The sequence below is a fragment of the Bombus pascuorum genome, chromosome 12, assembly GCF_905332965.1.
Source record: "Bombus pascuorum chromosome 12, iyBomPasc1.1, whole genome shotgun sequence".
NCBI lineage: Eukaryota > Metazoa > Arthropoda > Insecta > Hymenoptera > Apidae > Bombus > Bombus pascuorum.
The window spans coordinates 12068031-12132445 of NC_083499.1; the positions used below are offsets into that span (position 1 = coordinate 12068031).

A 64415-nucleotide genomic window follows, 5' to 3' on the forward strand; every position below is an offset into this window, starting at 1 on the left:
TGGAGCTTGCAGAGTTCGCGAGACTTTGCCGTGCAACTTTCCAATGAAGAAATAAATCGAAGGAACGCGGCGGAATTTCAAAGTTGAAATCATTTAGACGATACGCTAGCACAGCTCGCGGAGAGAGATAGAGTCCTTCCTGTTAACCAATACCGGTTGCTTCTTTCTCGGGAAAACACAATTGTGACACGATTCCGCGCAACCACGAGTATTCCCTAATACGAACATTTCGTACAACGCGATTCAACGCGACTAGAGAAATTGCACATGATCGAATCTATCGGAAACGATACTAACGCGTCGTCGAATGCGTAATTTATACACGAACGTATAGCGAATCGCCTGTAATTGTTCTGTGAAAGATATTTCAAAAATTCAAGGTGACGATCAAAATATTCTTGCTTGCTCGAACGATAATCTCGGCTACGTATATCTCGGTTAAAATGGGAAAAAGGAAAGAAAGGAAGGAAACTGAATTTTTCAGCCAGAAGGTGGCTTAAATTCGAGATCCGGGCGACCCTGGTCTCTACCTGTCGCGAAAATAATCCAGGCCATTTTCTCCTCTCTCATCCGGCACACGCGCGTCTTTTTCGCGGAACGATCGCGACCGTTACGTCGGGGACTGGCGAGCGTGTCACGTAGCGCGTGAACGCGATCGCGCGCGCGCTGCCGCACACCGACAAAGCCTGGCGCGTTGCGAGAGTCGCGGTTGCCTCTGTAAAACCTTTCGTTGCCTCTCTCTCTCTCTCTCTCTCTCTCTCTCTCTTTCTCTTTATACAACGCGTACATCCTTCCGCGAAAGGTCGAGCTGCGAGGGAAGCAGGTGAAAATTAATTGTACGTGTTACCGGCTCGAGTAGCCAAGGAGCACACGGGCTTGCCTCGACGGTGTTGTCCGTGCGCGTCGCGCAAAGTGCGCCTCGCCGCGTACCGGAGAGGACGTGTCGATCGATTTTGCCCTCTTCTCCCCTCTCGAACCGTCCGTCCATCCGTCCATCCGTTCGTTCGTCCGTCCGTCCGACCGACCGACCGACCGTCCTCCTCCTCATCCTCCTCCTCATCCTCCTCCTCCGCTTCTCGCCGCTCCTCACTCCTTTCTCTTTCACGCCTTCGTCCTTTCCCCTTTGCGCGAGTCTCCGTTCGTTAATCGGCCGCCGTACGTCCGACCGCGTCGTCTCTTTCTCTCTCGGCGAGCCACCGATATCGAGATCGATAAGGTGTATCCGGTGACGTCCGCGCGCCACCGCTATCTTTTCGATCTCCGTGCGCGCTCGAAATATTTTCGTAACGCCGTTTCCTCGATAACGGTACAGACCGCTCTCTTGCCTTTCCTACCACCAATTTTATCGATAAACATCGTGTGTAGTTCGTTACATACGCGTACGACGTTTATGTACATAGAGAGCGGTGTACGAACGTAACGCGACGCGATATGCAAGTAATATGCAGATCCATATTTATATACGTATATAGGTAAAATGTAATGTATAAATTGGACCAGGTTTGCCGTTTTTCTTCTCACTCCCCGGCTTAACGATTAACGTCTCTTCTTTATTCGCTCGTCCTCCCCTTCGTCGTTCCCCGTCATCGTCATCGACGTTCGACTTTGATCGATCCTCCCTACCCTCCCCTCGTCCCGTCACTCGGTACGAACGGTTCGCCGCGCGTTACATAAAACGCGAACGCGTTTTTTTTTTCCCTCTAACCGGCGCGCGTTCCCCTTTAACGTCCGCTTACCGTACACACATCGTGCGTGTACGTATACGCGCCTGTATATACATAGGGAGAGACCGATATATTTCGGGGTACGATTATTTCTGGAACGAGCGAAAAATCCGTAGCATTCGAGGCATTGCCCGGTTTGCCCATCCCAAGAACGTACAGGTAATGTAACGTGGTCTGTTCGTCTTCGCGTTTTGCCCGTGTGCCCTGCGTTACGACGAGTCGAGCGGTGTCGCTTCGTGGCCGTGTCGATGCGAGCAAAGTGGGACTCGAAGAAGGCCAGAGCTGGCGTGGCGTGGCGTTGCAGCGCGAACGTGAGCGTGCGTGGCCTCTCTCGCGCGCACAAGCGCACGATAATTATCGGCAGGGTAGGGCGCGATACTCGTTCGGCCGCGAAAAAGAAATCGACGTAGGTGCCCGGTCGCGCCGGTGTCCGAGCGCCGCGTATTTACCATGGTAAATACGCCGCCAGAGGCACGGTAAATTTATCCGCGAATTAACGGCGCGGCGTTCCTTCTTATACACTCGCGGCTCTCTCCGGCTCTCCGTAACTTCGCCGTCGCCGCGTTCGCGTACGGATTTCAGGCCGCGCTCATAAATCCGGCTCTTCCCTAGGGGCCATGAGCTGTAAGAGCGAGGGGAAGAGAGGGTCGGATTTAAGGGTTTTGCGACGGGTCCGGGTACCCTCTTTCCTCCTACTCTACTTCTACTCCTCTTACGTTCCTCTCTTTTCCTCTATATTTCAGAGGAAGGCCAGAGAGATCCTAGAATCGCGGGAAATTAAACGGACGTTCGGGACACGAGCGAAAAAATCGCGTCGCTCGTAAATTTCACGACGACCGAGCGAGCGGCCAGCCGTTTGCCTCACCTCGCCCGTCTCGTCGCGCCTCGTCTCGCCTCACCGCGCCTAGCTTCGTTCCCTCGCTGCCGCTGTGAACAGTCGGCCGACCGGAAACTCGGACACGCCGTGTCTCGAAGACGGCGATCGCGCTCGCGTGTGCAGTGTGCACGCGCGAGATTCTCTATATAGGTACGTGGATTAAAAGCATCGTGCATTGCGTTAAGGAAAAATAGACATCGCTTATACGTATATGTGTAGATACATACATCTACTTATCCGTACAGAAGAATCATAGTCGTCTGTTACTCTTGTTAGTTATTCTATATCGTGATAAAGTCACGTCGCGCGTCCGTGAGGACGAAGAACCCTATCCGTGACAAACGAAGACGACGAAGACGACGACGACGACGATGGAGACGACGGTTGAGAGAATCGGCAAGGGTCGAGGACTCGAAGAGGGGTTTTAGTGGATAAGGGCGCGGAGGGGTAAAGAACGAGAGAAGCGCGGTTCGACAGCACATCGTCGTCGATGGGAGGAACACCGGAGGGACGAATGGAAGAAAAGGACGTGAACGCGAAGGAGCAGGCGAAAGGGCGACTATGGAACGAGGAACGAGGGTTGGCGAGGGTAGAGGGGGAGGAGGGTAGGATAGGTAACGTAGAAGAGCGAGAGTATAGGCAAGATGAGAGGCACGGCGAGGATAAAGGAAGACGCGCGTCGCGGCATGGCAAAGCATGGCATGGCAAGGCAAGGCAAGGCAATGGCAAGGCAATAGTAAGGCAAGGCAAGACAAGACAAGGCAAGGCAAGGCAAGGCGAGGCGCAAGCTGGGCTGCGGCGGAGTTTTACAGGGGCGAGGGGATAGACCGAAGGACGTGGTGGGAGAAAGGGCCGAATGGTGCGGTGCCGCACGGCCAGGGGAAGTCCGGGTAGTGGGGCGGGAGTAACAGAAAGGAAGGGGGGATGGAACAGAAGACGGCGTTGCGAGTCCGTGGAAAGCCGGCAACGACCACTGCCGCAGTTGAGCGTTACAATTCGTCCGGAGAACATCGTACGTTTTCGGCTCCACGCATCCCCACCCCTGTCGTGTGCTCTGGTCTGTAGCTATACCGTACCGTGTGCACATTCACCGAAACATTAAACTGTGAGCTCTAGAACGGGACGGATCGTCTGATCGGTGGCGATCATCACACAAGTTCGCTAGTCGACGAGAGAAGAGTTACGCGACGCGGCGCGCAACCACGGTGGTTCAGTCGAGGTCGATCCATCATCAGGTGAGGATCGTTGGTGTTACAGTTTTCACACGCGACTATTAATTATTATTTTGCACGCTGCAAGATACATCGTATGATCAGTGAATAATTTCAAATCAGTGCTTGCCGATTTTTCCGATTTTTCCGATTTTTTTGATTTTTCCGATTTTTCCGATTTTTCCGATCGTTGCGATTTTTCGAATAACGCGCGTTACGGGTATACGGAGATACGCGCCGACGGAACGCGATCCGAGAATTATTTAAATTTTTTAATCATCGACAATAATTTTAATAATACGACAATCTTGTTATCGACTGTGAGTGAAGAGAAGAAAGTGAATTGAAAAAGTGAATAGTGAAGATCGATCAGTGCCGGCGTGCCATGCTTGGCACCATTTATACGGAGTGCTTCCAAATTCGTCGACTTTAGTTCCAAGTTGAAAGTTTCTTTTTCTGTTCCCCTTCTTCTGAATGTCACTCTTCCGTAATAGAAGAAACTTTTTTGTGAAATCTTTTTCACGCGCTCGCGCGAATTTCTCGGTTACGGTTACGGGGAAAAAGCGACACCAAACACAAAGGGACGAAGAAGAGATCGAGGGAAAGATTCTTTCGCGTTTATAAACGTGCTTGCTCCGTTCCAACTTTTTTTCGTGTTTTTCCTCTCCTGTTCTTTTATCCTGTGTCTGGTCCGTTCTCTCTGAGCGTTGTCACGAAACGTCACAGCAAGCCTCGAGCGGTCTTGTGACGCGCGAGAAGGCGATCGATCGACGTTCACGTTCCAGATCGCGCCATCCAACTATATCGGACCTGCGTGTGGACACGCGAGGAATTCCAATTGCTTGTCCGCGAGACAGGGGACACACGCGCGCGACGTGCCCGATAAAGTAAGAGAGAGCTTCGCGAACTCGTGCGTGCTAGTGTGTGCGAGTATCGTCCTTCGCCGATCGCCTCGTTCCAATCGACAAGCGTCGTCGGTAAGGTGATTTCGATATCGAGAGAAACAGCCCTTGTAGAATTGCAATGATTTTCAACCGTGACGACGATAATAGCCGACGATCGCTATGACAATAGACGACGATCGCGACGATAATAGACGATAGAATAACGCTTCTGACACGACGTTGACCGATAACCGATACTCTATGTCGAAAGAACGTGGTACGAAATGGAAAAGAAAACTCGATAACAGTGGGCAACGATACGGAAGAGATCCGTACGCCGTACCGTTGCCACGGCGTGTGGCAGCGATTCGTATCTCGCGCAGTAGTAAATAATACCGTGTGTAAACGTGGTTACGCCGGTCGGGGGAGGTCCTCCTCCGTGGAATAGCACATGCGCTCACAGAGAGTAATAAAGAACTTTTTTATGAATGAAACAACTCGGTCGGGCGGTTCCCCTCCTCGTCTACCGCCCTCCCTTCTCCTTGCTTGTGGCAGTGTTACTCTCTCTCTCTCGCGCGCTCTCTCTCGCGCTCTCTCTCTCTCTTCCTCGCTCCGTTTGCCACACTTCTCCGCTACTCAGTCCCGTACGTACACCGTCGTCGACCACCTCCTCCTGCTCCCTGTCTTTTCGTCTCTTCGTTTCTCTCGTTCCATATCTACCCTTTTCTCTCTTGTTCTCTCGATCTCAAACACACGTCCTCGTCTCGGCGCTAGCACGAGTAAAACGGTGCACGTTGCTTTGGTGTTCCGGTGTTCTTCGCTTGCGGCCACATCAGCCAATCCGCAGTCCGCGCGGGAAACGATATTATTGCTGTACCACGAGGAATGAGTGGTAGGAATGAGAAAGATGAATTCGTGCGAGACAGAGACGCGGCTAGAGACACACGCGATATCGTGTCTCTGAGAGAGTTCGTACCGGGTAGTCGTGTAGCGCCCAGTATAGTCAGTCAGATTAGTTCGATTTTCGTCGTCGCGTTTTCCAAGCGTGCGTTTCCGACACATCGTCGTCTTCTTTTCCTCGTTTCGTGTCGCGCGTTCGTTTGTCTCCTCGTTTGGTTCTCTTTTTGTCGCCTTCTATCCTTCTTTCTCTTGTCGAACGTGTGTATTGTATATATTCGTCGTCCGCGAGCTTATTCTCCGTCTTGTTCGCGCAAACGGTCTACGAATGCGTAGTGGGTCGTCTCCTCTTTGTTCTCAGTTCTGTCTTGTCCGTTCGCTGTTGTGCGTGCGTTCGCAACTCTCGAGCCAGCGACAGAGATAGATACAGCGACGACCGGCTCGCGAGAAAGAGACAGTGTCAATAAAAGAAAGACACTCGTTCGCACACACGCACAGAGACAGACTCGACGCAACGATTCGACGAAAGGACGGCCGTCAAGGACAAACGCGAAACACCCGTCATCGCTCGTCGCGCTCCAATTCCGCTCGAGCATCGTGACATTTTCGAATTTTCCGAAACTCTCGTTTCATCGCTCTTTCCACCTCTCTTTCTCATCGACATTTTCTTCGACGATCGATATTACCACGCTCGATGCATTTTCCTCGTCCACGTTGTTCGTTTCGTGAAATTAACCTCTGTTCCTAGCGAATTCGTAAAAGTAATTTCGGACAGAGTTGGCGCGATTCCTCGGTTGCATCGCGTTCTCTTGGAAGCACTCGATAAATCGCGTTAAGCATGGCACGAGGCAAAAACCTTCGGACACCGATACTAATCGATTCCCTCTCTTTGTAACTTTTACAGGTATTCGCGAGAACGACTCGTCGGACGTTGGAGATAAGTGGCGTGACACGGAACGCAACACCTCCAACGTAGATCCGCGAGTGATCTACGAAGGAATCAACGTAACGACAACAGAGGACGGAGATTTCGAAGATCGTTTCCGGGAAGGCGCGAAAGAGAGTCGCCTCACCGGAATGAGAGGTGAATCTGCTCGCCCGGGTAAACGCCCCTTGAGAGCGCTTTCGGCTTCCGAAAAGATCGACGCTATACAGAGAGTCCACGAGGGAGAGAGCAAAGCATCGGTTGCTCGCGACATCGGTGTACCGGAATCGACGTTACGCGGATGGTGCAAATCCGAGCATAAGATCAGAGGCATGGCGAGAAATTCTTCGACGCCGGATAGCGAGGCCCACTCGCCCGCCTCGTCTTCCGGCGCGAACGCGACATCCTCTAACGTGGCCAGTGGCTCGGCGAATTTGTCGAGCGAGGACGAAGGTCCTTGTACGAAGAAGTTGAAAATAGATCCACAGGCAACGGTAACGAGCGCTAGCACGTCGTTCGCGAGTGACGTTTGTACCGACACGGATGTTAAACAGGACAACAAACCGAAGATCGATTACGTAGGACTGATGACCAGCATGGCCGGCATGAGACCGGAAAATAGTTCGTTGCTTCTGCAACAATTGGGACTGTTATCAGGCACAACCGGCACGCTTGCCAAAAATTTGTTGAGTATGACGCCCGCTTTATCGCACGGCAGCACCGTCGGTCTCGTCGAGAACGGGCTTCAATACACAAAGAACACCGGAAACGCGTGCCTCGCCAACATGAATAATTTGCCTAACAACAACAAGAGGCATACTCTGTCAGCGATCGCACCGACGCAAATGGACTCGCTGGTCGCAAAATCATGTAGCACGAGAAAGAGCTTGCCACCTGCCGCGGAAGCGCCACCCACCCTGGTACCCGCCTCTCCCCGGAAAACACACGAGACCCACAGCATTCCAAGATCGAGCAGCAAACCGAGGAAAGACGGGCACATGAGCAGCGGCAGTAGCAACAACAAGAAGGTGGACGAGGCGTTGTGGCTGTGGCTGACGCAGCAGCAACAGTTACTCGGTCAACAGTCGGCGAGTTTCACTCCGAGCTTCAATCAGCACGATGGTTCGTGGTTCTGGCAGTGGTACAAACAGTGCAGTTTCCCGTTGTTAACGTCGACGCACTCGGCGCACTCGGCGCCCACTCCGGTCGCCAAGAGATCGCTCAACAAGACGAGGGCCGTGCTCGACAATGTACTTTGTAGCAACAACAGTGAGAACGTGTTACGAAACATGAACATGGAGGAGTCCGCTGCCGCTGCCGCTACCGCCACCGCCACCGTCACCGCCACCGCTACCGTCACCGCCACCGCCTCCACAGGGTACCACGAGGCGTATGGCGATGACGTGCCGCACAGCTTCGAGGAAGCGGTCCGGCACGGCGAAAAGTTCTTGAAGTGGTTGATGGACAAATGCTCCGAACCCACGGTTACAAGACTTCAGGTCTTACAGCTCAAATATATGTTGGACAGTATGAAGGCATATAAAAAGAAGCCGAGGTCTAGTACGAAAAAACAAAGTAGAAAATAGGCGAAGAGAGGAGAGACAAACTGTGATGGTAAATGTATATTCTTAAGAAAAAGTGTGTTAGCGATCGTCACGCGATTCACGAGGTGGAGAGAAAGGATAGGTAGAATCGAACAGAAACAGACACGAACAGATAGAGAAAATGATTGTACGAGAGTAACTAACTGCTGCTCGTTGTTGCTCTACGAACATTATTATACGCGACATGTCATCGTCTTTAAATTTTCAGCGTCCCGTTGATGAAACGGCGCGTTCATTCTTTTCGTTCTATTCTCTATTTCTTGTCGTTTCGTTCGCGCCGATTCCCGAGGATCAGTACACCTCGTGTTTCCGATTCGTTCGCGCGTGTGTGTATGTGTGCAAAAAAAAAAATGTATGAAAAGGTAAAACCAGTGTTTGCCTTCTATCATGTTTGATGGATTTCTTGTTGCGTCAAATTATTTAAACGAATCATACACGATCACGCGTTTTTAGAGCCCGTTCCTCATGTTCAGCGAGTTACGTTCATTTACATTTTTTCCCCTTTATTTGTTCTATATTTTTGACTTTTTCCTTATTCGATTGTTCGTTTCTCTTTTACGAGGTATCTTACATGAGAATCGGGCTAAATCAAAATGGATCGTAATGATTCTGCAACGGTTTTCTTATTAAAATCTTGTACATAAGAGAATATACCAAAATCACAAATGAACCGTTGTAATTATAACAAAAATTAAAATGTTTGTAGAGAGGTGTAATTATCGATTAAATTCATGATACGTTAGCGTAAGTGCGTGCGTGTGCGCGCGGTGGGAAAAATTTCCTTACGATCATATACAGTTGAAAAAGCGGAAAGAGATCGATCATAGATTCTTTGTCGACCGATGAACGATATTGCGTTTTCAACATTTTTTACGAAATGCCCGCTACATTATCATGACCGATGCGATAGTTTTACATGCCATAAGTCAGAAATCAAGATAGCAAATCTGCATTATCTGCAGTCGAGAACACGTTTTAGTTTTGCCGTTACATTCGAATTATTGCGTGAATATATTTAAGGGGAAAAAAGAACTAATACACAGCTGCGTACGTGCGATATTTAATTGTGGACTTCGCTTTTATCCCAAACAGTTCTACCTCTCGTTCTGTTAACGCGTTATTTACGTATGGTAAATAATAATAAGATTTAAAATAATGTGCACGCGACTCGCACGAAACTAAATGGTCCAAGCAAAGTAAGTGAAAAAATTGCATCAAAAAAAAAAAAGTAAAAAAAAAAAACGACAAAAAGGTGTTTGTTATATCGGTGAGAAAATATATATTATATATAAAAGTACACATATATATTTAAGGACCTTGGTCGCTGATCTTTACGAAATAAGGTGTTTTACGAAAATACGTTTTATTACTTACCATACTGAGTGCTTTGTCCAGAGGCTCGTACTCAACGTAGTCACTGACAAATTTTCCACACCCCTGCCACGTGTACAGTTCTGGATATGGCAGTGTACTTCGTCTGATAGTAGTAGACACGAATTTCTGCAAGAGAACCGATTTAAACTATGAAAACATTTCCTATTTCCTTATTTCGTTTTCTTACTCTACGTGTTACTTTGTTGCAGCAAGATTATTTCGCCCTCGCCCCATACACACACACACACACCAAAAAAAAACAATTTTTATTTTTTTCTCGTGTATTTATTTTTGTTCCCGTTTTTCTTATATTTCCCATGCGCGCCATGTGAAGCATTTTTAAGTTTGCTTTTTAGCTTCCCTCGTAGATACGTTTTTATGGAGTAAGAAATATCGTTCGACGAAACGATCGTTCCTTCTATCGTGGTCACGCAGCGCGCGAAACGTTAGATGCGCGTTAAAGGGAAATAATCTTGCGGTTAGCAAAGTATATTTATAAAAGTAACACACAATAGGAAACCAAAGTAACGAAAGTACTGTTGTATGACAGTACGTGTAAATAAGACTGTGACAATGCACTTATGCGCAAAGTGCATACTATGTATTGTAGTTCATTTAAAACGTATATAAATAAATGTATAGCGAAATTTATTTTTATTATTTAGATTCTAGAAGGAGTTTCGAGTGTATTAGAAAAATTCCTACTACACAGTTGTATTTCCATTGCTTACGTTAAATCAAGAACAAACGAATAGTATAAAATATCGATAATGGAGAGAAAAACTTAGTCTACATCGAGAATGACATTCCTCGTTACCTTTGAAAAGAATACTCTTGAACGACTCGAAGAAAATTTCTTAACGCTGATAATTTTATTTATAAACACGTTTTAATCTTTATACGGAAGAATCAATGCCTTTGTACAATGAGTCGAAACAAATATTCATCGAGCGAATACACGGAGAAGAAGCAAATAAAACAAGGAAATATTCGCATAATTCTTTAACTTATCCTTTTTTTTTTACCGAAAAGATGTAGCGAAAGGTATGCAGTCGTGAGTAACGAGAAATGAAACTTTCTTTACCGGAAGATACTTGAACGCGAGAATACAGGTTAAGTCTGTTTTAAAGAGTACCTCGTTGCAGGTGGATTGCGCAGACGGATCGTTCCTTTTCTTTTTGGCACTGAATATACATACATATTTTTCACGAACGTCGTTTCGTTTGTATAAAAGTTTTACTTACTGTTTAGATAAAGAGAAATAACGAAACACGTGTTGTAATGTGCAGAAAAAAGTGTATAATGTAAATATATATGATATGTTATGCATACATAAACATTCGAGAATCTTCTCAGCTAATTACGATAAATCCAGTTAAAGAATACGCGAACTAATTCCCTGTACATTACTGTTGTTCGCCATTTTGAAATATTTAAAAATCAAGTACGCGACGGTTCGAGAGATCGCGCCAACGACGTATATCGATTTGTAACTATTCCGACGGACGATCTCTGCGTTTTTTAAGAGGCGAAAATCTTCGATCACGCGAAAGACGGTATTGAATAAATAACCTAATATTAAACAAAATTATCGTAGGATGAACGAACCGATAAATCGAAACTAACTTTCGAGTCTCCATTAATACCTTTATTTTAATACTTACAAAATGTTTAATTTTAACGAAATGAAATATAAATAAAAATAAAATTATTCAAACAACTGGCATTTTCATAAATACGTATTCATCACCATGATCCAAACCTTGATCCAATTACGTAATTTCCATAGAGCATGTTATCTTTGATAATACGTATATTATTATTAAAACTGAAATTTACAACAATACGTTTTTTCCAACATGTATAATTTCTCCTAAAGTCATAAATGATCGATGCCTTAAAGTAAATTTTATATTCTAATCTGGTGTTAGGGTTTTCAACCACAAACGAGGAACGATAGAAACGAACCATTCGTAGACCGCAGTCTCATTCGAATCCTGAACTTCATCGTACGTTTAATAATTTACTTACTTGCACACCGCATTCATTTTCGCACGCTAGCAACAGCGGTTTTCGATCTGGATATTTCACGTGAAATTGTTGTCGAAAATTTTCGGCGTACCACGCAAGCAGCTTCTCTTTATCGCTGACACTACAATAACTATTCGGAAGTGTTTTCAGGTAGAGATCTTTTGTGCGGTCAACTTCGGGCCAACACAGTTTGATTAGACATAATTCTTGTTGTACTTCCTGTATGTGTTCTCGCGTTATTTTAAGAATACTTTCGTACGTTGATTCTTTCTTCGACCTATCATCTTCCTCTTCTGAATAAGTTGATACACTTTCGTAACTTTCGTGACTTTCGACTTCTTCGGTCATTTGTAATTTCACAATAAATAAATAAATGATTTAGAGCAGAGATAAGGTTAGTAACTTCACCGTTGTAACTTCAACTTGTTATTGTTATTTATTTGTATCTAAGGTAGACATGATTCGAATCGTTCCTTAAGGATTGTTTATTGCCACGGTAACTTATGAAAACAACGTGTTTTACACATATACAGTATACAGTAATTCTTAGAATGCTCGATAGGTGGCAGCATCTTCCGTGCATGTTTGAGCCACGAATCGGCTGTAAAAAATATGATGGTCGTATCGGTTGTAACCTCTTCGCTGCCTTTTATACGTTAGGTGTTACGATTAGAACACACGCGCGTCATTTATTAAATTAGTAAAATCACGGATAATGCACAGACTTTTTATCGTATGCGGTGCGTAGTTTTTCTCTGCGATACAAGGGGGCGTATATTTACAAGGATTCCTCGTTACGACATCTGTAAAAAAGGATCGTAAACGGTGGATACATGTACTTCAGTTACCAACGATATATCGACGGTAAGTAAATTTTATATTCCATTTGAATACGTATGCACATAATTATTCAGAGATTTCCTGGATATTTAGAATTTATATTTTAAAAATAAATTACATTTCGCGCAAAAAGTGGCATGCAATAATAAGCGTCATAATTTTATTAATTAAATTTTTCACATACATGTCATTGGTATAAAACATACGCGTTATTAGAACAAAAATACATACAAGCTATGAAAACGATGCTCACGATGGTATATATATTTTATTTATAAACTATAAATATAATAAATTGGATCGATCTTTTCGTAATATGTAACAAGACCAATGAAACTGAAACATATAATTAGTTATAAATGTGTTATATTATTTAAAAAATGACTTTGCGTTCTTCAAAATTTATGCGATTTAGGTCCGAAAAGATTTCGTAATGCCATATGCACCATCGAGCCAATTTTACTATTCGTCATCGAGCTCATCTTTCGTATATCTCTCATCTCGATAAAAGAACTTCAACCGCATTTCTCTCCTACAACATTAATCATTCGTTCGCGTCATGGATTCTCATGTGTTGCACGAAAGTCGATCGAGACATCGAATTATATCATCGTTCCGAGGAGCAACTTCAATTCGCGTCGTTCGAATCTTGCCGCCACTTTTGAGCTGCCTCCCGTCTGGCATCCGGTACTAATTGCGATTGCATACCACCTAGAACGTTGCTCGTCGCTTCTGTAGCTAAGATAATTGGCTTCACAACGGTCGGTGGTATTTGTCGTAACACACCTCCTACAGCACCAGAGACTCCTTTTTGTTCGTGTTCTTCGCTAGCTACACGAACTAATTGATTTGCCGTTTCTCCTAAGCCCTGAAATTAAAAAGTAAAATCAGCGATCTTATACTCCAGTATTTTATCATTCCAATAATTTACCTCTTTTACTAGCATATACGCATTAGCCATCCCTTCTCGAATATCCAATGGCTGACTATATCTTTTCCGGCGTCCCTTCTGTCCCTTGTGTTTACGCCTCACGCTTGGACCAGGGCTCACCATATCGTAAGCTGTCTCGGCTGTACTTTGTATAGCGTGTATCAACCGAGAGGTCAATTCCAACGCCGCCATTGCGGTAGACGTCGTGAAACTGTTCGCACCTCGTTGCAATCCTCTAAATATCCTACCATCTTTCTGGTATTGTTCGATAGGCAACCAGAACAAATCCCTTATTCCTTGAACTGTAACAAGCATATTATCGTGCTTAAATATATATTACATTGTTCCTGAATTTTATTTACAATACGACGAACATATACTTACACAATTGTACTAACGAGTGCATGGGACCGACACCGCCAAGTAAACTTGGAAGTTGATTCTTCTTTATATCTTGCAACCATTCGGAAAGTAAAAACGTTACTAATTTATCGAATCCCAGAAGTCCGTGCCGATGTGTTAATCTTTTCAGTCTTAATTCGGAGCAATTCAACTGCGCCAGGCCCATCAGAAGCCCCGCCAACGGCCCATGAGTGAGGTCTACACGCTTTCCATGATAATCCAATCGAACAAGGACTTCAGGGGAAAATATCACACTCCTAACACGAATCAAATAAATCAAGCTTCGATATTACATATCAAAAATTGACATTAGTCTATAACTATTATTCGAATATTATTTATAATTCTATTGATATTACCTAAAATATATTGGTTGACAATCATCGTGAACTTCGTGCGTCGGTTTCGTCTTCACATTGTTTTCTTTGATCATCAATTCATCCTCCAAGAGTATCAATAAGTTGGGATCTACGCTATCGTTTTGCGATGTATTCGTTGGCGTTGGTGCGTTAGGCGCGGAATCGTTCACACTCATAACCGGTGGGTGATGCGTCGGTGTTCCTTGCTTGGACACTGGGGCGGATTGCGAATTGTTAGGTGCGCTAGAATTTTCTTGAGCTTGCTTCGAACCGTTACCCAATTCGTTGAAAAATTCTATCAAGAACAGTAGGCTATCCTGGTCGATATTTAATCGCAACGGCAGTAGACTGAGTTTTAAACAACATTCTTGAGCACTTAATCTTGGGTCCGGTCTGACATGCACCGCTTTCATGGCGAACATGTTCGCGTGAGACTGTCTCGGTTTTGCTTCACTACTATATTGATACAAGAACTTGTTGATATGCGAGGATGCCAGTCTATCTCTGATTTCTATCTCGTTTACCAATAATATTTGTCTTGCTGCTTCTGTCGTGTTTTCCGGATAAACTTCGTGTTGAAAGCGCACTTTATTCAACTGAAGTTCCATTAAAATATCATGACGGCGGCCAGAACCTCCCATTACTTGCCAATCGGTTGTTTCTTTACATTTTCCACGCGGCGAATTTGGCGCACTTCCAAAATGTACTTCGTTCGAATTAGACTTATTGAAAGCTACGCCATCCCACCATGGTGACCTAGTTCTGTAAGCGTAAATGATATATATATATATATATATATATCATACAATGCATATGAATCGGTCACATCGATATTTAATGGCTAGGATGCATACTTATCCTGAGGCGCCGTGTTAGGACGAACCATAATGTCATTGATACTGACTTGTTTCTTGGCTGTCGGTTGCAGAGCTTCAAAATCTTTTCCTCCGTACATGTGCCAGACCAGAGTCATTTCGCAAAGGGTATACCTTAAAATTGGAGCTGGGAAATGTCTTGGCGCCTTAAGCAGATCAGTTTTACCGAGTGGAACCGCGAAGTGATTATCTATTATCCTTAAAGATTCTTGACAAAGCCAACGAACTTCTGGAACACCATGCCTAGGCATGATTCCTGTACCCGCTTCTTCTCCTAATATACAAAAATCTTCGTTGAGATCCTCGGCTTCTATATTACATTCTGTTTTGGTACATTTCTCGGAACTTTTACACATTTCAGGTACTGTCTGTGAAGCAGGACGAGACTCATCGGGGAAGAAAAACACTTCCACCTGATTTTCATTCACTAACGTATTACCGTCTGTATTCGAAGGTATTCCTGTAACATAATTCTTACGAAATAACAGATATAGGATGTTTCCCCTTCCGCCACTTGATATTACCTTTTACTGTTTCTTCCATTGCCTCTTTCATCAAACTGTTGACACGTTCAACTTGACTCTTACTAAGAGTGTTAATACACTCATCCCCTAGAAGACTTTCTTCGTCGCCAGAACTTGGTACGGTAATACTACTTTCGGCGGTTTCCATGTTCGACAAAAGATCTCCATCGTTGGCAAAATAAGTTAACAATTGAATAAGAGCACGTGCCGAATCTGAACAAGTCCGAACATGCAACATGTTATTGCTTGCCCTTAAATCCACTCTAGGTGCACCACCGCACATTTTATCGTTTAATCTCAGCGACAATTCAAACAATCCCACGTCCATTACGCACACATAATCCCGACGTAGATCCACACCTTTCCCTAATTTGTTAGATATGAACAAGGCAATGTCTTCTGCTATAAAACATAACGTCGAAGTGTTTGTATGCGCAGCAATATTGCTGGAAACACTAAAATTATCAAGAGTTACCATTGACCTTAATGGCAGATGAATTGGTCTGAAATCACGTGAATTCCCTATTACGTTATTGTGCTTAGTGAATATTGCTTAAGTCAATGAAAATAAGAACCTGTAATCGACCGTGCAATTCCAAAGATGCAAGTGTAATTCTGTTAAAATTCCTGGTGGAGAATATCCAGCAACAGGATGATCGGCTACGTCCAAACAATCTGTTAACTGTGTAAACCATGATGTGCCGGTGTTACACATTCTATGCCTTAATGTAGCATTTGCAATGCCTACCGCTACTCTGAAAGTCTATTTCAAAACGACTTATGATTATCCGATCGATTAATGAAAATGATAATTTTATTCGGAGTTTAAAAGAAAAAAGAAGAAAGAAAAAAAAGAGAGAAAAAGAGGGGGAAAAAAAAAGAAAAGAAAAAGAAAAAAGAAACGAACTTTAATGCGGTGCGTTTGATGAGCAGCTTGTATCCTAATAGCGAGCATCACCATATCATCATTATTGTTTGTTCCCATTACGTTCTCGTTTAGCCCGCTTTTATATATAGTGTTTTGACAATGTTGCGGAATGTCGCTATTAATAGGTCTCAGTGACGGTGGTTGCAAAGGAGTCGTCATTAATCCACAATGATCCAAAGACATCCCCCTTATCATGGCGCAAACGTAACCCAGATTTGAATTTCCTTTGTACGCGGTTACCGAAAATATCGTCGCATCTTCCAATCGAATTATCAATTCGCCTTGCTGCCCAGGGATGACGTTGCGCATTGAGTCACGAACAGGAGTATACATACAGAGGAGACCTTGATCTATATTCAAAATTAGTGCTAGATTGCTCTGACCATTCCTCGACATGTTGTTTTGATGTTGCCTGTAATGTTTGTCGGCTGCAGAATAAAATATACCCCCTTCCTCCGAGTCCGAATCGGAATCATACTGAATCCTGCTTTTACACGTGCTAAATCTTAAAACAGAATATCATTCATCTTTTTAATCGAATATATAAAAATTACATTATCTGCTTTTAATGTTGGTTACCTAGGATAAACAGATTCTTGCAACAAGGTGGATGCCAGATCGAGACCTATGTGATTTTCCATGTGCGTACCATACTTCGGTCTTGGCGCCGATGGTTTCCATAAAAAAAGATCGGTATTGAATCTATTGTATAGCAATTCATAGAGATGTTTCGATGGTATTTGGACGGAAACACACGGAAAGTTAATTTCTAATTGTATTCTGGAACTACGGATGCCTTCGTCCATAAACTCTAACATCTCTTCTCGACTTCCTGGTATGATTAATTCTTCGCCCTCTCTGTCGAATTCATAGAGTCAGATGTAAGTCGCGTCATGCTTTCATAGATTAAAAGATACTATCATGCAAACCTTTGTTCCGAATCATTCTTGTCGCCTTGTGTAGGGGGTTTCGAATGAGGGGTATCAGATTCATGAATAATACGCTTCGAACTGAACGGGGATGGCTGATGTTTAGGCGTATTTTCTAGAGTTTCATCGAAACTAGAATCTGGATCCCCTTCAGAGCTATCTTCCAGCTGATCGCTTAAACGTTGCGGATAGATCGTAATAACTATTCTAGCCCAATCAAATCCTTCGTTAACTTGTTGACACGATGCATTATTTTTTTCATGAGTTGTAACTTTGCCTATATTTAATGGAACGTCTGTCTCCGTTTCTGCATACGAAAGCAGTAACTTTCGGAATTGAATTTCGAAATGTTTTTTCACAGAATGCGGGCGATTCTGCGAGAAAATTGAATGCGGGCGAGAATGAATTTGTGCATCTGTCATTTTCAAAATCATGTAATCCGTTCTCACTGATCTCTTCCACCATGGTGCCCGATTCATATCGTGCAAAGGTCTCAAATCTGGTATTGGAAACCTATTTTTAAATTATTGTACATGAAATGTTTTATAATTTCAATGGATCTTTGTTTCTATGTACGTGTATGTAAATTACCTTAATTTTATTGTACATTGCGACGAAGATACGTTTATCATAGCAGCAAAGTCTGACAAAGTGGGACTTTCTATGGCTTGATAAAACAAACTTTGTTGATTCTAAAAATTATATAGCAAGAAAATAATGGAAACTGCACAGTTTAGTAGATTAATATAGTAATAATACAAACTGGTAACTTACTGTATTCTTATTACTAGATACGGTATTACAAACGCAGATAGGTTGCGGATTAAGTAGGGCACATATCCTATCTACAATAGTTATATCCACTTCAGTTTTGCACGGTTCCAATACGATACTAAAAGTAGAAAAATGTGATGAAATCAAGTCAAACTAAACATGTTTCAAACATATATATACTTACTCAATCGTTGTATGTGGATCTGCACATTTCAATAATTGAGAATATCCTGTATTTTCAATGTGCTCTACATATTTAAATTTCATTTTAAAGTCTGTTTTATTAGCGAAGCCAAAATTCGTTGAATCCTCCTTTGGAAATGTAAGCAGTTCAACAAATTCGGTTGGTGGAGTCACGTTTGCTCCAGAATTATTTGAATCAATTAAACATTCTACAATTTCTAAGCTAGCTAAAGTTAGTGTCCCAGATACTACGGAGAACCACGAAACATTTTTTTCTCTCCCTTCAATTACTAACGGCGCAGCGAGTAATCTATAATAAGCAATAAAGGACTTGATTCGAGGTTTCATATTTCATTTGTCATATACTAATTTTAAATACCTAATATGACTTAAATGGCAAGCATCTAACAGTACTTTTGATGCCTTATCAAAGTCTTTGTTTCCATATCCTCCAGCTCTGAACATTCCTAATTGTTTGAAAAATTCGTCCGCCGAATTTTTCATCTGACGTATACTGGAACACGTTAAACCACCTCCTTCTACGCACGTGGTTAGTATGTCTTCGTGTAGTAGGATTACAGCTATGGAAGATACCCTTACGTGAAAATGAGATGTTTCAGCAGATGGACCATTATCCACACTATGCCTGTGTTTCTGTTGCTTTGGTAAATTTGTTGCTGAATTTTTTAAACTAATACTACTAGATAATATACTCCCGTCCATGCTAATATTATTGCTTGTGATCGAATCATTCATCGATGTTGAGCCAGGTAACCGCATCGGTAAAAACTCGTCTTTATTATCTGACTCATCTAAAGATGCTGTCGACCATCCTTGTGCATGCCTTAAATCCTGTTAGAAAATTTTTTTGAGCATAATATATTCTTTCCAATTTTTTGAAATTGCACTATTACAACTTTTATAGTATACCATTGAACGTAATCCTTGAGTTGGATGTATTTGATGAATAAGTTCTCGTTCCACCCGATTAAAGTCACTACCAGCCATAGGCTTTTCCGTACACGCTCTTGGCGCAACATTACTAACATCTTCTAAATCTGGAGAAGCCAGTCCATGCCCTAATTCCAATAACACATGCACTTGTCGTGGACTTAAAAATGAAGTAAAGGACCCCAATGTCACTTCTAATTCTACCTGAAGTAATTAGTTCTCTTTTATTTCATACCAAACACGTTATAATTTGAAGCCATTATTCTTTTTTATATTAAATAAACCAAATTAATAATTAAGTTTTACCTTTGGTCCTGAAACACCCTCTCCTTGCTTTAATTTTAATCTTATTTCCTGTCTGCCTGCTAACTTAGCGAACATTATAGGATTTGATTCGCTTAAATTATTAATAATATTTGCTTCCGGAGGAGTTTGCATATTTTGAGTAGGAGATATTTGTGCAGAAGAAAAATGACCATCTGAATTCTGTAAAGGAAAACTTCCTTAAAAAATTTTCAGTCACAGACTTTTCTTGCTAGATCTAGTAAAAGATGTTACTTTAGAATCCGGTGTAGAACCTCTGCTTGTTGTTATAATGCTTCTAGAGAAAGTTCTTGCTCGAGATGGAAATTCATCTGTGTGGAACGTCACACCTTCTAAATAAAATCTTTTTGTTGTGAATGCTGACACAACATATCCTTTTGTTGACTGACTAGGATCTAATGAAGTACTGCTTGGATCTAAGCCTGCTTCGTCCGAATATTCAAGATTTTTTATACACATTTCTATTGCAACCCCCGTTGAAGAATCTAGTGGCACATGTTCCAAACGTATTACAGTATCTATAAATCTTACTTTCACCCTACATAAAACTGAAATACATAAATATTATATATATTCTAACAATATCTCATCACCACTTTCCTGAAACATTTGCAAATCCTTACTTGAATCTATTGTTTGTGCAAACAATTCAACTCCTTCTAATGGCTGTGAATTTCCAGCATTTTTTGCATCTTCCTGTAAGCACTCTTGCGCAAGTTGCATGCTGGATGTCATAGAGCTCCACATAGACTCAAACATCGAAGTTCCAGTTTTTGCTCTCTGTCTAGGCTGAACGGTTAATCTTAAACTGGTAACTTCTACATAACTAGCTTCACTAAGCAAAGCTGACCATGGTATGCTAACAGACATTTCTGATACAAAACCATCGACAAATTCTAATGGAAGTTGTTGTTGCTCTCCCATTTCGTTAAGGGCCTGTTGAAAAAAAAAAATTCACATGCATATTTATAAATCTTTTTATTCACTTTTAAATGTCATTACGGGCAAACAAATAACTTCACGCATGGGCCTAAAGTAATTGCCATATCTTTATTTTTAGCTGAGGGCTAACAAAGAAACATAAAACAAAGAAAATGACAGTACCTGTACATCAAGGCTGACATTGGTTACACGACCAGTTCCATTGTACAGATCTACAGTGAGCTGATCCAATGTCAATTTTTCCTCCAAAAATTGACCCAGATATCGTTGTAAGAGATACCTGCAGGCTCGTTTCTTGATCCCCTGAGACCAAGGAATGCATCCCAACCAAGACATATTTTCTACCCACGTTTTACTATCTAATCTATGAAAGACATGGAATTTTCGAAAGTAACTCTCGTCATGCGTCTCGTTATTAGGCCTGTTATTCGGGCACGGTGTAGGAACAGCAATTTATCCACGTGAATTCCATCTTTCCAACACGTGTCCACTTTGGTGCAATGATCCTTAACATAATACGGTGATTCGGATATAACGGGGTTCTAGCTGCGTAATATTTTCCTTCGGATGCAACTACACACGCATACACACACGCACGCCCGCATACATAGAATTCTGACTATCGGACAAACACTATGAAATGAAACACTGGTGTCTCATTGACTGAAATCAGCTGACTATGGAGAGAGATGGACCGATACCTCTGTTTTCCAATGTTCCTTCCCCTTTCCCGTATCGATGGATTTTTCGTTTTATATTTTTCTTCCTAGATCTTATGTAAAAACTTTATCATGTTCAACTATTTTCATAGTTTTTTGCATTGATGAACGCGGGCATCTTCAGTTCTATTTTCCTACAACGAATGAAATAATACAAAAAGTTGAGGAATGTAATTAAATAATTGTATCCTATGCTTTTCTGGATGTTACTTTTTGAAAGATATTTAAGGGAAAATTCTTTTGTTCTTCGTTAATTCTAAAACGTATAAGATATAGGTGAAAATTATTTTTATTATAATATTACTATATAGGCGTTTGAATGCATATGCACGAAAGAATATGATTTTTTGGAAGAAAAGATCGTACGACAAACAACTAGATGTATTCTTTTTATTGTGTTTCTTTTTTAAATGCACATGCAAATTGCTCTTTAAACCGAATCGAAGTACGAAGCATTTATATCTTTATTCTTGTCTTCAACAATTTAAATTATTTGTTATGTATTATTCGTGTTTCATGAACAATTGTTTTTCGATAAACAATTCGCTCTTCTTAAATATCGTTTAAAAGTTAATCGTTTAATCATGGTTTTTTAAAAGTCAATGTAATCGATGTAAGATATTTTTAAAATGTTTACTAGCCTGAATGTGTCTACGTTCATAGTAATTTCTGTATATAATTTACTAATAAGTTCACGTATGTGGAAATCGGTTGATCTGTCATTCGGATTGTTTGATAATTTGCTAAAAATTAATTAAGGATTATATTCTTTGTTCCCACAGATAACAAAGAAATTTTCATTTGTCATTTGAAAGATGGCACTAACCAATATCCTACTTCTTAGTCAGATATCTGGATATGTCGTAGCTCTTGTTTTATCACTTTGTATCATCATACCAATGAGTTTGCATGAAGACGAATTTAGGTAGTTGTCATTCTAAATAAAACCGAGCCTCGATATAACAAATATTATTAGAATGTATATACATGGAAATAGATATGTTATGCACTGATCAACATTTGTTTACAGAGGACATTGTCTGTTGTTCTCAACAGGAACTTGGCAAGAATCAGACGGTCAGTTTGTAGTAAATTGGGCCTCACAAGCTTACTGTAATTACACGATATTTGTTGGTTTGATGTTGTTGTTAACATCTGCGGTTCAAATTTATCGGCTTTCATTGCTTATGTACCGTGGAGAAGATAGTTCCTTCCTATCTGCATTCATAGATGTTGTCAGTTCAATATTCCTTACAACAATCGCTTTAATCGCTGCAATTATTATTACGCTTGGATTTATGACTTGGTGTCAATGTATGACCAAAAGATTTCCATCTTGCGAATTGGCAGCTGGGAATGACATTGACAAAGCTGATGGTATAGACACAACTGGTTTTCACATTGAATTAGCTGCAGTCCAATTTGGTACATGGACCAGTTTGTCTATTTGGGTTGGCCTGTCGGTATTCGCAGTATTAAAATTGTTACGATATCATCAATTAGAAAATATGAAGGTTTCAATGTACAGAGAAAGACAAAGATTAATAGAAGCTGCCAGAAGTAACGAAATACAAGAATCAACTTAAAAATTTTGATCGCCTAAAACTCTTAAAATGGTAGTATTTTTTTATTCTATTATTCTTACTCTTCAGAGAAATATTTATACCCTATGAAGTCAGTTTGCCAAACGCACACTTTGTTGTAATCAATATAATCATAAACATTTAATGTGATCCAAGGTGAATTATTTAATCTATTAAGGAGTTGTAAAACTGTATCTACAGAAGTAAGAAGTTATAATGTTGAAATGAATATGGCTTATATTTAAAAGATATAATTTACTAGCTATACCTTTGTGTTTATACATATCAAGACTGTATAAAATTGCGATCTATGCTCTAAATTAGGACTTAGGTTTAATTTAACTGGTAGTATCTTAGTTTTTTTTATTGTGTATTATATTTCTGCCCAATTGTATATACAGTATGTAATAATGATATAAATTACATTAAAATATAGTATTGAGAAATATATTACATAGAGAACATGTACAATTGGTGATATTTGTAAGTATAGATATACACAATTATATTCCATGAACGTATGTATGTAAATTAAGAGTTCCATGTTATAAATAAGCATACATAAATGTAGTAAGAACTATATTTTGTAAATATAAATGTTATATATATTCTCATAATATATCAGAATTATAATAATATATTGATATTTATTATGTGAAAGAGGCCAAACAAATAAATACCAGGTTATTAAGAAAACAGAAATTTCTTAAATAGAAACATATTAGGTTAAAATTACTCTACATATTCCAAGAGCATTCCTACGGCTTCCCACGGGACACTTTCTTAAAGGCGGATCAATAATTACGAACGGTGCAATGTCTATTGACATACATTCTAAGTCAAATGTAGTTTCATTCACTCCTATTACTCCATCAGGGGCACAAGGGCCACCTCTAGTTCTTAGAGGATAACATGTATTATTATATTGTACTAAGCCATCTTCCAGGCAAGGATTTTTTACACATTTCGGTATAACTTCATCCTTAGGAAGTACAACATAATTCCGTGGTGCACAAGGTCCTTGTCTATATGCTTCATAACAGCTATCATTCAATGGAAAATACAGAAATCTAGGTCTACAATCGCATACCCATGTACTTTTACTCCCAGCTCCAGGATAAAGAAGCATGTCTTTGGGGCATATATTTGGTGCAGCCACTGGAATACGTTCTGTTATCTAAAACAAAATGAAAAACATTGATTTTCGTTATATTATATTATTAGTAGTCTCCTTCCTTATGCCCCTTAATTATAATTACCGCTACATTGCCGCTCACGTGAGATATCTCTTCATTATTTGGAAATACAATATCCTGACAGGATATTATATAATTGCATATTATTAATGTGATACCAAAAACTATCCACTTCATTTTTTATGTATAATATAATAAGATCTCCATATAAAATTGGAAGAAGTATTTGGCCTTCTTAAATTATTTAAATTTTTTGATTAATGCTAACATAGACATAATCAAGTAAACTTCAATTATAAAAAAAAGTAAGTAAAGATGCTGACACTTTGTAGTGTAGACCTGAAATAACCCTGGAGTGACTGGGGATTTCAAGGGCAAGTATAGTTAAATACAATAAGAAAGTCAAAATCAATGACCAATCAACATTAAGCATTTACTGGTAATTCAAGTTTCACTCCCACTACTTTTCTGTGTACAGTTCTATATTCTTTTTCTAATACAGATAAAATGTATGAACTTTGAATATAAAAATTATTAACTGAAAACATCATATTTACTGTATTTTATGTTTATTAAGTGCTTCATCACATTCATAACTGATTAATTACATTTTCCTTCCATAAATGGATCATATATTCTTCTAACATCATCTCCACTTACTGAAAAGGAACTGTCATTAAATCCTGGATAAGCTCTAAGCTCCATATAAATATCAATGATTTGATTAATACTTAATTCATCGAACTGAGTAAATATATTATAATCTTTTTCTATTAATTTTAGACCAAAACCTGGCATTATTTTCCTAAAACATTTATATTAATAAAAATATTTACATATTAATATATTTTAAAAACATTCTGAGTAAATGTTACTTTTGTACAGTTATACTCACTCCAGTGTTGGTATTATCTTCATTGATGGCTTATATAAATAATGTCGAACAAAATGCCACAAATACACCAGTTGTTCCCTTCCACCAAATAATGATAAAATATTAGATTTTGGTTCCAATTTAACAACATAAAATAGTTCATCATCATCCTCAAATGTAAGCTTTGTAGTCCTTGATTTTTTGATTTTTCGCATTGGTAGAAATCCTTGCCTATCTAATGTTCCAAACATTGTAGAATTAAATACTATGTTAAACAGAGTATGTAAAGATACATTTCTTTTATTGCGGCATGTCAATTTCTAAAAAGACAACAAATCAACAATTATAGCAATATAAAAGTTTCTTAAGCTTCATTTAAGTAAAAGTGTTACAAACTGTTTTGACATATATATATATATATATATAAAAAAAAAAAGTCTAAAGTAGCAGTACTGACATTCCAAATAGATGGTGATAATGCAAGATAAAAAATTGCCCTTCCATGCATCATGAAGCCTGTTTGAAATATTATACTTAATATTAAATGTCTTATAAATGCACATTTAGTTACTGTTCCAATTACTTGTATACTACTTTTCTCTTCCCATTTTCTTTTTGGTATATCACTAAACATATCACGTAAGTATGTATTAGATACAGTAAGTGACCCATATAACTTTGACCATTTGGTTATCCCAAGAAGATTTGCTTTTGTTATGTTAACTCGATTAGGAAAGACTATTTTTAAACTTTGTAGTTCTTCATAAAAGTGATCATGATATTCATACAAATGTATAAATGGTACACCAACATCTAACAACCTTCTTGTTAATAAACCATAGCTAGGATTTAATTCAATCACGTAACTCATATTTTCTAATAAATCATCTTTAATCAATGTAATAAACTCATTGCTTACATCATCATCTATTAAATATGGATTGCTTTTATTTAATGACGAATGATTTCTTATAGGTTTGTCCCTAAATGTTGGATCGGTATTAATTAAATATTCGTCACGTGAAAGAGGAATTTTATCCATCTCATCATTCTCTGTATCTGAATAGTTTGAGTTGTCTTGGTACTGTGGTGATTGCATAGAACTTAAATATGAAATACGTTTTCTTGTCAAAGAATGAATGACATTATTATGCAATTTCCTAACTTGTACTATACATGAAATCGATAATGTTATAAATTTATGATATAACATTGTTCTTATTCCTTTGGACAGTAATAACTATTATATTGCGTAGAAACGTATTTGAGGTTAGGCCCATACATTATAGTTTGATATAGAAATCGAATAGAAAATATAAAATAAATCTCACTTTATCACAATTTCTGATTGTTATTTTGAAAATCTAGTTATAAAATGTCATTGTTCTCTTTCTCTTGCTATAATTGAACATTTGTTAATGTTTTGGGACCTGTATATAAACATAAAGAGTAGATTGAACGACAGAACGCGAGACTTTGATGGCTTTGGTATAAAATGATCTGTGATATTAAAGAAATGATACTAACTTTTTATAACATCTTTACGATATGCTTAAAGAAAAATAATATTGAAAAATTGTAGGTATCCGTTGTGATTAATATCATAATTAAATGCTTGTACAATGTTATTATACGGGTAGTTATCTGCTTTGTTATAATATTGTACATTGCTCTTTTAATTGAGCTGATATTACAAATTTGTAAGTATTTTAACTTTTCTTTCTATATTTATCTTTTTTCACGAATAAATCATTTTTCGTTGTTTATATTTTTTTACAATTTGGAAATAATCATATGTAGGTATATTTAGAAGAATTATATTACATATACTTACAATCAGTGCTAATTTATTAATGGGTTTATCAATGAGACAAAGGAAATAGTTTAATAAATGATTTCTATCTTACAACGCATATTTAAATTTGATACTTTGATTTGAAATAAATAAAATTAAATAGTTCTAAAAGTCTTTAGTTGATTGTTTTCACAAATCATATACAATGTGACCTACATATATTAAAAACTTTCGGTGGAAATAATTTTTCGAAATATTATAATACTAGTATAGGCGGGAGGGGGGAGGGGAGAAATAAATATTGAAATAAAGATTATATTTCACTTTATACATATGTTAAGGCTTCCGTTGTATAAAAAAATATGTATGAAGAATTTTGTTATTTAATTTACTGCTACTATATTAAAGAATTAGCATGCAACTTTGGAAAGAATCTATTGTGTGTTTTGCCCAATATAACCTTGAGAGTTAACATTACTTTCTAAACTTTTTGTTTAATTTTTTTATAGCTTGTGATCCGGATACTGGACACAATCATGTGCGTAGTATATATTTGAAGCATTGTCAATAAGATATTCAGTCTCTTTTAAAAAGAGAAGTGTGAATATTTATTAATATTAAGCGAAACAGTTGTAAAATGGCACAAAGTGCTTGTTTATTATCTCGAATAGTGGCTTCTTCTATAACTGCTACAGTAAGAGCAGGTAAAATTATAAGAGATGTTATGGCTCATGGAAGCTTAAATATAGTAGAGAAAGGCAAGGATGATTTACAAACTGAAGCTGATCGTTGTGCTCAAAGGTGTATTATTGCCTCATTAAGCCAGCAATTTCCAAATATTACCATTATTGGTGAAGAAGGAGCATCAAACTGTGAAGTACCGTCTGATTGGATTGTAACAGATGTGGATCAAGAAGTACTAAAATTAAAGTTACCAGCCTATCTGGAAGATATTGATCCTAAAGATGTGTGTATTTGGGTAGATCCATTGGATGGTATATATGTATATTGTTTATTTCAATCATCTTATGTTATCATAGTTTATTTGCCAAGTATGTATATGAAATTGAATTGATATTTTTAGGAACGTCAGAGTATGCGCAAGGTCTTGTGGAACATGTTACAGTACTAGTAGGAGTGGCAGTTGGACATAGGGCAGTTGGAGGTATAATTCATCAACCATATTATAAAAATACAGAAAATGAAATACTAGGACGCACTCTCTGGGGTATTAATGGTGTAGGATTTGGTGGATTTGCACCAACTCCTCCACCAGAAGAAAAAAGAATAATCACAACTACAAGGTATAATTGGATTTTAAAATGGTTGAGGTTGCTGTTGTATTAAACAGAAAGTTACAAACATGTTACATTCTTTCAGTTCACATTCAGATAGCAATGTTCAAGCAGCTATAAATGCTTTGTCTCCTGATGAAGTTTTACGAGTTGGTGGTGCAGGGTATAAGGTAATATAATTAGTGTAGTTATCATTTTTTAGTTATTTAGTAGCATTTTATATATGATATATTGTTGACGTATTGTCTCTTAGATAACTTCATTGTTGTTATTTATTCAACAGGTGATACTTTTAATGGAAGGCAAGGCTCATGCTTATGTGTTTGCTAGTAAAGGTTGCAAAAGGTGGGATACTTGTGCCCCTGAAGCTATTCTTTACGCAGTTGGTGGCACACTAACTGACATTTATGGAGAGCAGTATTCCTATAATGCAGAAACAGCATATTCAAATGACAAAGGTGTGTTAGCTACTGCCCCTGGTCAAACTCATCAATGGTATTTAAATCATATACCATACGAAATAAAGCAAAAATTAGGACAGTAGTGTCTATAACTTTATAGAAAATGTTTTAATATATATTTAAATAGGATATTAAAAGATTTTGAGAATATGGCTGGAATAGAATATTTCAACTTTTTTCTTCTTGCATTTCAAACTTTTTATAATTTAGTAAAAAGTAAATTAAAAATATGTTCCCATACAATTTCACCAAATATCTATAGTTATAGTATCTTTTAAGCCTCTTTGGAGCAAATGTAAATATAAAGGAAGAATATATTTAAATTGGAAATGTTTCATTCCTTTTTGTTGTAAATTTTTTACAATTTTGATTTGAGTGTATCGTGCAGGATTCGTCGTAGGATTTTCCCCGATGCAGTTCGTGGAATATTTTCAATAAATTTAACACCACCTCGAAGTCGTTTATGGCTTGATACACGTTCTGAAACATTTTCTATTAATTAGATATGAAACAGCTAATTAAAAAATTAGCATATTAGTTAAAAAATTTACCATTTACGAATTTAATAATATCTTCTGCTGTTATATTAGATCCTTCTTGCTTAACAACAAAAGCAACCGGTAGCTCGCCTGCTTCTTCATGCGGTAGTCCAATAACCGCCGCGTCTTTAATTTCAGAGCAGGTTAATAATATTGCTTCTAATTCAGCCGGTGGAACTTGAAATCCCTTGTATTTAATAAGTTCTTTCATACGATCTACTATATAGAAATAGCCCTGTTCATCGTAATATCCTACATCTCCTGAATGCAACCAACCATCTTTATCGATTGTTGCCGCGGTAGCTTGTTCATTATCGCAGTAGCCTTTCATTATTATATCTCCTTTGAAACATAATTCTCCTACATTGTTTGGTCCTAGGGGTTTACTTGATTCATCTCCGTCAATTGGTATTACTTTAGCTACATGTTAAAAAAAGGTATCAGAGACAAATTCGTAAAACATAACTGTTTAGTTTTTACCTGATACACCTGGAACTAACGTTCCTACACTTGTATATTTCGTATTATTATCAGGTGAATTCATCACTGCCAAAGTAGTTTCTGTTAATCCATATCCTTGTTTTATTATTGGCATATTTAATCTCTTTACAACCATCTTTGCAATTTCCTCAGATAAAGGTGCTGCACCACACCTAATTAAGTAAGAGATACGAATTCTCGATTTTTGATAAAATAAAACATCATTTCCTAGTGGGATATGCTAAATAATTGAACTCACCAAATCTCTTTAATGCTAGATAAATTATATTTATCTACGATAGGATGTTTCGCTAAAAACACCATAAGTGGCGGCACAACAGTTATGTGTTCGATTTTGTACTTTTCTATGGCATGTAAGAATAGTTTCTCTTCAAAACGTGGAAGAATTACGTTTTTATTTCCAAAAACGAGTGCTACCAGCATCACGGAAAAGGAATACACATGGAAGAATGGTAATAAAGCTAAACCTGTTGTATTTGTATTTAGAATATTAGGCGATGCAACTGCTAGATTTTTTATCACAGACAAAAAGTTTTTGTCTGTTAACATTACTCCTTTTGGCAATCCTGTAGTGCCACTAGAGCATGAAATAACTGTCACGTGATCATTAACATCTACAGAACAGGCGTGGAAGTTGTTATCAACGATTATGTTTGACGTTAGAGTTTTAATACTTGGTAATTTACTATCTATGGCTTCTGTTAACATTATAAGCTTTGGTAACCAGAATAGCTGAGGAATAACCTTGTATATGTTCTTTGCTCCGATTGCTGATACAAAAATGTATTTTGGTTTTGATATATTTAATGCATGTTTTAATTCTCTTTCTGTATAAAGTGGATTTAACGGGCAGACAGTAACACCTAAGTAAAATGCAGCACATACAACTGGACAATATTCTAGATTGTTTTCACTACATATAGCTATTCGATCATCCTTTTTTAGTCCTTCTTTATTAAAGGCAATTGCCAATTTCCGACTAATGTCTAAAATATCTTTGAAAGTTTGTGACTTTTCTGTATAAGCATTTATCTGAAAAAATTTGTATTTTCAGTTAATATGAAGTAAATATATTATTCCTAAATGGTTTTTAACGTAATAAAAGATGATTTACCTGTGCTACCCAAGAACCACGAATACTTAATTGATTTAATATCAATTGTCCTAATGTTACATTCTTGAATTCCAAATCGGGCAATGGCGGTCCATGTAAAATATTTTTTTCTTGCATATTGAGAAAACCTTTTTGCATGTTTTATAACGTGCTGAAGAAAATAATAGTCTTCTATTTAGTAAAATGATGAAGATTAGTAAGGTATGCGAATAAGCATCTTATTTGAACATTTATGCCACAGGCTAATTAAAGTTTATCTACTGAATCATGCAAACAAAGAAACTATAATTTTCGGTTAGATTAAATTGAATATTTTTTCGTAGGTAATACGATTACATTTATTTACATTGAGTATACTTCTAGTGGAAGATACAAAAAGGTTAAAATATTCATTTACCTACGATTATATGTATATGATTTTTCCGCACTTACTAGCGGTATATAAAACGATCTTAAGAGCTAAAATATAGGGAGTGGTAAAGTGAAATAATTATATATTCAATTTTCATATTAATCAATCAGCATTTTTTCTTAGAAAAATTTATATTTGTAAATATAGCATTGATCAATTTATTTAAAATGCTATACAAACTCCAATCCCTTTATTTTCAATGCCTTTTTCGTATTATTGTTTACAATTTAAAGTTGTCAATTTTATGATGTATATACACTGCCGAAGATGGCAGCACCTATTGCGAGATTACAGGAAGTGAAGATTGTACATATGTATACAGTGGTATAGTTTAGGGTTTCGTAAACCTATGTTATAGGTTAAATATGGGTGAACAGTGAAAACAGTTGTGCTCGTTTAATTTATATACATTTTTGGAAAACGATTAAAGAAAGACGTGTACCGTGTGCGGAAACACACGATCGATACCAAAATATGGGTGTACCAGCATTTTTTCGATGGTTGAGTCGGAAGTATCCTTCTATAATAGTAGAATGTATCGAGCAAAAGGTAGGTTAGATTTTTATTATAGGTTAGATTTCTATTTTTTGTGAAGAATATTCCCCTTGTAATGCATAAAAGTAGATGTAAAACTTGTATTTTTATTGTGAATTTATAGCCGATAACTACGAATGGTGTACGGGTACCGGTGAATTCGGCAGATCCTAATCCAAACGGAATAGAATTTGACAACTTGTATCTTGACATGAATGGTATCATACATCCTTGTACGCATCCAGAAGATAAGTAAGTATTTTTGGTATAGTAATTATTAATTTACCAAATGATTAAACAAACATCATATAATATCTTTGTAGGCCAGCGCCAAAAAATGAGGAAGAAATGATGGAAGCCATTTTTGAATGCATCGATCGCTTATTTCGTATTGTGAGACCAAGAAAATTACTTTACATGGCAATTGATGGAGTTGTAAGCGTTTTTTATGAAACTGTTAAAGAATTTGCGTGTGTACAATTATTATATTCATGTTGATCATATGTATAGGCACCCAGAGCAAAAATGAACCAACAGAGATCAAGACGATTTAGAGCTTCGAAAGAAGCAAGCGAAAAGGTTAATGAAATAAAGAGAATACGTTCTGAATTAACTCTCAAAGGGGCGTCCTTGCCCCCGGAAAAACCAAAAGAAGATCATTTCGATAGCAACTGTATTACGCCGGTTTGTATAACATTTTTTTGATATACCGAATCTCATATACGAAGAATAATTTTTGGATATAATTTAATTACAGGGTACGCCATTTATGGCAAGATTGTCAAAGTGTTTGCATTATTACATACACGATCGTTTAAATAATGATCCTGGTTGGAGAAATATAAAAGTAATTTTAAGCGATGCGAATGTACCAGGTGAAGGAGAACATAAAATAATGGATTTTATACGTAAACAAAGAGGTAAGTAAACAATTAAATATTTAAAATATCATTGTATTATATGGAATATTAAATGCAAAATATTTTTGTTTATGTAACAGCACAACCGGATCATGATCCCAACACGCAACACGTTTTATGTGGAGCCGATGCTGATTTAATTATGTTAGGACTTGCAACACACGAACCTAATTTTACTATTATTCGTGAAGAATTTAAGCCAAATAAGCCGAAACCATGCGATATATGTGGTCAATTAGGACATGAAATGCAAGAGTGTACAGGTGCAGAGGTTAATCAAGGAGACGAAGCAAATGATTTTGGATCCGAATGCCAGTATATATTTGTGCGGTTAAATGTCCTCAGAGAATACTTGGAAAGAGAGTTGCAAATACCTAACCTACCATTTAAATACGATTTCGAGCGAGTTATCGATGATTGGGTATTCATGTGCTTCTTCGTAGGAAACGATTTTCTTCCGCATCTTCCATCTTTGGAGATTAGAGAAGGGGCAATTGATAGACTCGTTAATTTGTATAAAAAAGCTGTATATAAAACAGGAGTACGTAATACATGTTAAAGACAAAAATATCTGATCAGCTGTTCGTACGTACAGCAAACAAAGCAAGAAACATTCATTAATAACACTTAATTACAGGGATTTTTGACAGATAGTGGAGATGTAAATTTAGACAGAGTTCAACTTATAATGTCTGAGCTGGGCGATGTCGAAGACGAAATTTTCAAGAAAAGACAACAGAATGAATTAGCCTTCAAGCAACGTGAAAAAGATAGAAAGAAAGTATCGCTGGGAGTCGGTAATAATAAACCAAAGTGGATTCCTGCGGGACAATTTGCACCAACTGTATGTTTTAAGTTACACTTAGTAAAGATTTATCTTAATAGCGCCGTTTAATAGATATATTTTTATTACAGCGTATCGGTGAACATGTGAGTCCAGTACAAAACGCACGTTACGAAGCTTATCAGATGCGTGTTCGTGGTCAAAATTATCATACAAGTGCAAAAGGAAGTTCTCGGGAGATGTTAGAAAGTATGATGCGTCCTGAGGTACGTTCTAGATCTCTATTTTTATTCGTACATAGTTCGTTCGTAAATATATCGATTGTTTGTAGAATTCAACTAATCAAGCAGTGAAACGTAAAAGAGAGATAGTTGAAGATGACTCGGACGACGATCAAGTACACGATGAAGTTAGATTGTGGGAGGATGGCTTTAAAGATCGTTATTACGAATCGAAATTCGACGTGTCTCCTGATAATTTAGCATTCAGGTAAGATAAGTTATACGATGAAATATATTACGTAGATTCTGAATTATAATAAATTTTATTTAATTACATACAGGAATAACGTAGCGTTGCAGTATGTGCGCGGTTTATGTTGGGTTTTACGATATTACTATCAAGGTTGTGCTTCGTGGAAATGGTATTTTCCGTATCATTACGCACCATTCGCTAGCGATTTCATCAATATCGGTGGTCTTTCTACCGAATTTGAGAAAGGCACTACACCAGTAAGTACTTTGAGATCGAATCAATCGTCAAAAAGAATGTAATTTCCTTGTTTTGTATATTTTAGTTCCGTCCATTAGAGCAATTGATGGGTGTATTTCCAGCAGCTAGCAGTAAACATATCCCTGCGCCGTGGGCAAAATTAATGATCAATCCAGTAAGTTGAAATTCGTTATATGTAAATTATACGACATATAATTCCCGATGCTTATCAAAATTTTTTATGTAACTTGCATTAGAGATCGCCGATTATCGACTTCTATCCGGAAGATTTTAAGATTGATTTAAACGGTAAAAAATTTGCTTGGCAAGGAATAGCTTTACTTCCTTTTGTGGACGAGAAACGATTGTTCAAGGCATTGGAGCCTTATTACGATTGCTTAACAGAGGCAGAAAGTACGTCTATTTCAGTAAATAATAGGATTTATATATGATTTCTTTAAAGTATTAAATAATTTAATATTGATATTAATGTTTTTAGAGGAACGAAACGTTGAAGGAGACAACCGGCTATACGTAGGACTTGGCAATAGTGGTTATAATTTTATAAAGGGACTTTATACGAATCACGTATTATTCGACGCAGAAACTCAAATATGCATAGACAACATGCGAGGTATGGTCTTATTAGCGGACGATTGCGTCGGAGATGGGGCTACTTTACCTTCACCCATAAACGGTCTACCAGTCAGGAATAATAAAGTATATTGGTACGTACGAAATACGCTAGATCTTAAAATGAAAATACATATTTCATCATAAATCGGAAGTAGAATTTTTATCTTTTTTCTGTTATAGTGCCAGATTCAGAGATCCGAAATATAGCAGTAATTTCATTTTCCCTGCGAGGAAGTTGAAGGGTGTCAGAGAACCACCGAGAGTTTTGAAACCTCAAGACTTTGATCAAATGAATCGTAATACTGGAAACACTTGGAAACCACAAATTGGTTTCACTCCTTCCACGCAAGTAGCTACATTGAACGATGCAGGTCGAAGAATACTTAGGTAGGTTACAATAAGATCTTTACAGTATTTGTAGTATTTAATCGATTTAACATGAACATATAAACACAGATATTTCTTTTTGTACGTAGACATTACACGAACCACAATGGGGTGCCACCACCATACAGTCCCGTATCGATGCCACAGTCGCCATATCCAGCACATCACGGTGAGTTACAATTTTAAATATATTAAATTAATCGATCGATGTTGAGATATCCGTTGATATTCAAAGGACAATTAAGAATTAAGAAATAACGTAGAAAGGAACACGAGTCTGATTTATATTAGAAAACAAAGTGGTCACCGCGCGTCAAGTTCTATGCTCAATGTGAGTCACAACCCTTGATCTGTCAAACAATACCGTGCTTATTAGAACCAAATTGAAGCGCACGCGACTCTTTCAGATTACCAACAACACAATTCTTCGTTGAATAAAAACCACGTACGGGTGGTATTCATTGTTTTCCGCACCCTATCAGAAGTCGCGGCGACACCCCATCTCGTACGTATATTCGTGTACGTGTTTCGTGTTCTATGCGTCGATCGATTAAAATTGTCTCATGAAAGTCTTTTGTTCGTCGATCCGACGACTTTTTTCTTTCGTAATGTTATTTTAATCGTAATCAAACAAAGCCATGCATTTATTAGCTAGTACCTCGAGTAAGGACTTGATTCATAAGAACCAATTATAGGAAGCTGACTCGCATAATAATTTCCACCTAATAATTTGGACCTTGCAACTGATTATAATCGAATAATCGCCAGCTGAACGAAAGTTAACGTTCGTCAAAATTTTTTCTTCGAAGAAATGAAAAGCTAAATCCGCAGAACCAATGTCTACTCCTATATCCTTGCTTCGTTGTACTTTGCTTTTTTCCTTCTATATAGATGGCGAGGGAAATCATGTTCTGTCCTCATCATCCTCGATTCACCGTCATCTCTGTGCTGGCTACATCAAACTCGTTAAAGTCACCGAGAACTGCCCCCGAAAATTGGGAACCGATTAGGGCCGTCCCAATTAAGGGTCGGCCACCGACAGTTGTTAACGACCTTTGACTTCGTAGCCACGCAAGATTTTTCCATCTAAAATCTAGCCGACAGACTAGCGAGGCGGCCAGGAGAATTGATTCTCCGTTTGCTTAGTTAGTTGCTCCTTGGTTGCATGTAGAATGAAAAGAGAGAGAGAGAGAGAGAAAGGTGGGCGAAGAGGGGCGCGAGGACGGGAAATCGGGGGTCAGAGGCGGGAGCACGAGCGTGCAAGGGGTTTGCGAAGCCGAGGGGCTTCGGTCCCGGATTAGCTTCGAGGGTAGTTCGTCACGTAGAGCGTGACTTCGGCCGTTTCGTTGTTTGGCACGTCGAGGTGGAACCAACGGTTCCACGGTTTTCCCCCAATTATAAAACAAACGCGGTGCACTCTGTAATTATCCAATTAGTGGATGTTCCACCATCATCGCCTGCTATCACCGTCGTTCCAACCATCGTCAGATCGTCGTTGCAAACCTGCCCCCGGCTTTTCACGAATCATCCGTTCTTCTCCCCAAGCAGGTCGATCCGTCTGGCTGACATTACAAAGCCGAACAAACGACTATTACTTTGTACCAGTGATTCGTTATCGTTCCTCGTTGTCGACGTCCGAGTTCCATCCGTGGCCTGTAGCGGTACACCAGCCCGAGGAAACGACTCGTCGACTACGCGAGCTCTAACGGGCGTGCATCTGTGTTTCGATTCGCGTTTCTTCGATGCACACACGGTCCATGGTTTTTATGTGTTTTATGTGTGGGATTTGGAAATTTCCTTCGAACGGTATCATGGGATATTTGGTAGTTGGTAAGATATTCGATGATAGGAAATGAACGAAAGTCGATAAATTTTCCTTCCATTCTTCTTCCTCATCTACGATTACGCGTGTATCTCTCACGGTATAAAGTCGCACACGCATCGTTTTCTTCGATAGAAATTTACTAGATGAAAGTTTGTTGATCCTTCTTGTTGCGGAAATCTTCGAATAAAAGATTAGAAATTTCCGTAAGTAATTAAAAGCAAGGCGCGAGAAGAATTATTCGCGAATTATGAGAATGCAGCTGGAAATACCGATTCTGGGAAGATGAATTACGATCGTTGGACGATGACAGGAGCAGGAGGCGTAATCTGATGGGTGCACACGCGACAAGAAGTAGTCCGCGCGTGACCGTAAAAACAAAACGTTGTTACACGGTGTGTGATTGATTTACCGAGGGGTGTAAACGCCAGGCACACGCGTGACCTGGTCGAACGGACCCTTCGTCCAGGAAGCCACATTCACCGTCCACATATGCAAGAATTCTAACGTTCTCGTTAATGCGTTTAATTTCTCCATCGAATACATTTTGGCATCGTCTGCCTGAAATTGACACTTGTTCCAAGATGACCAAAGGACACTTTCACGATGGATACGGAGAGATCAACGTCGTTTAGGCAATGTCTCGAGGAGATCGACGAGATAGAAAATTTGAAACGATCGTCTCTCGAAACAAAACATCGTATTTTGTTAGAAATCAGGCGAATCACCGGACCAACTATTACAGGAAGGCTATTACAGCAAGGCGTACAAAAAGCTGCGGCTCATTTACAACTGTATTTCACGAATCTTGCTAGTACCATGGGTCAAGCACACGTTATGGAAGAAGCAAGTCGAGCAAGCGGCTAAAGTAAAGCGAGTCAGCCAGCCAACCAAGTAGCAGCAAGCAAGCAAGAAACAAGCGAGCAAGCGAGCAAGCAAGCAAGCAAGCAAGCAAGCAAGCAAGCAAGCAAACGCTTCCTAGGGGATGAAACTGAAAGGAGGAGTAGGAGGCGAAGGGGAAGGAGGAGGAGAGGGTTGGTCTACGTTCGTTCGTCCATATCTTCGTCCAGATGACAGGTGCAGAGGCCCCTCGTTAGACAAATTAAGCTTCGTTCTTGGCCTCCTGCCTCGATGCCATAGCGTCTACTACTCTCTACGGCTTTGTCCGTCTGTCTCTATTCCATCCTCGTCTCTCCGCGTCTCTGTGTCTCCGTCGCGCGCGCGCGCGTCAGCTCGTTCGGGACTGGTTTCGAGTGGACTGCAAACACTCGTGCAGCCAGCGGTAGCAGAGCCTCGAATCGCGCAGACACCGGGCGCAAGACCAAGAAGAACCGTCCGGAATCGTGCTGCTCGCTACCACCAGCTATCCTAACGGTGATGCATAGAATTCCTTTCGAACGTTCCTCGCGAATCGACGGAAGCGAATCGTGGCAGGATCTTCTTCGTGCAAGGTTTACGAGCAGAACAGATAAAAACGACGTTACGTTTTTGATGTTTTCTGAAAGATCAACGTGTCCGTGATGGCGATCTTCTCGATGCGAATGCGGCGAATACTTGGAACAAATTTGTAAATTTTTCTTTTCTTTTCTTTTTCTAATAAATTACCTATTACTCGATTTCCACGTAAGATTGCTTACACGAAAACGAGACGATCGAAATGTATCGAAAGCAACTAAAATATCTTCGTCGTCGAGCTGTCTGAACGCGGCGACGACCATACGAAACTATTAGGGTGCGTATTTTCTGAAAGCGTGCACGTTCACGGCGCATCTTCGGTCTCGATTCGCTGGTGGAAATTACCTCTCTGGGCCGCGTCCCATCCATCGGCAGCGAGGTGTGCCGCGTCTATTTACAAGCTTCTCTCTTTCTCTCCGCCTTTTCTCTGTCCCTCGCGGAAACTGGCTGCCGCTTTCACGAGATATTACCTGTAATGTCCGCTGCATCCATTACGCGTCATTATCCATCCATTAGTCGTTTTCAGATCCGTAAAACGGACGGTTCGAAGAAAGACGTTTAGACGCTCCGATGCGCGCAACGGGCCAGCCTCCTTCTTTCATTCGCCTTTCTCTTTATCTTCTTCCACGGGAATATTCCCTCCAATATCCTTCTCGCTTATCTTCAAATTATTCTTAATATTTATTATTATTCTCATCTTATGGAAAGTGGTTCACCATAAATATACGGAACAGTATAAGATAGCGAAAACAATAGAAACGAAATCAGGATACTTGTCAATTTTAAATAATTCCATCTTAACGAAGTTTCAGCTACATATTCCCAAAAGACCCTTGATAATCAAACTTTAGAAAATTCTCGATAATCTACTCCTAAAAACATGCTCGTGTTCAATCTCCGACGATTGACCGTAATTTAAAAAAGATAATAAAAGCGAACGATGAGAGGCGATTAGCGGACGAGCATTAGCGACTTTACAATTGATATGTCAGCGACTACAAGCATCGGTAACTCGACGGTAATTACGGGTTGGACCGGTAACGAGGACACGTGTTTTCCATGGAAAAACTTCGATCTCGAAGACGAGTCGAACAAAGCGATCCAGAAGGATGAAGTAGGAGGAGGAGGAGGAGGAGGATGAGGGAACAGAGGCTTCTTCTCTAAATGCTCGTTCACCCTCGCCTATTCATTCTTCACGTATGTCTACTACCTGCGATACAGCCTCCCCGCCATTAACTATAGGATCCATTCATCTTCGAGAGCATAGGTGAACTTGTCCTCGCGATCTCTTCAGACACTCGATGATGCCCGCGCTCTGGCTCTCTTTGGACTGAAACTTCAAAGCCTGCTCCTTTCTCTCAACGGAGACAGAGAAAAAGAGAAAGAGAGTAGGCAAGAAGTAGGCAAAGAAGAAAAAAAAAAAAAAGAAATATGCGTTTTATTATCAGAAGGTTTTCTTCTTCTTCCAGTACATCTTTTACCGTTCCACCTAATTCATCGTAGATAGATTTATTTCCGTGGCTGAAAAACGGAGGCAAAAGACTAGAACGATTTGTGATTGGTAAAATCGAATGTCTATAAAAATTGTAAGATACAAAGGAGACCCTCTTTGGCCGAGCTCCTCGATTTAAAAAAAACGCTGAAAATTCTTTTCACGAGAGTTTCTCTAATTTAGCAAGGAATTCCGAGCGGAGTCGAGTATGTGGTCGATTGAAAATTCGTACGAACCACGGGGATAACGATACGCTTGTGCTCCCATAGCCCGGCAACAGGGACAGATACGGTCTCTGTTTTCCATGGTGTGGGACTGACGGGCGTCACTGGCAGCGCCGTGGCTAATTTCCTCGGCATTGAACCGCATTGTGCTCTAAATCGGCCTTCCCGCCTTCGAAAACCCACCCCCTTTGCAACCGCATGGACAACCTACACCGTATCTCTCTGTAGGATCGTCCAAGTTCATTTAACGCGCCACGAGAATTGTTCGTTTTTTCTTATTTCTCAGTTTTCCTGTTATCGGAGAAATCGTATTTTCTCTTCGTCTCGCTCTACATTTATACGTCCGATAAATTATCTCTCATCCAGTTTAATAAGATTTCTTGCGAATTTGGCTTTTCATGGTAATTTCGATAATAAGCTGCAATTATCTTATTGACTCGATTTTGCCCCATCTCTCCAACTTTCGATCATTTACGAGAGTCGAAAGAGAAGAAAGAAGGACATTCGGCGTTTTATTGATTCAATAATCGTAATTACAAGAGAATGGACAATTTCTCGTTCAACTCTTTACCTTGAAACATCGAGTCGCGCGTTGAGTCACGAGGGCGTCAAGTTTTCAAAATCGAACAATTCTTAATATTTCACGTCCGGTAAGCTCTAAATAAGCTTTTCGGCGTGTTTACGACAATCTGGAGCCGTCGATCTCGCGTAAAAATTATAAAAGAATAACGAAGGAAAAATGAGAAAAATTTCATGGTCGAAGCGTGCACGATGCGCGAGGTCAGCAGAAAAGCGAATTAAGTCCGGCTAGAGTGGTAGATTTAATCGCGCTATTTTTTACCTCGCGGAGGAGCACGGGTGAAAAGTCGTGAATATCCGCGAGGTGTCAGCGAGCCGCGGCTCCTTCTTCACCACCGGTAAGAAATCGTGAAACGGGTTGAGGATGCGTGGAGTGGCGAACCGGAGGGGTGGGATGAGAGAGCGACTCGACGTCGAGAGGGATCCGCCCTCTCGTCAAGGGTCCAGCCAGTAGACAGTCTCACTAATTACGCCGCGCCTCATTAGCGTGGAAGCCTGGCAGTCGCTTAAGGACACGTACGACGAGTCTTCTTCGGTTTCGTCAAAGATACAGATTTCTTTTTCCCTTTTCTGCTCCTTCTTTGCTCTATCCTCCCTCTGTCTCGATTCTTCCTCCTCGCACTTTGTTCGTTCTTTCCTTTTTTTTCTTCTTTCCTATCTTTGCTAACGGACGAGAGGGGAAGGCGAGTGAAAGGGGCCAGGTCCTTTACCGCGACTCTTCCTCGCTCGCTGACACTGAAACACTAAAAACAAGAAAAAAAATATTAGCAATGAGAGAAATCCTCTTGTTGCCGCGACGCAAGAGTTCGAAGAGCACGGGTGTACGCGCAGAGATCCGCGGGGTGGAAATTGCAGTAGGTACGTGGAGAAGTACGCGGTTTCTTGGGTAAAATTGGGAACGATAAGAGCGAGTGTTTTTCCTTTGTGGCGAAGATTTCGGCGGTCGTCGAGGATAATTTATAGGGACTGTTGGACAGATTGCCGATACTTAGCATTTAACAAGCGCGTTATTCAGATTTTCGCGGATAATTGGCTGTTTTTAACGTCGACGATTTTTAAGGAAATTCTAAATTATCCTATTCGAATATATTTAACGAAGAAGTTGACGTAATTATATTGAAAATTATCAATTCTATATAAATCTGTACACGCATCAGGGATTAAAGAAAAAATTTCCTCGTCCTTCGATGCAGCCGGAGCAATCAAAATCGTTAAGGGACACAGAAGGGGCGTTTGGGATCACTTTGATTATCAATTCTTCGCTTGACCAGCTCTGGTCCACCAGGATCGTCCGACTCGAGGCAATTCTCTCGACGAGCGTGAAACTCTATTAGAGCCGGGAGGGCCAGCAGCTATGGTACCGTTTCGATTTGTTCCTGTGAAGGGTACGTGCGATTTCTAGTGGCTAATAGAAAGGCTACCCTCGACTCTCTATAGTTACCACGAGGTGGAGGAGGCGCAGGGGTCGATTCGTTTGGTCTTTTACTTAAAGCCAAACCGACCCCATATTCGTTTATATGATCGATATTATCGGACCATCAGTTGCCTGTTTAATCGGGCAAATGTCCGATTCGTAACTGTCCCATACTACTTAATATTTCATGCTGACACCGCAATGCTCTCTGTTGAATTGCTTTCTCTGACTTTTGCAATTTCTAGCGTAATTGCGTACAAGGTGGAATATTTTCCTTTCTACTTATCGTACCTTACGATATCTGAAATTCTAAATATATTCGGAATATTCTTTCGTAATATGTAGCGTTGTTCCTTAATTTCTGTTACGATACATATTTGTAAAAAATATGTAAAAAATCTGAGACTCGTGGTACCATAGCAAATAATTTTATCATGGAAGAAAGAGGAACAGATATTTTCGCAGTGTTAGATCTATTTTTCCTGAAATTCTCGTTACGTTGACTTCCGGGGCTAATCGAAGAGTCGAGGACCGACACGTCTGCTCGTATTACGTTCCCATGAGCTAACCGGGGACGAAGGTCCTCTATCGTTGGCAAGTAAAAGAACGGCCGCGAGAGAATTTTCCTTTCTTTTTCGGATCTCAGCGGATCACCTGAATGGAGGAGCCTCTTTCACATAATAAAAGTAAATGATGCGCATATCCTACGTTCTCCGGCCAGCCGAAGAAAAGATACGTTGTTTTGTCGAGGGATCATCGTCGATACACCTGTGCACTAACTTCTAATTCTCTTCTCTTTACTCTCAGAAATAACGCCAGTGCATGTAGTTTCAGAGAAGAAAATCTTTACCTTTTTCTCCTTAATTTTTTCATCCAAGTTAATTTTTTCTTCCACTTAGGATTCATAATGTCCAATTTCTCTTTCGTAGTTTTTACGTTGCGTCCTAAAAGTAATAAGATCATATTAATAACGAACGATAGATACTTAACAACCCTCCCATTAATACCCAGTAGTAACTTCTAGATCCTAAGGTACTAAATCGTACCGTAAATTACTCGTGCCTATATCTACGAACTTATGTATATCCGAGATCTGAAAGCAGTCACCGGAGATAGAGCACAGGCTGTTCAAGCTTTGAAAAAGGGAGCAACCTTGTACTTTGAACTTTGAAGTGAAAGTGCATCGGTCGAACGTGCGTTTAAGCGACACTATCCGGTAAGAAAATTCGCGTGGCCTTCCTCTCGTGGGATTTCTATTCGGTCCTTTTCCTTTTCTAGCTCTCGTTCCAATTAACCTTGAGGCCACGAAGCGGCTACGAGCCTTTCGCCTCGCAGGATGCGAAGGAGAGCATAAAGGGGGCAGTCGAATGAGATTAATTCAGAAATGACGACGAGTTCTTGTTGCCTCCCTGCGTACGCACGATTATATACGATGGATGTGCACGCAGAGAGAAAGAAAAAGAGAGAGAGACAGGGAGAGAGAGAGAGAAAGACGACTCCCTGAATATATGTGTAAACACGCTTCGTAATACCCTTCTTTCTACGGTGATTTTGCTTTCATTCCTTGCTTTTTCATATCCTCTTTTTATTGCTTTTTTCATTTAGTTTCTAGTGTTTTCGTTTTAAATGTTTTTCCATATATATATTTTTTGTAATTGTTTTTAACTGCTCTTTCTTTGCTGTGTTATATAATTAAGTAGTGTTTTTTAGACGTTCACTTCGCTCGCTCTCGTTTTTCTTTTTTTTTTTTTTTTTTTTTATACAAAACGCAGCTTACGCAACGAACGTCTTGATTCTAGTTCGATCAAAGGTTCAATTCTCTTCGTCCTCGTGTAAAGATCCTCGAAAGACGCTTTCGCGACTGTTCAACCGTCGCGTTGTTGCATCTCCATTCGTCTCTCATTTTTACTTCTTTCATTTCTTCGCGCCGTGTAAATTACATTTGCGTTTCTGGGTCGCGCGATTAACCGACAGAAACGAAAATCAATCTTGGCGTGTTTGCAACGTCGAGAATTCGACGAATGAAAATGTTTTCCGCTTTTCTCTCCCGCCTTTCCCTCGCCCGCCGACCCGCCGATATTTTTCTCTGTCCCGGAATCGGGGCTTTTCATCGTTCCTCTTTCTCTTCTCCTCTCTTTCTTTCGTTTTTTACCTTGGCACCGTTTCTTCGCGCTCGGTTGCCTCGAGAACCCGCTCCACGCGCGTTTGTAATATCAAGAAACCGCGGCGTCGGTGAAATCCTCGGTTAGTATCCTCGAGAACGTAAAGAAAAGGTGAGTCGGTCCCGAGGGTGCGGTTTTCCACCTCATTTCCGCGCGAACGCGGCGAACAACGGATTCTAAATCCGGAGGAACAGAGAAACTACCCTTCTCTGTCTTTCCTATTGGATTTATTCTATTGTACCTTGCTGTAGACATCGGCGAAGATCATCCGTCGAATCGGATTTTAGCAGGCGCCTTGACCGGTTTTTTAGACATTGTGCGGTTTTCTAGAGGATTCCCCAACCTCTTTTTAAAGATCTTTAACGCGGTAATTCCTATTCGTTGTCATTGTCACCGAAGATTTCTTTTAATCTCGATGATCGCTCTTTTCCAAATTTCATCCTGTATGCAACCAACGTGTTATTCGAGTTCGTACGATATTAATCAATTTGTATATCGTGCAATTACCGGCGTTTCCTCGTTCGGTGAAAATTAATGTTATAAAGCGGGTGTTGCGATTTTCGTTACCAAATCGCTCAAAGACTTTCACTTGTATGCAAACCTTATAATATACAGGTGTAAACACGTCATCTCTGTAGAAATCAATAGATCATGGCCTAGTAGATCGTAGACGGTCGATAGATGGAAGGAAGAATAAGAATTGCAGGCGCTTTTGAAGTGGGTCCCTTTCCTCCTTTTCATTTCGGATCGGAAGTGTAAAAGGTTCTCCAGGCTTAAGTGGCCGGATCCATGACACGTTTTGATTCCTGCGGAACGTATCAGGTTTCGGAACGTACGGTGGCCGTGTTCTTCTCGGTTAGGGAACGATCTCGTTTCTGAACGTGTCGACTTGTTGACCCATCTACCAGCCACTCCCGAAGGATCCGATTTCACCGACGTTTCGAGGACTCGCGACCGTGCGGACCGTCCAGATCTGGCCGTGGAATCCTCTTCAACTGGCTCCTCTGGAATTTCCTCGGACCACCGCGTCGAATTTCGCGGTTCCGCCGAAAATTTGGATATTCTTCGCTGTTGTTTGCTCAATCGAACTACATTTCCTCGGTTCTCCGTGTTTGGACGATCTCGCGTCTCTGTCGATTAACCGTAAAACGACGATACAAAAATTCGATCATCGCGTTGCTAGAAACTTTGAGATCCAGTCTTGACGTCTCCATCGGAGAGAAGTCTATAAACAGAATGGAGGTTGTCGTTTCGAACGACACCTTCGCTAGAAAACCTGGCGTGTCCTCGCACGGCCACACTCTCCTCCACCTACTCCGGAGCTCTCGAAGGGCCCTTGATTTCGCAATCTGCACGAAAGTCTCGCGGCGCGCAACGCGGTTGCCGAGATCGGAGGCGACGGAGACAGGCGGATGGTTCGCGCGTTGCCTTACGATAGGGTACGAGGGATGGAAGAAGTAAACTCAGAGTACAGAGGAAGGGAAATAAAATAAAGAAATAAAAAAAGCGAAATAAAAAAAAAGGAAAGATCGAGATGGGAAGGAAACAGGGAGAAAAAAGAAAGGAGAGAAAGGGAAGGAAAGAAGGGGATGATATCCCTCTCGGTGTGTAGCATTTGAAGGAGACGACGCTTCTCTTTGCAAGAGTAGAGATCCTGATGGGTCTCGGGAGGGGCGTATTTACAAGGAGGAGAGAGAGGAGTACGGAAGGAAGACAGGCGGAGGAAAAGAGGAGAGATACGGGACGCAAAGGGGGCCACGAGGAAGAGGACGATGGGAGTGAAGCATCCTCGACAGTTCTAGGATACTCCTTGCCGGTATCCTGGGGTCCTCGCTGCACAAGGACCATCCTCTTCCTCTTCCTCTTCTTCGCGACGCACTGTTTTCCTCTCTTTTTTTCTACCAGTTTAGGTCTTCTTCCCTCTTCTTTTCGTTCCTTTCTTCCTCCCGTCCCTTTCCTAACTTCCTCTCGCGACGTTTCTGCGCTTGCGACGTTTATACCTCTTCCTCTTCCTCTCCCTGTTCGTCTTCTTTCTCGTCTCCTTAACTCCGTTACAAAGCCGAGTAGCCACCTTTTCAGCGCTCTTCTCGCTTTTCAGGATCCACCGCGTCTCTACCGCAACTCTTCAGCTCGCGACCTCCTGTGCACTCGTGTGCTTCCTCCCTCGCCACAGCTCTCTCTCTCTCTCTCTCTCTGTTCCTCCCTCTCTCTATTCTTCCTCTTTCTTTTCTGCTTGTCTCCTCGTTCTTCTGCAACCTCCTCGGTATACTCGCGCGTCGAGCAAGTGTGTAGGATTCGATATCACCTAATCACGATCCTCGAGCGGGAACAGACTCTTCTCTCGACGACTTTTCGACGGCACGAGGGGCGTGATTGTTTTTTCTTCTGCTGTCTCTGTTCACGAGCGTTACCTTAATGGTCTTCCGATACGTCTTGTAAAAGATTCGAGGACCTTTAAACGACTTGTGGTTAGATGCTTGGCGAACGGTATTTGAGTTCATGGGATTGAGTTTGATCTCGTGTCGCATGCAATCGAACTAAAGTTTCTGAATGTGAATCATTTTCTGGTCAATCCTCTAATTTCTTATCACGTAGCAATATCAACGAAGCATAATAGAAAATGTCCATTTTTATTTTGTTTCATGTTTCATTTATTCGCTACTAGCTACGAAGTTTTAATTCTTCGGTCGTACCGTATCTATTTTATTATTTTTAACGCGTCTCTGTATCAAAAATGAAACTTACGTTCTCCCCCGTATTCCAACGAAATAACGAAATCAACGAGGACCCGTCGCGAGGACGATCACAGAAATACTAATTCGAAACTACGAAATGGTTGAAAGATCGTTCAAAAATCGAGACAGCACTCGACTCGCCTCCTAATCGTCGAGTCGATGCTGTCTCTTATGATCGTAAATACGGTGGCTGCGGTTTCCGGAGGAAAAGGTAGCGTGGATGTAAACGCGGCCATAGAGGACGCGAGAGCGGCGGAGGTAATGCGCCAGCTGAGGCAAGGGTCCTTGCTTTGACTCCAAACTCACCAGTATAACTGAATGCCTCTCTATAGGCCGAGTACGTGCTTCTAAGTGCATCCTGATTTTTCGAAGCTCTTTGATTATGCCCTCCTTCTCTCTTTCTTTCCCTTCGGCTCTCCTGTTACCTTACCCCCTTGTATTCGCATTCTTCTTCCGTCTTTCCGGCTTTACCTCCGCTCGATCTGCAAACGGTGGACGTGGAAACAGCTATCGGTCTCTTTCGCTCTATAATCGCTACGTTTTTCGTTTTACTACTAACGTTTCTTAAGGAAGTTATATTTTCTTATTACCCAGGAAGTTTGACTCTACGATCTTTAATCGATATAAATTTTGTAATATGCAACCTTCATAGGATTCCTTTATCTATTCGTTTGTAGTCTCAAAATTATTTAATAAAAAAGAATACTTGTTCACGTTATCAAATCGGATCTCGCTATCGATTTCTTAAAGCCAAACTCCTTACGCCTTACACGGTGAAGCGAAGAAATCGATTTACGGATTGAAACGGGCTTTTGGACGGCTCGGGTAGCGGCTGGATCTCTTCACAGGTGCACAAGTAGCTGTGTTGATTTATTTGATAAATGAGTAGTGGATAGGGCTTTAAGCGGGCGAGAGAGAGGGAGAGCTCTCCAGCGGAGAGTCCTACAACGCCGAGCGCACTACTCTTTCGCTCCTCTGCTTTCGTTTCCTCTCTCCCTCTCTCTCCCTCTCTCTTTCTCTCTCGTCTTCTCGTTTTTTACCCCGACTCCCTCTTGCCTCCCTGAAATCAAACGTAGAACCAGTTGGACCGACATAGGTCCCGCGAGTGCGATTCAAACACTCTCACCGTGGCTCCTCTCTGCTACTTTCATCGTCAATGCGATTTTCACTGCTTGTTTCTCGCGGTACACCCTGTCTCTTCGAGCTATCCGGAAACAATACTCTCCCGGAGAATACGCTTGAAACGATACGAAACTGTTGCAATGTTACACCAAGCGTTTCACAAATATTTATAATAATTTTATCAAGAAGCATTGCGCGTAATTGACGATACCGATCCTTTCGAGAAGATATCAAAGAAGAAACGTTTCAGAAGGGGCAAGTTCCACGTGCACGCGAGACGCGACTTAATCCAAAACGGCTGAGCAAGCAGGCCGCGCGAGCATCGTCGGAGCCAGCTATGCAGAAATCCGCGTTTTTCTTCTCTTCTTCGTGGTCCGCCAATGTTCCGCCGATATACCGTCTCCTTCGTGGAGGACTAGAAAGCGAAAATATTGACTCTGTCAGCCGGTCGGTTCAACGTATAACGCGAAAGAGAAGCGGCCGCTGAAAGGCGGTACAAATTAGGGGCGGATATCGTATTGTTTTGGAACAATGTCAGAGGGATTAGCCAGTCCGTACACATCGAGCGTCCACGTGAAAACGCTCCGTTTCGTTCCCCCTGCAACATCGTTACAATTGTACCGACACGGCTATACCGATTTATCCAGGAGAAGCCGGGAAAATAACAAAGGATCCGTCTTTCCAGTTGGAACTTCTCGCAGACGTGGCACACGACGAGATCTGTTCTGCTCGTAATCGAGAAGGGACGACGATCAGCGATTCCGTCGTCGTTATCGGCGATGAATAATTAATGTCGTTAATGAATTAAAGATCACCGTGGGTTAAAGAAAGCCAGCGATTGACTGGTTGGTTCGTTAAATATTGGATGCATCTTGCAGCTTCGCCAACGTGTATTGATTTCGTCGCGTCTCCGACTAGGTATATAAATAATTTCTAATTTGCAGAACGAATACATTCCCTGAAATACGACATTGTTAACCTGAAAATTAATTTGAGAAGATTTTATAGTAATTTCCATCAAATTGATGACAATTGATAAGACTATATATATATATATATATATATATGAGTTATATATTATATATGATTACGTAGATTGATTGATATTTAATAGTACCTAATCGATAAATAAGTAAAATAGGAAGAAGAACGATTGGGTGAAATTTCTTTTTTCTTATCAGAGACACCGATGTGTTAAAGCGGGTGGCAAAGGCGTCAGATAAGGCACCATCGTTGATTGGATCACCGCGAGAAATCGATACCTCAGCCCCCTCTTCTCCGGTTCGGAGCTTCTCCTTCTTCGTTTCAACCTCTGTCTCCGTCGTTCCTCCGAGAGTACACGCTCTCACCCTCCTGCATCTTCTCTCTCTCTCTCTCTCTCTCTCTTTTCTGTGTTCCTCCTCGTGGCCGCCGCCGTGGCTGCCTCCAATTTCCCCGTGACGGGCTCCTGGAGGATTCTCGAGTGCCCTCTCATCGCCCTCTGGGCCATCCAACCGAGCTCTGTCCGGCAGTCTCCATGCCAACACCCGCTCGATAAATTTATTGGTCGCCTCTGACACGAGTGCTTCTGCATACTTCTTTCTCCTTCTCTCTGGTACTTCGTCTTATAACGTCATCTCTGTCACGCTCGGATACACCGTTCTTGCAAGTAGGGATATTTTCTTGGCCGATGCTCAGCCACGGGACCTCGCGAAATGTCACGCGACTCTTGCATTTCGGCTTACCCTATTAACGCTGAGCTCATCTCCTCGACTGTTAACAACCGCTTTAAGCTTTGTTTCTTTCCGACGAAAGAGGATTAGTTTTCGATTGCTGGCGTTTGATTATTATTTTTAGCTATCGGAAAAAATCTCTAGTTACGAGCAGTTATCGGCAATTTAGAAATATATACTTAAATGCCGTACGCATTCTATAGGAGTAGATACGTATTTTGAATCTCACGCTGCAGTAGTCATTTGTAAATTGATATGTCAGATTTCTCATTCGGATTAGATCTCATCGAGTAAGTTGAGCATAGCACGGACGATGGAATAGTTCCGAATTGATACCGTGCGGCTGAGAATCACGTGACCTCGAGCTCCAATATGTCTGAAATTACCGTAAACTTTAACGCCTGATCAAATTTACGATCAATTTTATTACCTGTTTCGTATGTTCTCCAACTTTCGACGGAATTTAGCGAAACATAGAAATTCAAACTTTTCGAAATATGTGGTCAAAGACGCAGCGATATAATCCACGGTACCAGGAAGCACGTACAAAACGTCCGTTAATCACGATCGAACGATGCAATCGTCGTCTAAGCCGGCGCGCAATTAAACGGCCGGCGAATTACGGTGGAGCCTGAATTGGTGGCTACTCCGCAGCTTGGTATTGGATCTCGCCTGTGGATGGGACTCGAATCAATCCGGTTCCCCCTTTGCGAAATTGTAAATAAATTAGGAGCTACGCGATCGCGAGAGTCAACACGTTACTCGCGCGCGACCGATCCCTACCTCATCTTTACCTCCCCCCTTGTTCGTACGTGTGCGCCCGCTGCGTGGCGCCACACACGCGTGCCTGTGTACCGCTGCTTGCCGCGGTGCGCATGCGCGAACCGAGCGAGCTCATTCACCGCGGTGGGCGTGCATCGCACGAAGCAGACAAAGATAGACAAGGTACGAGGGTTAGGTTTGCGGAGAGCTGGAAAGAGAAAGGGTCGAGGGTCGGGAGGAGCACATAGACGAGGGACCAACACACCGTCGTTGCGTTTATTAACGCACGTTGCACGGTGGGGTTTGCTGGCACAGCATCGGCTGTGCGGCAACCAGCCAGGCAGGGTCAAGTGTTTCTCTCCGTCCTTCTTCGATCTTCGCCCTTTTCCGTTTCCCTCCCCCTCAGCCTCCCCGCCGACCGCTCTGTCCCACCTTCCCGCGCGTACCTTCCCCTACCCACGACTCTGTACCCCCACCGTTTCCCCGCAACCCCCTACGGGTTCTACGGTCGCCTCGACCGAAGCTGAAATATCCGGAGAACGAAACGCGGTTGCTCGCAGGTCCAACTTTTCTCCTTATGCGCGTTACGTTTCCGTCTTCCATCTCTTTTTCTTCGTGGTTGACGATTATTAATTCGCGATAGATACATAATCAATCACGACGGAACTTTGAAATTTCGAAAAGGCACGATATAAAGGTATTACGAGAATTGCAAAATATTCGGAATCCCATATTCCTAAAAATGTTTGCGATAATCGGCGTGGGCTTGTAAATATTCGATGCGCGTTCGAACGATAATTAGAAACCCGCGGTACGTCGAAAATCTCGTTGGGAATTTTAGTAATAATTACGAGGCGACGATCACGGGATAAATCGGCCGAAATCTCAACGTGGATTTCGATAACAATCGACGGGCCATGAATGCATTGGCAAACGTCCAACGATGCGACGCGGATTCCGATAATCATCGATGGACGTGCAATAAAACGTTCCAAATCGCGATGCAGATTTCGTCAATGCGAATTTCGATAAACGTAAAATCCTACGACTATTTCGTAAAATATCAAAAATTCCGACAATTAACGAGTATTGTACAATACAGAAAATGGCTATCAATAAACGAATCGAGTCCTTCGGAAGTTACGCCGATCTACTCCACAAATTCGAAAGTTACAAGAAGCGATGAAAAATAATGTTACAAACATTATTTTTTTTTTATTAATTTATCTCGAAACTTACTAATTTCGATAATAACGAAAAAAGTAAAGTTGATCGGTTGTTCGGCTTCCAAAAGGTTTAACAATTCTGGATAGAATAATTCTGAAATTATCTTGTAATATATTGAGAGATTCCCTAATGGCTATAAAAGGATGTACGATACGATAACTTTGATACACAAATTAACCCTAAAAAGAGCTATACGTCGATGGGTGAACCAGCAACGACGGTAGCTGGTTTGCCTAGGGAAAGAGAGAGGAGAAGGTTGTACATATTTTGCTCTCGTGCGAATCACCGCGGTCGACGGAAACAGGGAAACGGAGTTGAACCACGAAGAGAGGAAGAAAGTAAAAGTCGTCCGCAGAAGGGGGAAGGGGTAAACGTGTCTCCTTTCTCGTTTCGTTTCGTTTCGTTTCGCCGAGGCAGGCAGGCAGGCAGGCTCGTCGAGGCGCTAGAAGGGCCGGCGTTCGAGGGCCTCCATTACCGACGACTAAAAAAGAGGAACAGGAAAACGCTAAGAGAAAAGGAGGAAGAGGGTAGAAGGCCAGGGGGCGTGGGGTAGGGGAAATCTTGAGTTGCACCCGGCTCGTTTCTTCTTTTCCACGGCTCTGGCAAAGGCGAGAATGAATGCGTGCAAACGGCAAAGGGCGGAAGAAGAAAGGGAAGAACCATGACGAAAGAACGGAAAAGAGGAAGAAGAAGGACGGAGAAGAAGAAGAGGAAGAAGAAGAAGAAGAAGGAGGAGGAGGAGGGGGGTGGAGGGGAAAAAGTTGAAATCGCCAGCACGCGAGAGAGGTACCGGCGAGAAAAGAGGAAGCTGAAGGAGGCAACGGAGAGGACCATATACAGAAAAAGAGAAGAAGGAAGAAAGCGGTCGGAGGAATTACCGGTTCGTTGGCTAACTGGCTTCATAGAAGAAAAACCTCTTTATATCTCGCGCGCACGCACGTAAGCTGGTAGCGTGGCTGAAAAACGCGCCTTTAAGCCTCGAGTTTCATCGAATACACCCCGTGTACGAGTGGTACGCGGAACAAAGCCACCGGAAATCGCCCGAGTGGTACTCTGGCCTGCCTGGCGCCATCTTGTACACGGCTACCAGCCACGATGGGGAACGCACGCTCTTTACTCCCTCATTGTTCTTGTCGTCAGGTAGTTGCGCCACATTCGGATGGAACGTCTCCCACCTTCCTTCTTCTCTTTCCCTCTGTTTTTTACTTTGTCGTATCCTTCTCTCTCGCGAGAGATGTCTTGAGACGAGCAACGGAGGAGCGCCGAAATTGTGACCACTTTGATGTCGAGACTCTGTTGTTCGGAGGCCGGAGATCACGTTACGCGGAGACGCGAGTTCTTGGTGCTCGTTAGAGATTCTGATGGAGCTGATTGTTGGATACGTTGTTAATTAGAGGAGGTATAACTTGCTATTATCCCTGTTAAATTTCGCTCGCCGTAGACCGAGCCGTCGATCTCTCGACGTTGCACTCGAGCCTTCAATTCGAAATAAGATTCTTGCACTTTACCATTTCGTACTTGATTTAGTACTGTTAATACAAGGTACTTTAGCTTTCGCTTACTATTCGGTAACTTTCTTCCATACCAAATTCTATGTATGCCTTCGAGATCTATCCCGATTCGAAAGTTGCCAGTACGCCAACCTTGACCGTCCCGTTTTCCCTTTTTCTTTTTAAATATCGAAATCGCTATCCGTTCTTCTTACGCAAACATTATTCCTCTCAAGCAGTTGGGTTAGGTGGGTGTAGGTAAACATTGTATAGCACGTGTAAGTAGAAGGTAAGCTAAAGCTAAATAAGCGTCTTCTGCTTCCTCTTCGTCTGTCTTCTCGCTCTTTCTCTATCTTTTTTTCTTTCTCTTCTTCTTTCTCTCTTTTTTTTCTTTTTTTTTTTTTTTTTTTTTTTTTTTCGTGCTCCGATACACGCCAGCAGGAGCGTGTACGAAGTGTCTCTTACCAGCACTGGTGCCTTTTCATTCGAGTTAGTCGGTTGGTCTCGCCTCTAGAGGAAAGCGGAGGCTAAAGGGTTTCGATTTCCGTGCCGCGGCCGCACAAGTCTTTTTCACTTTCATCCGCGGCAGAGAAAATTTATACGCGCCTCGAATTCACCGGCACGCCTTTAATTTCTAATTCTTCGAACGGAAACGCCGGGTAACCGGTCGCCTCTGATTCGTCGCCTGCGAAAATCATCTCTCGCGGTTTACACGCCGCGTCACCTGCAATCAAGATTCCGTCAATATCTTTCACGGTGCGGAAAATCGCGATATTCGAACTATATACGCCCTATCGAACTTGTCGAATACAGCGACAGAGCGGAATACGAAATTTCGCCAAACAATTATCCACCATTTTCGTTACTAGTTGGGTCAGAGTTTCAGAATTTTACTTTGAATCTTGTCATTGCACGGGAGATCAAACATTCAAGGCTCTGTTCCGGATCTCTTTGTTGTAAAGAAGATTATAGCTCAGAGTGCTAGAGCGTAAAATTGTAGCCAACGGACTTTCGGTCGAAAGTTCTATTTGCGTTTCTATCGGAGCTGTGAACGATAGATTCGGTTTTAGCGGAAAACTTTGGCAAAATCTTCGACGCTGTCGATACGACGAACGAAAAACGACAACGAGAAGGGAAATTATGGGGCTAGATAGTTGAGGGGGGCTTCGGGGAACGACGGGGTCGGTCGGGAAAGTGTAATTTCAGTTTGAAACAGGAACGGGAGAGGCCGACCCACATCGAGGCTTCGAGTGTTTGTATTGCTGACGCGGCGATCCAATCCAATCCAATACCCATGGCGGATAGGCAACACACAGTGCATATACTATCTACGTATGAACGTATCTCCCTCTCTTTCTCTCCCTTCTTCCTCTTCCCCCTCGCCCTGTCGCTTTCCCGTCTGCTTTCCAATACAATTTCGCGGGGTTCGCGTCGAGCAGGCGGAGCTTTCATTTTGTAATTAATTGTCCGCCATTTTAACATCGGAAAATCATTTTTTCCCTCGGCGACCGCGACTTCCCAATTAAATCACCAGCCATACACGGATTCTCCTGTTGTTTCTGGCACGAAGAACGGTGTCGGCGATGAAACATCGTAGAGATTCGAATGATATTGTATGGGGATTTCGATAGTTGCCTACCATCTTGTATATTTTGAACGCTTTACCCGAAACATGATAATATTCGAGGTATCATGGAGAAAGTTAGGTATCGCCAAAGTTAGGTCGTACGAATCAGAGGTTTCGTCTCATAAATGTAGGGGTGATCCAGTTACTTGGACATCTATCGAAAACTGGAATTTCAGCATCGTTATATTTATGCGATTCGAAGAAAGAATCTTGGCGTATCAATCGAAGAAGCAAACGCGGCTCCTATGGAAACAGAGAAATTAATACCCGTGGCGAAATTCAGCATAGAGCCGTCTAATTAAATACCTGAGCGTGGCAACGATCGCGACCCTCGGGATAGGGTTGAAGCGGTTAGCCGGGGCTGCATGCGTGCTAGTCGGCTGCTATTATCATAAACGCAACAATAACGAGGGATGATCCGACGTGTAAACTGTTAAACCCTCCTCCCCCTTGGCTCTTTTTTCGGCGAGGGTGAGGATTACCGTGGGGGCCCATCGAACCACGTTCCCGGGGCTGGAATCCACAGGGGATGTTATTGTTGCCGCAGAGAGCGAGAGAAAGCGGTCGTCGAGCTGCTGGAAATAGACACAGTGTAGGGACTCTGTAACTGTTGGGCTAGAAATCTACGGGACCATCCCGTTCAACCCTCGATAATATTGACGGTATTTGCCGCCTCCTATTACGAGCTCGATTGAACCGAACTATACGATTATCATGCGTCACTGATAGTCTCTCCAGACTGGATCAGGTCCTGAGACTATGGAGAGAAGGGGGATCTTTGTTGCAGGGTTTGAGCATTTCGATGATAATTTCTTAAAACGACGAGAGGTTGGCGAATCTTTGACGTAGAGTGTTCCTTTACGGATCTGCAAATACGTATCTAACGGTGTAAAAACGAATTATGGCTACTACTCACAGGAAAAGTCACTCGAGCGATCGTCTAGCGGACGGAGCTGCAAGGCTAATTTACTCTGTAACATATTATAATAGAATTAACATATATTTATTTATTTATCGTACAGGAAAGTATTCCGACTAGAATACAAACTGAAAGCATATAATGAATAATTCTGCAGTTTGGAGAAGTAGATAGAAAAAAGAAAAAAATAGACAAACAGTGGACACGTTCAAATCATTATTGAAAAAATTCGCACCTTCGCGTATCCGGTTAATAGGGTTACAGATAAACAAGTTGAAACGTATCTCTGTACCAGAAAATGGTTACGAGGGTCTTAATGAACTTCGGACAACAACAAAGCCTATTCGTGATAAGGTAATAGTTATAATCGGCGATTGCCATCTTCCATCCTGCACGCAGCAAACTTCAGGAAGCACGATGTTGAACATTGTATTCTAAGCAAGGTCCGACCAATACGCGATACAGCAGCCTAAAGGTGTCAGAGTGTGTAAATTTCGCTGTGCATCGTCTAAGAAAACCGTGGCCTTTATACCCTCCTAACAGACTCCCTGAATGCGAGAGACCAAGTAAACGAGGAGCGTGATAAGGTCGTCCAAATCACATATCCGACCGAGAACAGATTCCGCGAAGATCTCAGCGGTACGCCGTTGACCACGCAATGTTGACCAATGCACGAAATTACCAAATTCATACTGCGTTAAGAAAGTTTTCCATGCATCGAGGAAAGAACAATCGAAGATTAACCATATCACGCGAGAGAGCATAAAGCTGCAACATTTGAACAAAATCGAGGCGATACCGCCAGCACCTTCCGATATTTTAGGATTACAAACGGTAAAAGTATCCTCAATACCGATACCAAAGTTGGATAGGTGTATGCAACGATTAAAGGAAAAGTGTGAACAGACTACAAGCGGAGACCAGTGCGAAATATGACGCAGAAAGATGGACAATTTATTGGATATCACTGACTCTAACGATAGAATCATTATCCGGAAACATATCGCTAAGGATTCCAAGAGATTGTCGTTAATTATTGACAAAGCTCCGGTAATGATAGCTCTAGTAATAATCTTCGACGCGAAGTATACGGAACAAGCAAGATAATCTTTATACCGATTTGTACGTTTACGAATACGGTGAACTTTCCTCCTTCCGATGAATGACTTTAACAAGATCAGACGAAAACCATCTAGGGAATTATTCATTTTATGTACTCTTTTTACGAATATATATAACACAATATAAGCGGCTACGTATATAAGAAAGCAACCGCGTCATTAGGGTCAAGATTCGATAGTGCGTCGTCCGAAACAATAGAGTTGAAATAATCGCCAAAGTAATAATTCCCACGTAGTCATCGCGTCTGAACTATATTTGTGTCATTCGTTATTTATTAATGGATGAGACGATACGTTCAAACGGAAATCGAGGATTATACATTATGCGATACAGAAATTTTAAGTTTTATCTAAAGATCGATACGCTAAATAACAAGTTGCACGAGAGTCTTACGGAAGGTAGCGCTTTCCAGTTGAACGGTTTAATCATGGACAGTTGCGAGAAACAGTCTTTAACCAGAATAAGTGGATCGATGGTCCCTTGGTTAAATACATTCATAGCAGACAACGAGTGACGCTCGCACGTGGAATATATGAATACGAAATCCTCCAACTTCATTACCGGAACGTTACGTGAGTCTGCCAAGTCGCGGAACGCTCCAACGATACTTGCACGATGCGACCCATCGACCATGGGGTACACAGTCAACCACGTTTCATCGACGGCTGCACAGCTCCTCCGCGGGTAGCTTATAATCAATTCAATTAAAATTGATTTCCACTCATCACGATACATCAAACAAAACGGGCCGTTGGTCCCCCCTCCTCCTCTCTCTCTCTCTCTCGCTTCTTTTTTCAATGCTCTCGCGGCACCGCTCTTATTTCGTACTCCCCCTTGACTACCGTAAAAAGCATGATATCGCGATTCGAAACCGAGTTATAAATATTCAACGGGAGTCAAAGATGGGGCCGGGCGAGTAGTTAGAAAAGAGGGGGCGGGGGGTCGCTCGTAACCGTTTTGTTCTTTTGTCAGCGTCGTCATTATATCGTGTACCTTCAATTTTTTCTGTCTCTCCGTGGCAGTCGTGTTTACGCGGGCGTGCAACAGCGCGAGGATTCGACGGCTTCCTGCCGTGAACAGGCGGTTGAAACGACACGATTCGCGTATAACCGAGGCTTGTCCTTCCTTCTCTTTTTCTTTACTCGCTCTGGTACTCGTTCACTCTGGTATACGATGTAGCGTGCGTGCCTGATTTTCCTGTACGCTGATGCACTCGCCAGGGCGAGGCACGCGCCTACACCGAGCGCATTGCCCTTTCGAAAATCCGTTATTAGCATCGAGCCTCCATTATGACGTTTCGCGATGCTGACGAATACTTAGCCCTCGCCGTTCTGTTCTTGCCTTCCGCGTTAGCCGTGGCTATGCACGCGCGTTTACATATTATTCGAGGGAACACGGGACACGCGCCGCCACGCTCCGGACCCTTTCACCTACGCGAATATCGTGCCTCTGTCAGGAGCCTACGTTTCCTCTTTTGTTCTCCGTGTCGATGATAGACGAAGATGCTCGATATGGGTTTATTTGTATGGTTACGCTTTCCTGTTGACGCACAGGTTCATTGACTGCAGCGATCAGGAGTTTTCAAGTCGTTCGATGTCCATTTTGTAGAAATTCTGTACGTTTTGACCTGCAACGAGCAGTGTCTGGCTTTTGATTCATCGTCTATTATATTCTAAAACTAACTACTTGTTATTTGATTCACTGTTCAGGTTACCGAAGTACGAACTATCAAGGAAGATACGAGAGCGCAGGTTCCAGTCAGTTTGGAATGACGCCTGGTCCATGGGCGAGGGGTTACGGCATGCCCCATAATTATCAGCAGTATTCGGAGTACCAGCAAAGAAATAATTACAGCGCCCAACAGTACGGACGAAACAATTACCACAATCCGCAGTACAACAGTTATGGGTCGCATCAACGGGTAAGATTTTAATATTTCTATTTTAATGGTTATCCCTGAAAATGACGGAGCGATTGATCAGCGAATCTAGAAACATTTCGTTGTTCGAAAATGGATCTTTCTTGATAATATTCGAATTGAACGAATTTCGTTTCAATTAAAATGTTTATAAGAAACCAAGTAGCAGAGATCGAAGAATACGCCCATCGAGATTTAACAAAACGATGCAAAGGTATGATCAACGACTAATCACGTTTTTTTTATGATGTTCCAGAATTATTCTTCCAACTACCAAGGGAATAGCGGAGGAAGTGGAGCAAACAGGGGAGGAGGGTGGGGACGATCGATGTAGACTTTTACTTTGTTCACATACGATCGATTAACGTCATCACAGATCTGTAATTTAGCTTTATAAGAAATTCACGTTTCGTTGTAATCATTTAGAATCGTGGAAATATGCTTAAGCCCAGAAATTTGTTTCATCGCGGTGCTCCTTCTTCGCTAGATATCCATAAATTTAGGTATAAATGACGATACAATGAATATGTAATACGTTGATTTCATTCCAGAATTGTTTTTCTGTGAAAAAATTCGCAGAGGTGACGATCAACGCAAGGTTATTATCACCTACATAGCATTTATACATTTGATATAATTTCTTTTTAATGGCAAGATATATAGTAAACGCATAATATAATCTGTGATGACGATTATTATTTACGTCTTAGAGACGTAAAAACGTATCGAGCGTAATTTCGTGTGAACTTCGGTATAAAAACACAAAGAAAAAAAAAAAAGATACGTATAATATTAAATAATCGCTAAAGATTGCGCTTCGACTGCGTAACTTTTAGTAGAAGGAGCAATCTGTAAGCGAGCACAATTTGTTAACTGAAATTTCATTGTACAATCAAAACTCAAGTAATCGTATTGTGTCGAAACACGGCACGTGTAATTGTCGATAATCAGCGCGATTTAGTTTTTGTTACGAAAAAGTTTATCGAGATACATCAGTGAATGAATTATAAATCTAATAAGGATTTTAACGTAAATTTCGATAGAGGTTGTTTATCATTGTCGGTACAAGAGCCGAATAAAATATTTTTTGAATCATAGCAGTATGTATGTAATCATTGATTGTAATACAAAATATTTGCTGAAACAGCACTGTTCGTTCATTTTCTTTAGATCTCGTCCTAACCAAAATACCGAGACTATTTTGACAAACGAAGAGACGATAATATCGAAGAAATTGAAAAATATTTTTACACGCGATAGTATTGCGACGAATAACTCTGTTTTGATAGAATTCTTCTTTTTTTCTTACACCACAGCTTGCACTGATTGCACCGCATACCCGTCGTTCGTACATATCGTTGGTATATAACTAAGCGAAGGAAATACGTAAAACGTTTTCATTATGATATCCTGCACATCACATATGGTGACTTTTATATTGTATTTACTTAAAGAAAAAAAATATATATGATACTGTGTTGGATAAAAATCTTTTTTGTTGAATTTCCTGACACGACTGCACGTCCAGAAATCCTTTCGACCAATCCTTCCTAAAACGAAAAATTTAATTATTATCGTTAGAAATTCGTAAGATGTTAGTTTTGATGCGAAAAATGAAAAACGTTTTGGCATGCTGAAAGGCGTAATCGCGACGAATGGGGTGATGTGATATCACGGTTGAAACCAGGCGGTCCGGGTACATCTGGTACCGGTCTACCAGAGCGGGCGAGCATTGAACCAGCGAGCGCCACTCGAGAAAACAATAGCGAGCAACGTTCTTGTTCTCTCTCCCTTTCTCTCTCGCTCTCACTGGCTCTCTATCGTCACCCTGAAATCTGGAACCCATGTTGTAGAACCGTTTCATCGGAACCGGAGGCGGTCGATCTCTTTAGTCGGACAAATTTTACAAATCAATACGATCTTGGCTGATGTGTCTTGGCTGATGTTAAAGGTAACGTCTATGTCTATTTATATGATACAAGGAAGAGAAATTTTTATCCTAGCCTTTTTGTATGTGGTAAATATTCGCTTTAAAATAAACGTAACGGTGCTAAGAAAATATTTGTACGACATGCATACATCGGAGAACTTGCCATAAACGTTATAATGGACGGAGATATTGTGTTCTGCATAGCCTATTTAATTTGCAGTGCCCGCATAAAATCCTCCGATCGTTCAGCGATCCAAGCCGACACTTCCGATAACCCGCATGAGTAAGAGTAAACAACCCTTTCGGCCCCAGCTTCTCACATTGTCTCATTGCTCCTATAATTCCTTCGTCCACTCTCCTATCCGACATAGTTGTAACTTTCTATGCAGACTTTACCAGCAATAATTATTCCTAACTTATCTTTCTTAACGTCTAATTAGAACTTTGCGAGTAGAGACTATTTTCAATAGCAAGTTCAACTTTTATTCTTTCAAGCAAGAATTCTAGTTTCTTTCAAACCTGCAAAAGTCACTTGCATCGATGTTCCTCGACGGAATATAGTGTTCCTCTTTGAGGAATTTTGCGGAGGATGTATCTGAAGCTCGGTTATTGCGTCTGCACACGATTATGGATGATCGAGCCACGTCGTGCGTGCCGCGCATACTCCTCCATTCCGAAGTACTCCTTTCTGTGAAGCATGCGGCGTTATCTCGGCTTCCTTGTTGTCCCTTTGATGAAATAAAGCACTATCCGCGGCGAGATCTACCCTACGTTAGTAGTTGCGGTTCCCGGTTTCTCTCTCTTCCTCTCTCCGCGTATGTACACATCGCATATGTGAGGCGAGGGCACAATTCTCGAGTTCTCTCGACGGTGCAGGACACAATGCGGCCCTTACATCTTCATCGAGTACGAGTCGTCGCTTGCATGTAATGCGTTCGCTCTACACTTTCCATACGGATGTACGAGTCTCCAAGCATTTCCTACTACCTCGATTCGGATTCGCTCGGACAACACTCGTGCCGCTTTTCTTTCGATGCCGTGCCGATCCCAAAGAAAAGCGTAATTTGATTTAAGCATGTCCTCGACGTCTCGTTTAAGATGCTTGCTTTACCGATTCCTCGTTTATTACACGGACGTGAAATTTCAAGGCATATTCTCATAAAGTAAAAAGACACAAGAGTCAGCGAAAAACGAAATTTGAATATTAGCCAAAATGTATCGTTTCTTCCAAACCATTTTCCATTCTCTCTCTCTCTCTCTCTCTTTCTCGTTTTTTTTTGTTATGCAACACCGGAGGAGTACAATGTTTTTACAAAATACCAAGCGTTGTTCTCTCTGGTAAAGCCGATGTAAAACGCGTTTGTGTCGGCGGGCGTAGATTCCAATGCACTCGTGCGATCTATGCGGCTGAGAAAAAGAGAAAACGTAAAAACAACGACAAAAAATGAAAGAGGAAAAGAGACAGAGGGAAAGGATCGAGGCGAAAGAGAGAAAGAAAAGGGCGAAAACAAAGAAAGAAGAAACTTTGGTGCACATAACTGGAGGCAGTCCGTTGGGTGGTTGAATCGTGGAGTGGAAGGCAGTGAGAGCCCTTGTACGCCCATGGAGAAGAAGGTCCAGGTGCGCCCTCGCCTCACACGACTCTGCTTCACGGCACATCCGAGTTCTCTTCTCCCTTCGTTCTCTCGCCCTTCCTCGGTTTTTTTCTTTCCCTTTTTCTTCTCTATGCTTCTTCTCCTCTCGATTCTTCCTCCTTTCTTTCCCCCGGTAGCCGGCATTCTCTTACGCACTCTCCCGTCATGGTGTACGCCACGCATTGCTCTCGGGCAACGTAAAAACGCAGCAATCCGTGTTAATGTACGTGACATACGTTGGACGCTCTGTCGGTGTGTACGTGCGATCGAGCGCGCGCGCATTTCTGTATATTCGTACATGGGTGCAGGCACCTAAAGGTAAAGAATAGGGACTGAAGTACCGGCGTGCAAAATGGATGGCGGATGTAAATGCCAAGTAGCCAAGTATACGCCACTCTCTTTCCCGTTTCGTTCTTCTCTCTCTCTCATCTCCCTTGGTTTCGCGTGATTTGCCCTACCCTGTCCTTTTCCCGTTTGTACGTATCGCGCACCTATATATGTATCGTTCTCCTTCTCGTTCCGTACCAACTATGCCGCCTGCATTTGATAAGTACGCATTGGCCGAGTGTGTACGGTCGCTTGCGCGGCGCGAAACCACGCGGAAAGATCAAGCAGCTGCGAATAAATTTTTGTGTACGCTCTGGAGTCTCTCTCTCTTTCTCTCTCTTCTACGAACGAACGGAAGTTAATCAAAAATCGTGCGTTAACCTACCGATTATCTTCTTACCCATGGGATATGTAGTTCATGCGGACGCACGTCAAAGAGCCATCTCTGATTCGATGCAGGAAATAAGAGAATATCGATGTACCTATCGCGATAGTCGAGTCTCGAGACGTCGTTCGATCGATGATGCGACGTTTATCTTTAATTAACGCCTACTAGTCGCGGGACGTAGATTATCTTGAAATTCGTCGACGATGAGAATTGTGCGAGGTAACACGATCTTGCCTGGAAGGAACCGTGGGTGGTCGGTTTTCGTGACGGATCGCAGGAAGGTGAGCTCTTTGCTTGACGCGCACCTCGTTACCGCGTCGGTGGAGACGGGCTCAGACACCGGGATGACGCAGCACCGGCTCCTGGTTACCTCTAGTCCATTGTTCTCCCCGCATTTCTTCTCAGCTCGTGCTCAAGTGCTCGATCGCTACCCTACCTCGAGGCCCGGATCCCTCGGCGTGATTTTAGCCCTGCGTCCGCGTACATCCTTCGTGAATTCGTGCCTAAACGAAATTACAATCTTACTTGGTACACGTCAATAAAAATATCGTTGCTTTGACGGAATTCAGCCACTGCTATTCGAGAGTTCGTTCAAATTCTATCTTGATTCTTCGCGAAGAGAACTTAATCGATCTAGAAATAATTTGATCAATAGGATACAAATCCAAGTGACTCATGGAAAAACATAGATAGACAGATTTGGGTATCTTACATTGCAAAATGTGTCGTTTACCTGGTCTTTAGTAATTACGAACACGAACGCGCAAACGGTTAAGAAACGTTTGAACGTAAGACGAAGGGATTCTGTAGTAGAGTGAGCAGTCGGACAGGAAAAGGGAGGAAGGTGACGAGATGAGACCCCCCGCGAGGTTTCCCGCGCGGGGCACCCGCCTGTCGATAATGTCCCGTACCAGTTACCGACAAGGGGTCCACCTGCAAAGCGCTAGCGATTCCGTGGTTGACCCCCCGTGCGAAACAGACCCCCTACTCGCGTCACGTCGACTCCTTGACTTCGGTTGTCCAGTCTCGCGGAAATAACGATACGTTCGTATGGAAAAAGGAGCGACAAATGCCACCGGTATATCGTCACCCTGTCGTGGGGCGCAGAACGTCGAGTCGCAGCTAGCACGGTTCGCCGCTGGTGGCCTCGCCGTGTGTGGGAACCTCCGATCTCGCGATTTTCCTTCGTCGTTCGAACATAACCTCTTGAGAGTTCACCGAATAGCCGATAGGCATATGCGTATCTGTCACGGCTACCGAAAGTGCGCGCGGGCTTAATTTTTACAAAAGCGCTGCCCGTGCACCCCGTGTGCTACCTTCTGCTCGATAAACAATATACCATCGTGTACGCGCCAACGGGTCGACGAGTGGTCTCCCTGTACAATGCCATCTTATGACATTTTC

At 41.4% G+C, this 64415-nt stretch overlaps 8 protein-coding genes and 1 pseudogene across 11 annotated transcripts; 4 read left to right on the plus strand and 5 right to left on the minus strand.

Annotated features, from left to right (window-relative positions):
• Positions 1 to 6579: 6579 nt before the first annotated feature.
• Positions 6580 to 10250, plus strand: LOC132912916 (protein distal antenna). The gene has a single exon (XM_060970746.1). It carries the CDS (start codon positions 6671 to 6673, stop codon positions 8102 to 8104), a length of 1434 nt encoding a protein of 477 aa, XP_060826729.1. The 5' UTR covers positions 6580 to 6670; the 3' UTR covers positions 8105 to 10250.
• LOC132912864 (dynein regulatory complex subunit 7-like) lies at positions 9405 to 11960 on the minus strand (annotated as a pseudogene).
• A 553-nt stretch (positions 11961 to 12513) lies between these two features.
• On the minus strand, positions 12514 to 21181 carry LOC132912896 (autophagy-related protein 2 homolog B). The gene is made up of 19 exons (XM_060970698.1): positions 20652 to 21181; positions 20171 to 20483; positions 19782 to 20095; positions 19530 to 19709; positions 19203 to 19427; positions 18652 to 19124; positions 18274 to 18582; positions 18090 to 18207; positions 17907 to 18007; positions 17316 to 17828; positions 16966 to 17244; positions 16366 to 16891; positions 16034 to 16221; positions 15459 to 15961; positions 14914 to 15394; positions 14060 to 14821; positions 13683 to 13957; positions 13299 to 13600; positions 12514 to 13235 (listed from the first exon to the last, which is right to left on the minus strand). Exons 1-19 carry the CDS (start codon positions 20823 to 20825, stop codon positions 12996 to 12998), a joined length of 6276 nt encoding a protein of 2091 aa, XP_060826681.1. The 5' UTR covers positions 20826 to 21181; the 3' UTR covers positions 12514 to 12995.
• Positions 21182 to 21813: 632 nt separating this feature from the next.
• LOC132912939 (transmembrane protein 179) lies at positions 21814 to 22936 on the plus strand. 2 transcript variants are annotated; one of them, XM_060970780.1, is made up of 3 exons: positions 21814 to 21904; positions 21991 to 22133; positions 22239 to 22936. In XM_060970780.1, exons 2-3 carry the CDS (start codon positions 22024 to 22026, stop codon positions 22792 to 22794), a joined length of 666 nt encoding a protein of 221 aa, XP_060826763.1. In that variant the 5' UTR covers positions 21814 to 21904; positions 21991 to 22023; the 3' UTR covers positions 22795 to 22936. The 2 variants fall into 2 exon arrangements, with proteins under 2 accessions (XP_060826763.1, XP_060826762.1); XM_060970779.1 differs by lacking the exon at positions 21814 to 21904 and having other exon boundaries at positions 21911 to 22133.
• A 437-nt stretch (positions 22937 to 23373) lies between these two features.
• On the minus strand, positions 23374 to 24389 carry LOC132912943 (uncharacterized). Its single transcript, XM_060970785.1, has 2 exons — positions 24051 to 24389; positions 23374 to 23968 (listed from the first exon to the last, which is right to left on the minus strand). The coding sequence occupies exons 1-2, from the start codon at positions 24162 to 24164 to the stop codon at positions 23513 to 23515; spliced, it is 570 nt and encodes a 189-aa protein (XP_060826768.1). The 5' UTR covers positions 24165 to 24389; the 3' UTR covers positions 23374 to 23512.
• Positions 24390 to 24539: 150 nt separating this feature from the next.
• LOC132912949 (dimethyladenosine transferase 2, mitochondrial) lies at positions 24540 to 26291 on the minus strand. The gene is made up of 3 exons (XM_060970790.1): positions 25319 to 26291; positions 24883 to 25181; positions 24540 to 24792 (listed from the first exon to the last, which is right to left on the minus strand). The coding sequence occupies exons 1-3, from the start codon at positions 26072 to 26074 to the stop codon at positions 24588 to 24590; spliced, it is 1260 nt and encodes a 419-aa protein (XP_060826773.1). The 5' UTR covers positions 26075 to 26291; the 3' UTR covers positions 24540 to 24587.
• A 31-nt stretch (positions 26292 to 26322) lies between these two features.
• Positions 26323 to 28749, plus strand: LOC132912929 (3'(2'),5'-bisphosphate nucleotidase 1). Its single transcript, XM_060970762.1, has 5 exons — positions 26323 to 26561; positions 27166 to 27651; positions 27741 to 27960; positions 28037 to 28121; positions 28235 to 28749. The coding sequence occupies exons 2-5, from the start codon at positions 27294 to 27296 to the stop codon at positions 28493 to 28495; spliced, it is 924 nt and encodes a 307-aa protein (XP_060826745.1). The 5' UTR covers positions 26323 to 26561; positions 27166 to 27293; the 3' UTR covers positions 28496 to 28749.
• On the minus strand, positions 28709 to 31262 carry LOC132912911 (luciferin 4-monooxygenase). 3 transcript variants are annotated; one of them, XM_060970738.1, is made up of 7 exons: positions 31159 to 31253; positions 30964 to 31025; positions 30567 to 30717; positions 29691 to 30484; positions 29432 to 29604; positions 28964 to 29371; positions 28709 to 28892 (listed from the first exon to the last, which is right to left on the minus strand). In XM_060970738.1, the coding sequence occupies exons 3-7, from the start codon at positions 30702 to 30704 to the stop codon at positions 28771 to 28773; spliced, it is 1635 nt and encodes a 544-aa protein (XP_060826721.1). In that variant the 5' UTR covers positions 30705 to 30717; positions 30964 to 31025; positions 31159 to 31253; the 3' UTR covers positions 28709 to 28770. The 3 variants fall into 3 exon arrangements, with proteins under 3 accessions (XP_060826721.1, XP_060826720.1, XP_060826719.1); XM_060970737.1 differs by lacking the exon at positions 30964 to 31025 and having other exon boundaries at positions 31159 to 31262; XM_060970736.1 differs by having other exon boundaries at positions 30964 to 31196.
• Positions 31263 to 31312: 50 nt separating this feature from the next.
• On the plus strand, positions 31313 to 60007 carry LOC132912901 (5'-3' exoribonuclease 2 homolog). The gene is made up of 17 exons (XM_060970709.1): positions 31313 to 31527; positions 31637 to 31764; positions 31836 to 31947; positions 32023 to 32196; positions 32270 to 32432; positions 32513 to 32973; positions 33070 to 33276; positions 33348 to 33482; positions 33548 to 33705; positions 33779 to 33947; positions 34013 to 34102; positions 34185 to 34341; positions 34427 to 34655; positions 34744 to 34950; positions 35040 to 35119; positions 58524 to 58735; positions 58989 to 60007. The coding sequence occupies exons 1-17, from the start codon at positions 31453 to 31455 to the stop codon at positions 59064 to 59066; spliced, it is 2835 nt and encodes a 944-aa protein (XP_060826692.1). The 5' UTR covers positions 31313 to 31452; the 3' UTR covers positions 59067 to 60007.
• Positions 60008 to 64415: the final 4408 nt, after the last annotated feature.

What these genes read in the sequence shown, in the direction of transcription:
- LOC132912901 (XM_060970709.1), top strand. Translation starts at nt 31,453, where the DNA reads ATGGGTGTACCAGCATTTTTTCGATGGTTGAGTCGGAAGTATCCTTCT. An exon ending in ACATGGCAATTGATGGAGTT is followed by an intron (nt 31,948 to 32,022) that starts GTAAGCGTTTTT and finishes TCATATGTATAG; the next exon opens with GCACCCAGAGCAAAAATGAA. An exon ending in ATAGCAACTGTATTACGCCG is followed by an intron (nt 32,197 to 32,269) that starts GTTTGTATAACA and finishes ATTTAATTACAG; the next exon opens with GGTACGCCATTTATGGCAAG.
- LOC132912916 (XM_060970746.1), top strand. Translation starts at nt 6,671, where the DNA reads ATGAGAGGTGAATCTGCTCGCCCGGGTAAACGCCCCTTGAGAGCGCTT.
- LOC132912911 (XM_060970737.1), bottom strand. Translation starts at nt 30,704, where the DNA reads ATGCAAAAAGGTTTTCTCAATATGCAAGAAAAAAATATTTTACATGGA. An exon ending in GTTAGTTCCAGGTGTATCAG is followed by an intron (nt 29,372 to 29,431) that starts GTAAAAACTAAA and finishes TTTAACATGTAG; the next exon opens with CTAAAGTAATACCAATTGAC. An exon ending in TATTATTAAATTCGTAAATG is followed by an intron (nt 28,893 to 28,963) that starts GTAAATTTTTTA and finishes AAAATGTTTCAG; the next exon opens with AACGTGTATCAAGCCATAAA.
- LOC132912939 (XM_060970780.1), top strand. Translation starts at nt 22,024, where the DNA reads ATGGCACTAACCAATATCCTACTTCTTAGTCAGATATCTGGATATGTC. An exon ending in TTGCATGAAGACGAATTTAG is followed by an intron (nt 22,134 to 22,238) that starts GTAGTTGTCATT and finishes ATTTGTTTACAG; the next exon opens with AGGACATTGTCTGTTGTTCT.
- LOC132912949 (XM_060970790.1), bottom strand. Translation starts at nt 26,074, where the DNA reads ATGTTATATCATAAATTTATAACATTATCGATTTCATGTATAGTACAA. An exon ending in TATCACCATCTATTTGGAAT is followed by an intron (nt 25,182 to 25,318) that starts GTCAGTACTGCT and finishes TTGTCTTTTTAG; the next exon opens with AAATTGACATGCCGCAATAA. An exon ending in AAGATAATACCAACACTGGA is followed by an intron (nt 24,793 to 24,882) that starts GTGAGTATAACT and finishes TAAATGTTTTAG; the next exon opens with GAAAATAATGCCAGGTTTTG.
- LOC132912929 (XM_060970762.1), top strand. Translation starts at nt 27,294, where the DNA reads ATGGCACAAAGTGCTTGTTTATTATCTCGAATAGTGGCTTCTTCTATA. An exon ending in TTGGGTAGATCCATTGGATG is followed by an intron (nt 27,652 to 27,740) that starts GTATATATGTAT and finishes TGATATTTTTAG; the next exon opens with GAACGTCAGAGTATGCGCAA. An exon ending in AGAATAATCACAACTACAAG is followed by an intron (nt 27,961 to 28,036) that starts GTATAATTGGAT and finishes ACATTCTTTCAG; the next exon opens with TTCACATTCAGATAGCAATG.
- LOC132912943 (XM_060970785.1), bottom strand. Translation starts at nt 24,164, where the DNA reads ATGAAGTGGATAGTTTTTGGTATCACATTAATAATATGCAATTATATA. An exon ending in ACGTGAGCGGCAATGTAGCG is followed by an intron (nt 23,969 to 24,050) that starts GTAATTATAATT and finishes ATTTTGTTTTAG; the next exon opens with ATAACAGAACGTATTCCAGT.
- LOC132912896 (XM_060970698.1), bottom strand. Translation starts at nt 20,825, where the DNA reads ATGTCTTGGTTGGGATGCATTCCTTGGTCTCAGGGGATCAAGAAACGA. An exon ending in ATCAAACGCACCGCATTAAA is followed by an intron (nt 16,222 to 16,365) that starts GTTCGTTTCTTT and finishes GTTTTGAAATAG; the next exon opens with ACTTTCAGAGTAGCGGTAGG. An exon ending in AATGGAAGAAACAGTAAAAG is followed by an intron (nt 15,395 to 15,458) that starts GTAATATCAAGT and finishes ATTATGTTACAG; the next exon opens with GAATACCTTCGAATACAGAC.